Source organism: Papaver somniferum, chromosome 2 (genome assembly GCF_003573695.1).
Source record: "Papaver somniferum cultivar HN1 chromosome 2, ASM357369v1, whole genome shotgun sequence".
Classification (NCBI taxonomy): Eukaryota; Viridiplantae; Streptophyta; class Magnoliopsida; order Ranunculales; family Papaveraceae; genus Papaver; species Papaver somniferum.
In genome coordinates this window covers 86391850-86463938 of record NC_039359.1, presented here as the reverse complement: position 1 = coordinate 86463938, position 72089 = coordinate 86391850, and the positions used below count along the sequence as shown (strand labels likewise).

General features: G+C 35.5%; 6 protein-coding genes and 1 long non-coding RNA gene across 9 annotated transcripts; 3 read left to right on the top strand and 4 right to left on the bottom strand.

Moving 5' to 3' along the window:
* The first annotated feature begins 10428 nt into the window (after window positions 1-10428).
* Window positions 10429-12065, top strand: LOC113348290 (homocysteine S-methyltransferase 2-like). The gene has a single exon (XM_026592004.1). The coding sequence runs from the start codon at window positions 10549-10551 to the stop codon at window positions 11602-11604; it is 1056 nt and encodes a 351-aa protein (XP_026447789.1). The 5' UTR covers window positions 10429-10548; the 3' UTR covers window positions 11605-12065.
* An 11969-nt stretch (window positions 12066-24034) lies between these two features.
* Window positions 24035-24415, bottom strand: LOC113351553 (cytochrome P450 71A1-like). Its single transcript, XM_026595515.1, has one exon. It carries the CDS (start codon window positions 24413-24415, stop codon window positions 24035-24037), a length of 381 nt encoding a protein of 126 aa, XP_026451300.1.
* A 60-nt stretch (window positions 24416-24475) lies between these two features.
* On the bottom strand, window positions 24476-25103 carry LOC113351552 (cytochrome P450 71A1-like). Its single transcript, XM_026595514.1, has 2 exons — window positions 24660-25103; window positions 24476-24571 (listed from the first exon to the last, which is right to left on the bottom strand). The coding sequence occupies exons 1-2, from the start codon at window positions 25101-25103 to the stop codon at window positions 24476-24478; spliced, it is 540 nt and encodes a 179-aa protein (XP_026451299.1).
* A 4423-nt stretch (window positions 25104-29526) lies between these two features.
* LOC113351551 (zinc finger CCCH domain-containing protein 17-like) lies at window positions 29527-30919 on the bottom strand. The gene has a single exon (XM_026595513.1). It carries the CDS (start codon window positions 30917-30919, stop codon window positions 29636-29638), a length of 1284 nt encoding a protein of 427 aa, XP_026451298.1. The 3' UTR covers window positions 29527-29635.
* Window positions 30920-31702: 783 nt separating this feature from the next.
* Window positions 31703-34300, top strand: LOC113348289. The gene is made up of 3 exons (XR_003359561.1): window positions 31703-31946; window positions 32077-32148; window positions 33526-34300. It is a non-coding gene; the product is annotated as an uncharacterized LOC113348289 (long non-coding RNA).
* A 392-nt stretch (window positions 34301-34692) lies between these two features.
* Window positions 34693-38394, top strand: LOC113348287 (pentatricopeptide repeat-containing protein At5g25630-like). 3 transcript variants are annotated; one of them, XM_026592002.1, is made up of 4 exons: window positions 34703-34836; window positions 35607-35743; window positions 35953-36864; window positions 37229-38131. In XM_026592002.1, exons 2-4 carry the CDS (start codon window positions 35672-35674, stop codon window positions 38129-38131), a joined length of 1887 nt encoding a protein of 628 aa, XP_026447787.1. In that variant the 5' UTR covers window positions 34703-34836; window positions 35607-35671. The 3 variants fall into 3 exon arrangements, with proteins under 3 accessions (XP_026447786.1, XP_026447787.1, XP_026447788.1); XM_026592003.1 differs by lacking the exon at window positions 34703-34836 and adding an exon at window positions 34852-34936; XM_026592001.1 differs by lacking the exon at window positions 35607-35743 and having other exon boundaries at window positions 34693-34836; window positions 37229-38394.
* A 270-nt stretch (window positions 38395-38664) lies between these two features.
* On the bottom strand, window positions 38665-43363 carry LOC113348286 (protein disulfide isomerase-like 1-6). Its single transcript, XM_026592000.1, has 12 exons — window positions 42625-43363; window positions 42379-42508; window positions 41346-41511; window positions 41029-41147; window positions 40547-40627; window positions 40336-40425; window positions 40144-40215; window positions 39995-40063; window positions 39661-39741; window positions 39424-39558; window positions 39158-39211; window positions 38665-39078 (listed from the first exon to the last, which is right to left on the bottom strand). The coding sequence occupies exons 1-12, from the start codon at window positions 43161-43163 to the stop codon at window positions 38971-38973; spliced, it is 1644 nt and encodes a 547-aa protein (XP_026447785.1). The 5' UTR covers window positions 43164-43363; the 3' UTR covers window positions 38665-38970.
* Window positions 43364-72089: the final 28726 nt, after the last annotated feature.

Below are 72089 nucleotides of genomic sequence, written 5' to 3'. Positions count from 1 at the left end.
TACGTACGCCCCCACCTGTGAATGGTGAAACCCCTGTGACACTGAAACATGTGTCTTGTCCATTTTACCAATTGTGGATGAGAATGACTGCTGGTCTTAAGGCGGTGTCGTTGTCTGACACGAAACCCAAGTGAGCTTCTTTTCGTGCTGCAACTCTGGCCTTAAAACATATGTCCGAAAGTACGTCACGAACCCAAGTATATTTTTGCATAAAATTAATGTTATATACTAAAAAAAGCAGCGAAGGGTATATTTCTTATGTTATTTTAATATAATTTTAATTAAGTTTTAGAAAAATAAGAAATAAAAATAAATAAATGTGGATTTACATTTTTATAAGTATAAATTAGTTGTATAACATGCTCCTGGTGTAATATAGATGTATACTTTTTCGAAAATATCTTTTACTTTTATATTTGGTGAAAACTGTATTTTTGTTATAGTTTTATGGTTAACAGTTTTCGTTACCTCTCTATCATGTCTATATAAAGGACATGTATCTCTCTATGTTATTCTAATGAGAATATTTTCTTTCTGTTTATCATCATCAACATGGTATCAAATAGGGAAACTTAGTTTCTCTTGTGAGTTCTTGATATACTTTTTCTCCCCAGAGCGCATCCTCTCTGCTCTGCAACTCTCTGATTCAACATCATCTTTAGGTATTTTTTGCTGTATTGATTCTTCATCCTTATCTTTGTAGTTTTCAGATCTGAAATTTTCTTCTCGTTTCTTCATCATCATTTACTTCTTACTTTTGTTCTGAAATCCTATAATTCACGAATTTCCTTCATCTACAATGGAAAATCCAACCCACTTCTCGATTTCTAAGGTTTCTTTAAATCAATTAACCAGTATTGTTCACCTCAAACTCAGAGACGATAATTACCTAACATGAAATTTCCGATGCTTTTGGTAATTATAAAATTAATGATTATGAAGTTTCTTGATGACTCTCATCATTGTCCTCCTCAATTTACTACTACTGGGAATAAAATAATGGTGTTGAGAATCGATCTTTATTCTGATTGGATGGATGAATATGCAACAATTATTCTCTGGATCAACTCAATAATTTCTGACACTATAATTCTGTATTTCACCGGATCTACTTCTTCATATGAGTTGTGGAAGTATCGAAGCTCGAGGCTCTTTTAATTATTCCATACAACTAAGAAATAAGCTTTTGTGGATTAATCAAGGTGTTATAGCATTGTTCGGTCGAACTCACAAGTGTTGCTATCTCAAGCTTGTTGCCAAATTTAGTTGATCAAAACTATATCTTGATTTTTAGTCTACATTTATTCAAGTCTCAGATTATGATAGAAGTGTGTAGTTGAGTATCGGATATCACTGCGTTCTACCGTTTGAAGGGAAGGTCAACCGAAGATTTTGGAGAACTTCATCAACAAAAAGTAAGTGAAGACTGAACCACCTATTTCTAAAGTTTTTAGCTTTATATCTATGAGACATTGTAGCATGACTAAATTAGACAGGACATGCATATTAGAAATTTCGAGTCAAGTTTAACTTGAATATCGTTCTCGAAATATGAATAACTAAGCTTACGAATATTTGTTCATACTTGATGAATTTGGTTAATAACAATTTATTATTTATGACCTAAATTATGATTCAAGATTTAATCATTTGAAAATAGTATGGAACAATGATATGTGTCATTGATGTTGTTCGGGAATATTTCGAATTGATTATTAGAGAGATATAGAACTACTGTTAATCTGGATACATGACAGTCTGCATACCAACAGTTCATATACTGGGATAACTGTTATAAGTACGGAGCCGCATTACATGTACCCAGTACACATACCGGCGTAGCTATAGTTCGGTAACGACTTTTTGTTACGCATACCCGGTATCCATACCATAAAAAGTCTGTTGACTCGTGAACCAAGAAGGTACGATACCTAGTATGCAAACCGGAAAAGATTTGTTGGTTTCTAAACCGTAAAGGTACACATATACAGTATGCAAACCAGAAAATATATGTGGATTCCTGAATACGTTTTTATCTTAAGCGTACACATATCAGTTGCACATATTATGACAAAAAAAATCACGAATATGTAGAGTACACATACCAGGTACACGTGCTTACCCTGTCTAATATTTTCAGATGCATCCTAATTATGTCTATGATATGATCAATATTTGGACAACTCTCTAAAAACACTACCTATACATGATTGATCACATTTGTGACTCAAGATTAAATGTCTTAAAGAGTTATATGAAAATGGTTAAGTTTATAGTTCGATTGGATAATTTCGGCTAACCTTTTATGAACAAGTCATTGTACACGGTTCAGTTATGGTTCATCCTAACCAAAGTATATATTCTGCTATATTAATCTCAAAGTCAAGTTTTTCATCTAATGGTGATTATTAATTGCTTGATTCCAAAGCTACCTTAGCTGAAATCCAAAGCAACCCTGACCTTGAAAGTCTATATAAGGAGACCCTCTAACAACTAGGATTTTTGAATCCCTAACATTATTCTTGTGTGTCCTAGTTATAAACTAGATTCGTCCTCTCCTTGCAACCCTTTTAGGGTTTAACGACTAAAAAGACTTCACCTAGGGATTCGTGAAGCCAGGCCCAACTATCTTTATCTTGATAGTTTGTGTATCCTGATCTTGCTTTGATTGTTGAGCTTGCTCCAAAAACAAGATAGATACAACTCACAACGTTTCCTCATCTCAGACTTTGTGATTCCACAAGTTTATACTTGTGATGTGAAAAATAATCTAGGCTTCTCTTCGAGAGTCATAAAACCGGAATTTAAGGTTTGCTAGACTTTGTCTATTGCAATCGATTTCCTACCTCACCTTGATCTTTTATCAGAAAGGAAATCATGTATAGGCTTATCTGTGGGAGGAAAATTGATTTAAAGTCTTCAATTAAGTTGAAGCAACTTTTAGGATGTAAAGGACGTCACCTAAGAGAGTCAATTGCGCGGAGTCCTGCTGGGATTCAAGAGGCGTAAGGAGCGCAGCTGTAACTGAATTGTTGTAACGGTTTAATTTGGTCTCAACCACATTGCAGTCTGAAGTTTGGTGTTAAAATCTGGACAAGGTCCCAGGGTTTTTCTGCATTTGCGGTTTCCTTGTTAACAAAATCTTTGGTGTTTGTGTTATTTCTTTTTCCGCATTATATTGTTTATCTTTATAATTGAAATATCATAGGTTGTATGTAAAATAGATATATAAATCCATCCTTGTTTATTGGATACGACTTGATTGATCTTGGATATTGATCTTTGGAATCATCCAAGTACTCTCACGGAATAATCAGGTTCACGGACTAGTTTTTGTTTACATTCTGATTGTGAGAGAAAGAGATATAAACTCTAAATATTATTTCCGATTGAGATTCATTAAGTTGTAACTCTCGGAATTGTATTTAGGTTTAGTCCAAATACACAGGTTTCCTAAGAAAAATTGGTGGTGTATTTTGGTATCCCCGCGTTTTCACAAGGTGATAAGACTATATTCCTTTTATTTTAAATGAGATCAAGCTTTTATCTGATCAACTTGTTGCTGCTAGTTCTAGAGTTACTGATGACGAATTGGTTGTGGTAACTTTATCTGCTTTAAATCAAGATTATGCTTCATTTATAACTTCTAGTACGTATAAGATATCACCATTTGTTTCTAGTATTGAGTTACACTATTTACTAATCAGTGAGGAGTCTATTGCCATTGAAATATCCAAGTATTTACATGTTTAATCTGTTAATAGGACATTTGTTGCCCTTATGAGTAATTTTAGTGGTTCTTATAAAGTGTTTGGTCATGGTTATCCAAATTATTAACATATAGGTGGTGGTCATCATGATTTACACAGCTCTGGCGTGGTTTACTTTTCTCTCATACAAGGTAAGTTTCTTTTTGACCTCCTCTTTATGATCTTCCTTTAGGAGACAACCCTACATGTCAGATTTTTCATAAATATGGACATGATGCTCGTGAATGATAGAATTGCATCATCTTTGCTTATCAAGGTTGAGAACCTACTTAAATCTTCATCATTGATCATCCATTCATTCGGTTCCTTCTCAAAACTTCTTTTTAAAACATATGTTGCATGTTCCTAAGGCTTTACATAAACTTATCTATGTCCATAAGTTTGCTAAAGACAATTCTTGCTCTCTAACTTTTACCTCCACTGACTTTTGCATCAAGGACTTGAGAATCAGAGAGGATACTCTTTCAAGGGTCCGATGAGCATGGTCTTGAGTCTTTATACAAATATGAAAAGGAGAAAGTACCAAGTACACCACTAATTTTTTTGTTCGACAACATGTATGGACAAAACCAAATACAATTGCAAGTAAATCTAAGCAAAGATCCTTGAACAATATGTATGCAGAGTTTTTCTCTTATCCCTTCCACATTCAATAAGTTAGACTAAAATTCCGTGAACATGATTACGTAGAAGAGTTCTTAGACGATCTCATAAATCAATATCCAAGATCAATCTAGTCGTATATATCCAAATCAAGGGGATCGAAATTATGACAAGTATGAAACTTGTAGTTTATATTTTAAGATACAAATTCAACAAGAACAAGTCTCTCTATTGATCACAATTAATAAGGACTTAAACTATCTTGATAAATCAATATAGTGCGGAAAAGCAAAATCACAAGATACTAGAAATTTTGTTAACGATTAAAACTTCACCTACAGAAAAACCCAGGAACCTAGTCCAGCTTTGAATACCGAACTGTATTAAGCCGCTACGGACACTATTCTATTACCAGACTTCGGATTGCAATGTAGTTGAGACCGTGTTAACCCTCCAAGCAATTCAGCTGCAGTCGTGATCATTAGGTCTCTTAAACCTCGTAAGGTTCTACGCAATTGATTCCTTATCTGATGTCCTTTACAACCTAAGAGTTATTTCAACCTAAGTAAATACTTTTGGTACTAATATGCCTCTAACAGATAAGCCTATTTGATTTCCATTTTGATTTTTAAATCTATGTTTGGAAATCTATTTGTAATAGACAAATTCCAGGAAACCTCACGAATCCAGAACACCTACACTCAGTTGTCTAAGAATCCTGGATTTCTAACCACCTCTCAAGAACAATCCAAACAAATTAAATAAGTGTTTAGATATCTACCTTAAGGAATCAAAAAGTCCAAAACAAAAAGAACTTTGTGATTTCTATCTATCTCATTCCTGATTTGAGACTACGAAAACCTCAAAAACCCATAAGAACAAGATTTGGATATAAGAACTATCAGGTAAAAGATAGTCTAATCAGGATTCACGAATCCCTAAGAGAAGTATTTAAGTTGTAACGTAGAATATATTTCACAAAGAACGTAGGGTATAGAGGACGACCTTATCTTAGCAACTAGGACACATAAGTGCCATGGGTTAAAAAATCATGTTGCAAGAGTCTCTTATTTATAGATTTTCAAGGCTCTAGATAGCTTTGAATTCAAGCTAAGATAACTTGATATCCAAGAAAATACTTTCTCACTTTATATGAATTTCTTATTAGAAATTCATATAAGCATATAAGCCTTGAAATTGCATAAGAATATACACTATGGTCTAGGGTTCTAGAACCGTGATAGTTCGTATTAACGAGTATGCCTTTTGAATTTTAAAGCATAAGTTGTGTTCAATAACGATCAATACTTAAGCCATGTTTCACAAACACAAAGTGATGTAGTGAACAAGGTTGTCTTAAAAGCGTTTATGAGAGTTTTAGCTATGCCAAACATTTTTTTGAAAATAGTTTATAATTAAGCATCTGCAAAGTTCAGAATTGGGTAGGTTTGTATAGGGGTATGCATACCTTGGGAAGTTCGGTAACTCATGATGTTGGGGTACACGTACCCATCTACGAGCTCAGATCCCAGAGGTACTCGTTCTGGGTATGCATACCTCCCTCACATTCACGAACTCAGAACCATGGGATAAGCTTATTGAGAATTCGTACCTCTCCTATTTCGGAACTCATATCACTAAGGTACGCGCACCTACCATGTGTATAGAATTCAATAAGTTCTGAAAACTTTCTTTAAGTTATTCGATACATTCTCAATCACCTTAGATAGTAAATATTACTTCTTGGAAAATCTCCAAATGATCAACTTAAACAAAGATAGTTCATGAACAATAAATTGTTCTTAACCAAGATTGTTAAGGATCTAAGAACATACATTGATTAAATCATATTTTGAGATATTTTCCAAGACAAGCTTGTCTCGAAATTTATTTTTTTACAATATTAAATCTAATAAACCATACGACTTAGTCTCATAAGATAGAATGGTGAATGTCGTGAATATGATGGTTTAGTATTCACACACCTCTTTGTCGATGAAGCTCTTCAAATGTCTTTGTTTGGTCTCCGGTGTTCAATCTTCGAGGGTTATTCAGTGATGTCTGATACTCAACTACCATGCTCTAATCCTAGTAAGAGACTTGACTTTAGTAGACTAGAAATCAAGATATAGTTTTGTACAACTAACACTGAAGATAGTAAAACTTGCGGCTTCGACCGAGCAGTGCTCTAACAATATCCATACACTTTTCCATAGCATTGTCTTGTAATCTTCTTCTAAAGTGTCGCTCAAGCGCTTAGCTCATCCATCTTTTGATTCCTTTAGTAAAGTCTGTAGGAATTTAAAGCTCCGCTATGTTATGTCAAAGCCTCTTCCATGTAACGATTCCAATTAGGTAGATCACAGAAGCAACCCTTTCAAATATCAAGTTTTCTTTCATTGCTTCCTATACAATTATTGCATCTTGATGTTTGGGGTCCTTCCCCTGTAACCTCTGTAAATGGTTATAGATTCCATGCCAATATTGCTGATGACTTTACCAAATTTTGTTAGGTATTCCTCTCACTGTTAAATTTGATTTCAAAAAATATTTTTCTCAAATTTAAAGTTCAAATAAAAAATCAACTTTCTTATATTATTAGGATCATTAGGACTAATATTGGTGGAGAGTTTGTGAATCATGAGGTTGATTAATTTCTTTCAGCATATGGTATTGTACATGAACTCGCTTGTCCTCCAGCACTTGAGCAGAATGATATTACTGAATCCAACCATAAACATTCGTTTGACACAACAAGGAATTTTCTAATTCAAGTATCTCCCCCTCTTTCATTTTGGTTTGATTCCTTATCAACTGCTAACTTCACAATAGACAGACTTCCTATTAGAGCGTCCACAGTGGTGCGAGTATAACCAAAGACCAAAGACTAAAAAAAAAGACCAAATTTGGGTTTAGTCCGTCACGTGGCGTAGTGGGAAAAGAGTATATTTGGTCGCGCGTTGATAAACATTACGCCTGGGATCAGGCGTTGGTAAAGATAACGCCCGAATGGGGCGTTGGTAAAGATAACGCGCGAGTGGGGCGTTAGTATAGTATACGCTTCAGAAACAAACAAAAAAAAAAAAAAAAAAATGGGGCGGAGGTATAAAGCCCGCCCCATGTAAGTTTTGGAAATTTGTGAAAGTGGGGCGTTAACGCCCAGTTTCATGCGTACATTATATTAACGCCCCATCGGGCGTACATTATATCAACACCCCGTTTCAGGCGTACATTATATCAACGCCCCGTTTCATGCGTACATTATATCAACGCCCGATGAATGGCGGAGATTATATCAACGCCCGATGTGTAGCGGAGATTATATCAACGCCCGACTATATTTGGATTTGGTCCTGATCGCAGATCAAATTTGGTCTGGATTTTACTCTTTGATCAAATTTTGATCGATGGTCCGTCCCACTACGCCAGCCCACTCGACTGAAAATTTGGGTTTACTCGTCCATTGCAATTGCTCTTAGAGATCTACATTTTGTATCCCCTTATCAAAAACTTTCACAAAAAACTATATGTGTCTAACAGGCTACATCCTAGACGTGAAAAATCAATTTTCTCGGGTATAGTTCTAAAAGCAAAGGGATATAGATGTTTAGATCCCATTTCCTATAAAACTTATATTTCAGGCATGTAGTCTTTCATGAATCTGTCTTTCCATGTTCATTACCCACATCCACTACAAATTTGAGTGATGTCATCTTTACTTTTTCGTTACCTATCACTCTATTAGATTTTTCAGTTTTTTTTTCTTCTTGAAATTACTTCCACTTATCCTCCTCATCCTTCAGATTGTAGAATTCCTCCACCTGCTATTTCCATCACTAACATTTTAGATGAGTCCTTTTCTGGTACTCATTATATGACTACCAGATCCAAGAACAATATTTATTAACCAAAAGTGGCTTTTTCTACTAGACATACCTAACATGCTGCATACATGTCTACACATACTCCACCAACTCCTATATGATATGCTCAAGCTAAGAAAATACATGTTTGGGTTGAAGCTATGTAACAAGATAATATAACAGTCGAGAATGTTGGTACATGGTCCCCGGAACCTCTTCATCATGGTCAGAATTTAGTTGGTTATAAGTGGGCCTTTAAGGTGAAGCACAATGCAGATGAATCAATTGAAAGGTACAAAGTTAGGCTTGTGGCTAAAGGATTTCATCAACTTGAAGTTTTGAATTATACAAACACCTTTAGTCCTATTGTGAATCCATTTATTATTAGAATTGTTATTTCTATAGTTGTTATTATCAATGAAAATAAAGGAACTAGATGCGAGCGATCCATTTCTGCATGCTGATCTTAAAGAGACAGTTTACATGACTCAAACACTTGGTTTTGATGATGAAATACACCTTGGTTGTGTATATAAGCTACATAAATCACTCTGTGGTTTTCAGCAGTCACCTAGGGCGTACTATGAAAAACTTTTTGTCTCTTTGGACTCCAAGCCATGTTTAGAAAACTCTTCTTTTTTTGTTCAAAAGTTCCAAGCTTACTGTTATGCTTGTGTTCTTTGATGACATTATCATCAGAGATAATGATATGTCTCACTGCAATCACATTGTTTCTCACTTGAGCTCTATATTTCTAGGTAAGGATCTTGGCAATTTTCATTTTCTGGTATAAAAGTAAAGAGGGATTCTAATGGGATGTTCTTATGTCAAGCTAAATATGCTCTTGATTTTCTTCAGAAGAACAATTTGGTTGGCATCAAACCTTGCACTTCCCTTTGTCCCGCATATTTCAAGTTATCTGCTTCAGATGGTGAGTTGTTAGTTAATCCAACTGATTACAAGTCTCTAGTTGGATCTCTACAGTATCTGACATGGACAAGAAGCTTTGCAGTGAATTAAATCTTCAAGTTCATATATGCACCTACTTATGCTCACTTGGAAGCTGCGAAGAGGATCTTAAGATATGTCAAAGGTACTCATGCACATGGTATTTACTATTCTAAAAGTTTTACTTATACAGATGCCAATTAGGATAGAAATCCATATGATAAGAGATCCATTAGTAGCTATGTGTATTCTTTGGGAATAAACTAACGTCCTAGTCATCCAAGAAGCAAACAACAATTTCAAGAAGTAGCATTGAAGCTGAGTATATGGTATTGGCATCCAATGTACAAAGGTTCTTTGGCTTTGTCAGATTTTCAAGGACCTAAATATTTTCCTTCATACACCTCCTATTATTGCATGTGACCAATGCAAGAGAATCTTGCTGGAGGCTAATCTTGTTATTAGAGAACTTGTAACAAGATTGAAGTGGTATACATTTCTACTCTCCAACAGGCAACATATATTTTCATTAAGGGTCTTTCCTATCCGCGGTTTGAGTCCAAGCTTCATATTCCACGGTACCATCAGCTTGCTGGAGGCTAATTGTACAACATGCTACTGGTGTAATAAAGGTGTAGACATTTCTTTAAATATCTTTTACTTTTACATCTGGTGAAAACTGTATCTCTGTTACAATTTTTGTTATCATTGTATGGTTAATAGTTTCCATCACCTTGTATCTCTCTGTTATTCTAATGAGAATCTTTTCTTCCTGTTTATCATCATCGACTGTAAATCACATTGTACATACGTATTTATGTACAACGTTTATGATGAATATATATTTCTTGATAATATTTGATGTTTTGGATGCGAACTTGGATGAATAAGCTAAAATAGCCCACTCAAGCTTAAGTGTCGACACTGGTAACCTATATGTCAAAAGATACAACACTAATCAGGTTGCCTTCCTTGGGATCGATTAAATGAAATATGTCGTAATTTAGCAAAAGAAACTAAAAACATGTCTGTGATTTTTCATTGATTGAATAAGTAAGGAAGTCTAAAATTCTAATATGAATCCTCCAATCAGGTTCATTTGATCCAAAAGTTGTGTCTAGTAAAAATAGTTATAAATAGTAGGCTAACTTTCGAGTGTGGAAGAGTGAACATTTGGAGAATTATTTTTGCGAGAAAATAAGTTAAGACTGCTAAAGGTTATCAAAACTACCGGCATCAAAACAGGCAGTTGCTTGACGTGTAATACGTTTGCAACTTAAATTGAAAATCGACTGTTGTTGGCTCCATCACGTGTAAACTTCTTTGCAGTACTTTGTCCAACCATCGCCACAAAATTATCAAGCATGGGATTTGCAAGTAATAAGCTCGCATCAGCAATGTCTGATTTCTTAAGAAACAATGGTGGTTATGCTGTGATCGATGGTGGTTTTGCTACTGAACTTGAAAGACATGGTGCTGATCTCAATGACCCACTTTGGAGTGCTAAGTGTCTCATCGATTCTCCTCATTTGGTTAGAAGAGTGCATCTTGACTACCTTGAAGCTGGTGCAGATATTATCATTACCGCATCTTATCAAGCTACCATCCAAGGTTTTATGGCAAAAGGCTTCAACAAAGAAGAAAGTGAAGCTCTGTTGCAAAAGAGTGTCCAGATTGCGCGTGAAGCGCGTGCCGATTATTATGAAAATAATGGAAATGAAAGAAATCTTCGGAATTTTCCTGTTCTGGTTGCTGCTTCAGTAGGTAGCTATGGAGCTTATTTAGCTGACGGGTCTGAATACAGTGGAAATTATGGTGGAAATGTCACACTTGAATATTTGAAGGAATTTCACAGGAGAAGATTACAGGTTTTAGCAGGATCTGGTGCTGATCTGATTGCGTTCGAGACAATTCCAAATAAGCTTGAAGCTCAGGCTTATGCAGAACTGCTCGAGGAAGATGATATAAAGATCCCAGCATGGTTCTCCTTTACTTCCAAGGATGGTGTGAATGTGGTTGGCGGAGATTCTATCCTTGAATGTGCTTCGGTTGCTGATTCATGTGACAAGGTTCTTGCTGTAGGGATCAACTGCACCCCTCCTCGAATTATCCATGGACTGATCCTGTCAATTCAGAAGGTGACCACCAATAAACCAATACTTATATATCCCAATAGTGGCGAGACATATGACGGTCAGACAAAGACATGGATAAAATCTACTGTTGTATCAGACTTGGATTTCATTTCTTATGTGAACAAATGGCACGCAGCCGGTGCTTCTCTGATAGGAGGCTGCTGCAGGACTACTCCGAACACTATTAGAGCAATATCGAATAACCTCTCCAAAGGGCATGATGCTCCTAGGCCATCCGGGTCTGTAACATCTTCCCATCCAGTCATATATCAACTTGTAAACTGAGAGACCAGAATCCATCTGCGATCTGTTGCATGTACTATGTTGTTTCTATGTTTTTCCACATTTCCTTGCTTTAGTATTTCTTTTCCCTTGTATGAAATGAATTTTCTTTTTAATAACAAAGCATTAGATTAAACGCTAATAAAAGTCATACAACAAAATGTTTGAGCCATATCCAAGCCTTCCTTAACTTGACATTTCAAAAAATTATGAATTTATGATGTGGGTTATGTTCCAAAAAACAGGCCCTTTTCCTTCCGCACCATTTTGCTAGTCAGATTCTTCATTTAACTTTCTATTCAGGTGCTCAATGTTCCAGCTTGTAAACCCTTCCGAAAAGTTATGTACATCTGAGAGAATCGTTTTAGCTCTCCATTCACAGGTTCGTGGGCTTCTTGTTAAAAACAAGAACTACTTCTTAAGTTCTTAACTATCATTTTGAATCTTTACTGTTGAGAATTGTAGCTCTGAAGCCCATTGAACTAACTTTTGAATAACTAATGCTTCTGCGCAAACTGCGCTTTTTGTGGTACCTGCATAAACTTTTATGTCAGTAAAAGAATTATCAGATTCTTCAAAGGAGGCACCCACTTGAAAGCCATTCATGCTCGGTCTGGAAACCACATGAGAGTCTTGACTTTGAAAAAAAAAATCCCCAGATTTTTGAACCGTATGACTATTACCAGGAGTAACATTCCAAACGCTAAGAGTTCTCTTTATCTGATTTATTTACGCAATGATTGACTTTTTCAAAAATGACAGTTTCAATAATTCCAAATATGCAACAGATTATACTAAAAACTTCTGCCCATCCCTTATAAGGCTCTGTAAACCAAGAAGTATACCAGTCCTTAAATTTTCCATTGCTACAAGGGATTGTAACTTCAAGAACAAACCATACTTCCCTAGTTAAAACACAAGAAGTAAAATATGAACAACAGATTCATGACTGGCATTCCTACACAGTACACAGTAAGGATCAGAATTTCTAACTATCGCATGTAATTTTACTTTCCGAGGCAACACATCCACGCCATTTTCCAAACAAACAAATTGACTCTAGGAATGAGTTTCAAACTCTAGATAGTGGACCTAGTTTTATCAATAGCCATATTATTTTTGATAAAATTTTGTAAGCAGACCATCTGATCCCATCAGGATTATTTATTACATTTATGTAAGTAGTCTTTATTTTCCTAGCAATTTCAGTTTGAAAAACATTGTCAATCACATTACAAACCCAATTTCCAGACTCATCCATTAGGTCAGAAACAAACTCTATGTCCTCATGGTCCCATTCATTTAGAATTCCACTTCAGGTATCCAATTTTCTAAACCTATGCTTATAGATCTGTCATTACCCACTTCCCAGATACTATATTCTTTTACAATTTCTTATGCTGGTCCAAATCTAAGAAATATTCGAAGATCTAATTTTATGAAAAGAGTGAGTCCTAGGAAAGTATTTTTCTTTTAGAATTTGAGCCCAAAGATCATTAGGATTATTCAACATCCTCCAAGCTAATTTTGACAGAAGAGACATGTTAACCAAATGAGGATTTCTAATTCCAAACTAACCTCTATCTTTAGAACAGGAAACTCTACTCCAAGCTTTAGTATAAAGTATAAACAGCTTCCTAGGTTTCTGTTTATTCCACCAGAAGTCTCTTTGAATCCTATCTAATTCATGGAGGTTTTTTTGGGCAATTTTAAACACTGCAATTGATAGCTAGGATAAGCAGGCAGAGCAGATTTGATTAGCACAGTCCTACCTGCTAGAGATTATAATTTGGCTTTCCAACCATGCAAAGATTTATAACTTAACTATAAGCTCTTTCTAAGTAAAGGTTCAAAATTTAAAGCCCTATCTCTGCTGAAAAACAAAGGCATTCCTAGATATTTTTCATCTTTTGAAATCATTTTGACTTTAAGCATTCTAGCCACAATCTTACAATGCTTGTAACAAATTTACTGAAATAAACACCCGATTTACGATAGTTTATGCTGATAGTTTATGCTGGTCTGTCCAGAAGAGATGCTAAAAAAATCCAGCAATTTCATTAAGTGCTTATCACCCTCACATCAGCTTTACAAAATATAAAAGCAATCATCCGCATACAATAAGAGAGAAATCACAGGACAATGCTTTACTTATTCTAACACCAGTAAAATCATTATTTGTTTCAGCATGTGCAAACTGTCTAGATAAACCCTCTAAAGTAGTTACAAATAAATATGGAGATAAGGGGTGTCCCTGCCTGAGACACCTAGAGAATTTGAAACCAATTCCAGGACTACCATTAAGTAATACAGTGGATTTAACAGTCGATACATTCAAAAATCAGTGACACCAGTTCTGACTAAAGCAAAAAAAGATTCAGCATATGAATGATAAAATTCCATTCCATTTTGTCAAAAGCTTTAGAAAGATTAATTTTAAGCAAGAAAACCCTTTCAGGATTTACTAGTCTATATATGTAACAGTTCATGAGCAGCCTATAACTATATCATCAACAATTAGTCTCTTGGGGATAAAAGCAGATTGATTTCGCAAGATAAACTTATCCAGAACTTGCTTGAGCCTATTAGCTAAAATCTTTGAGATGAGTTTGTAAAGAGCATTTCTTAGAATAATTGGTCTAAAGTCGTGAGAGGATTTTCATTTTTAGGAATCAAAGAGATAGAGTTTCATTCATAGCACCTCTTAATTTACCGCTCCAAAAAACCCACCACTAAATTTCACAACAGTAGATTCAACATGACTCCAGTGAGTTTTCAAAATCCCTGGTGATACCTATCTGGGCCAGGAGATCGCCAAAAGATTCATATCAAACAAAACAGATTTCATTTCCTAAAAAGAGGGAATATTAATCAAATCTATATTTTCTTCATAAGAAATAACAAAAGGAATGATACTATCAAAAATTCATATCCCCTACTACCATCCAAGGGCAATTAACCTGATCACTAAAACTTTATAGATATTCTCACTGGTCATATTTCTCTGTAGCATCCAAAGCACCATAAATACAATAGATCACACAACTAACTCCCCTAATTTTCAAAAGAACACAAACAATATCCAAGCCAATTTCAATTAAAATTCACATTCACATTACTATTCGAAGCCACTAATTGACCTCCAGACTTGCCAATGGGAGGAATAATGACCCAATCTCTAAATTGTAGTTCCTTTGCAGTATACTCCATCTTTAAAAACCCCGTTTTGGTTTCAAAAAGGAGTACAAAATCAGGCTTGTGTTTTTCTAACAGATGGAGAATACAGAATTTTCATTTTGATTAAGTTGAGAATTAAGTCCAACGCCTAAGAACAAGCAAAGAATATACAGGAGAAACTGCACAAAAATATGCAAGTATAAAGAAACAACAAATAGAAAAATAAAAAAGGAAAACACTCAAAATAGACAACTGAAAACAAACAAAACAGAACAAAAACTAACAAGAGAAAATAATGAGAAGAATTTTAAAAACTCAGAAAACTCACAGAATCCTTAAGTACTCGAGCTTGACTCGCCAACTTTTAGATCTTTCACTTTCACAGAAACCACGGCATCTTCTTTGGGTACTTCTTCAGCTATAACAATAGGCAGATCATTCTTATGGCTCAATCCCCCTTCATCTTCATCAAGAGCATGCAAAATAATCTCATATGGAGTTTTCCCCAGAATTACATATCCGGCAAGTAACCAAGCACAGCCCTGCAAGTAGTGCCTGCCATTGAGTAGATCATTCATGTATTTTTTTTTTCCTTTTCTTTTCGTTTCTCATAACCATCTGAATCCTCATCTGAATTTGCTTAAGTTTTTTCCTCTCCCGAGTCTTTGTCTTTTCCCATATCCTCATTCAAATTGCTATTAGTAGCCTCTTTTATCACAACTCCCTTTAGTTTTATATAGATGAAATCCCAAATAGTGAGACTGCAAAAGGGTGGAAAATCTTTGGAACATACAAAATTCATAGCAAAGATTAACCTTCTTTGTGGAAGTGTATTAAACATTTTATCTCTGAATGAAAAATGCATTCTTTGGTTACAGGTTTTTTAGACATTAAGAATCCTATGTGCCGCGGTCAAGCAGAAACAACTGCTCATGTTCTGCAACAAATGCTTAATCGTATCGACACTGAATACGCAAACTAAGAGATTTCATTTCGAACCCAAGAAAATTCAAGAAAAAACCCAAAGACATTAGAAGAATCTACAGCTTTATTCATTTGGTTGGTACCAAAATCCAGTCCAAAACCCTAATAAACATCTTCATAGTGAATTTCCATATACACAATTAAACGCCAACGCAGTTCATTAAGTGTAGGAAGAACAGGTTTTGCCAAAATATCTCCAACCAAAACATCATATCTATGACATAATCCTCCAATTGCAAAACGAACCAAATCATCTTCAGAAACTGAATGCCCAATGAAACTTAAAACATTACTTATCTTTTCAATTAGTTTACAGTAATCAAGAACTCAAAGATTACCTTTCTGCAATGTTAACAATTTGTGTCGAAGTTGAGCAACTTTAACATACTGTTCATCAAAATACGATTTCTGCAAATAATTCCAAACTTCTCTAGAGGTTTTACATCCACTGATTTCACTCCAAATAGGTGCGGGAGTTTCTCTACACATTTGGTCAAGTATGAATTTATCATGTTTAACCCATTTTAGGTATTCAGGATTTGGGATTAATTTGTTTGTAGTTGAATCTAGGGTTTGTGTTGGAGGTATTGATGCTTTTGGATCGTAATGGAACATTTCTATCCAGTTTGCTATGAAAAGATCTTTGGGGGAAAGAAATTGATGAAGTGATTTAGACGAAGAATGAGAAGCCATGGAAATTGAAACTGAAACCAACCAGATACCCAAGCAAAAGTTTTATGTAGCGGAAGCACGGGATAGCCAGGGCTATATCAAAAATACGAAATGTCACTTAGGCCAAGTCCTATGGGCTCGATATCTAGCTGCTAGATTGGCCATCCACGTCAGATAGGGCAATCTTTTAAGTCCTATGGGCTAGATATCTAGCAGCTAGATTGGTCATCCACGTCATCTGGGACCACTACAGAACGCTGTTTGGTTCAGCGTTTTAAATCTCAGCCGTTAGATCATAAAATTTATCTCCCAACGCTGAACCGTTCAGCGTTAAAAACACTTTTTGAGCGTTGAACCATTCAGCGTTTCAATCTCGTTGCTAATTGAACTTTGAGCACTTGCCAGGAGAGAGAACTATCCAAAGCTAGTGTTAACTTTTTTCCCACACTTTTTTCATGATTTGCAATACTTTTTGGCCAATCTAGCCCATAGGGGTTAGCCTTAGCCTCGGGCCCTTCGACCGAGATATACGTATATTTTTATTTATTTTAAAAAAAAAAACTTCCCTCGTAAAATGAGTAATACATTAAAGTAGGGGTGAGCAAAAACATTCACACTCACCGATTTTATCCAAATTAATCCACATTTTAGCAGTTGAACACTTGATCTGTTTCTCTGCGGATTGAATGCTGGTGAATTTCTGAAACCAAACATTTTTACGGGTTGGACGCGGGTGATATATCACTCATCCGCTAAACACCCAATCCGGAAAGGAGTTTTGGTGTTATACAAAAATATGAAGGATAATCTAGAACGTGAACAAGGTACTTAGAGCAATTTTTGTGGACTCAACAAACTTGGAGTTTGTTGATTTTGCTCCCACTATGGACTCAACAAACATAAAAAATGAATGTACAAACCAACAAATTTGTTGGTTTGTTAAGTGAGTTGGAACATGTAGCGCGCGCGTGATGGAAGAGCAGGCGAGCTTGGCATGAACGTTGGCGCTTTAGCAAACAACGCTGACGCTTGTCTTTCCGCCACCCGTTGATAGTTCAAACGCTAGCGTTTTTCGTGAAGGCGTCGCGTTTTTCTTAAAAGCGCCAATGACTCATTCCATCCAACGGCTGTTGCTCCTTTTTGTTTCCCTATAAATTCAGTTCATCTCCAGATTTAAAACTCACACCTTCTTCATTACTACCTCAAAATTACACAATTTCATACCATCTGTAATTTTTCTTTTCTTTTTTCAAACAAAACTTTTCATATCAACTCAATCTACCAGAAAAAATCTCATCTCTACAAATTACATTTATAACAAATATGGCATCCTCACAACAATAATCACAACAACGATAACCACAACAAACACAACAACAATCAAAACAAGAAACACAACAAAAATATACAACAACCACAACCAAGAAACACAAGAATTTTTGGTGTCAAGTATACGATGGATGAAGACGAGTCACTTTGCAGAAATTATGTATTATATACATTGGATGAAATCAATGGTATTTATCAAGAAAAAAAAACTTTTTATGATAAGATTTTACAAAAAATTTGTGAAGAAACTGGTAACCCCAATAGACGTGATGGTGATGGGTTGTCTCATCGTTTTTACACAATTTCAGCAGCCGTTAGTGAATATGTAGCTTTGATCACTCAAATGTGGCACAATAGAAAAAGTGGTGAAGGCGAACTTGATGTGGAACGTAGATGTCGGAAAGAGTGGCAAAGATCCCACAACTTGGGCGTCCAACATGAAACTTGTTTCACCATTTTGAGGGTGCTTAACAAGTTTAATCCATACTTGGTGGAAGGTCATCAAGTGCCTTCAAGATCACCACATGGTCCAATCTCGCAGAATTTTCAGAATGGAGGGCATGCTTCCTCACCTGATGGAACTCCAAGTAGTCAGGAAAAACACAACACTTATCTAGACATTAACACCAACATCAAAAGAAGAAGAGGAGGTGGTCAGAAAGCTGCAAAAGCTGAGAGAGACGCAATCCAACGAGCATTAGAAGGAAGTTCAAGAGAGTTCAACTATGCCGATCACAAGGGATTCGAGTTGCAGATGGAAGCAGATAGAGTCAGGGATCGTGGAATTGCTTTAAATAATCAATAAAAAAAGGCGTCTTTCGCGAGAACAATACTACATGGATTGTAAGCTAAACAAGTTACTCTCCTTGAACATTTCAATAATGAATGAACGACAATATGTTTCATGGACTAAGCAAATGGATGCGTCCGAACAACAACAAGTCACGGCCGAACAACAACGAGTTTATACCGAACAACAACAAGTCCCTGAACAAGTCCCCCCTCAACAAACTGGACAATATGTGAATGTGGAAGAAGACGAAGATGATGCCGTGGAAGAAAAAGAAGTTGAATATAGTCTTGTTAACTGATTAATTCTTGTTTACTTAAGTTTAATTTAGATTTTAATTCTTGTTTAGTTAAGTTTAAGTTAATTGTACGCATTTATTCAAAATTGCTTTTAATATAATTGCCTCAATTTTAATTTTAAGTGCAGTCGTTTAAACAAACAACTTTAAATTAAAAAACATATTAATTAAAATAAACAACAACACTAAATTGAAAATAACATCTATTTGCCTCTGCCTCTCCGTCTCCATTGAAAATAACACTAAATTGAAAATAATATCTATCCGCCTCTCCCTATGCCTCTGCCTCGCCCCCGCGCATCGTCTCTTGCTCCTTTTAAAGCCAAATGTGTTTAGCTAGATCTTGTATTAGTTGTCCATAGATTCCCCGGTTTTGGAGTCTATCAGTGGCAATTTTATATTCTCTTGCTGGACGCCCATGCCGACCACAAGATTCGGCACCAAATCTTCATCTGGAAAACTCGTCCAGGTTGGGTCACGCCTGGTTTCTTCAATGACCATGTTATGCAGAATGATACAAGTCAGCATAATTTTGTTCATTTCCTGAAGATCAAAAAAACGTAACGGCCCAGCTATGATGGCAAACTTCTTTTTTTGTATGCCAAAAGCGCATTCAACATCCTTTATGCATTTCATTTGTTGGGTGTTAAAGTACTTCATATCCTTCGAAGACGTCGGTCCAAAACCTACTTGTTTATAATCTTGAACCATAGTTGACCATTCTGGATAGATTTCGTCTGCTAGATAATAACCCTGAGTGTAGTGACGACCGTTGATGGTGAAATTACAGTGCGGCGCGACCCCATTCTTAAGATCTTCAAACAATTGTGAATTATATAAAACGTTGAGATCGTTATTTGAACCCGGGAGTCCAAGAAAAAGGCATTCCAAAACTAACAATCATAAGTAGACGAAGCTTCCAAAATTATAGTTGGTTTTGTATAATGACCTTTATATTGGCCTTCCCATTCAACCGGACACGCATGCCACGTCTAGTGCATGCAGTCAAGACTACTTAGCATTCCTGGAAAACCCCTCTCGATTTTTTCTGCAGTTATTCTTTGAACATCTTCCTGAATAGGCTTTCTTAAAAAGGTTGGACCAAAATGCTCGACTATTGTTTCGCAAAACAATTTGAGATACCTAAAGGCGGTTGTTTTCCCAATACGGATGTAATCATCCGTGGAATCCGCCGGTACCTCGTAACATAGTATACAGAGGACCGTAGTGACTTCTTGTTCAGGACTAAAGCCTCATACATGTCGTGCATCATACTAATAATTAAATAAAGGTTGTACCTGACAAAGCTCGGCAATTATCCTTTGCGTCAAGTTGCGGCCCATGCGGAATTGTCGCTGAAAATCCTCATCGGAATAGACACAATCATGATTAAAATAATCATGCATCATCTTTTCGTGGTAAAAATGTCGATCTCTCCACGTCCATCTTCTAGTCGCAACTTCATATGGATCTAAAGGCTTTGGTATGATCTCGGATTATATTTGCAACATAACATTTCGCCTTCTTCTATCTGCATCTTCATCCATTTGACAAAAAAACTCCATACACATTTCTTCCTCTTCTTCATACAATATTTCATCCATCTCCATATCTTCCTCAAAAGAATCAAAATCAGAATTCATGGTTGAAAACTAAAAGCAATTTAAATTAAAGAAAAGATTTATCAGATGAAATATCGTTGTGAGTTTGTGAGATCAAACTCGAGCCGTATATTTTTATAGAGGTAGAAACTAGCTGTTTTGGTGATCGTTTAAGTAGTTTTTGGTGTTCTTGGTTCAAACTCCAGTGGTTTTACTAAGACTGATCGTGTTTGTCCTTCTAACGCCAGCGTCAGCAAAACGTTCTCGCGCTTGATGGTCAGCCACCCAGTTCTTTCCCATAGTGCAAAATCCCATTTGACCATCCACCTGGCTCAATAGAAAGTTGAGTTTGAACATTTCCATAGCAATTTCCCTTATATTTAGAAGTCAGAGAAATGGCCGGGATCAGAATGAGAGAGAGGGACAGAGTTTAGGGTATTATTGATTATGTAACTTGCCTGTTAACTTTTGGAGTTAGGTTAATTGTTGTTTTACCTTGGCTTGTCGCAAGGACTGTTGGCTTTTTCTTTGTTCTTGGAGGCTTCATTCCTCTCTGTGTTTCGCCTAGACACTTTTATTTGTTTCTCTTTTTTTTTCTTTGAATAAATTTTTTACTTTTCTACTTCGAAGAAAAGAAAAAAAATCTAGATTAAGGATAAAAGTGGTGTCAAAAAGCTACTTAAAATCTTAAATGGATACCGAATAATGCTCAGTTTTAATGTGCCTAGAATGACGCACATCTGTACTAAAATGTAGTGAAATTGGGCACCATGGAGGTTAAATTTTTCTACAATTTGAAGACGAATTGACTCTCGACTCAAAAGACTGAATATAACCACTTCAGATAATAGATAGTGACTTATAATCGCAATTTAGAATTAAAGGTTTAGAGAGAGCTCAGAGATGATTCTTTTTGTTAGTATTTCTTATCAAAAATGATTTGTGGCACCCATTTTGGTGCATCCAAATGCACCTGATGTTAGGTGGCAGCCACGTTACCACGAGTGTTAGTTAAAAGGAAACGAAATTGGTTTGAGTTTTTGAATTGTTCCCAACAAAAATTAAAACTAAACTAGAAAATCAATTGTTAGTTCTGGATTTAACTAACACATGAATACAATCCTAAGAAAAACTAGAAAAATAAATCGAAAGTCCAAAGGCAGTTTCATTCTTCTATATTTTCCTCTTTAAAATTCCATCTCGAGTCAGTCATAGTTCAAATTGATCAGATGATCAATTTGAAATAGAAGGGTTATTTCTTGATCAACCTTAATTGATAAATTTTCTTTTAGTATCAAAAAAAAAATAAATTGATCATCTAATCGTGGTCTAATACTTACATTTCCGGTATCTGGTAGCTGTCAAAATATCTTACCTACCACTTTATATCATCTCGCTCATATCTTTCGGTTATAGAATACTTGGATTACGAATTCGAATCCTCCTTTACTCAAATAAATGTAGAACGCGAGCGAGAGAAAATTATTTTTGTATATATACTTTGGAAAAAATCAAGGATAACACGTCTGTTCAACGTCACTCCATAAATCTTTGTTATTTTAAGCTTCATCTTAGTTTTCAAAAGATTGTTCTCAAAAAGGTTCCGTTCATGAATGTTAATGAAATCTAAACAAGTCTCTTTCAGGTATTCATTGCAACATCTTTAGATATTCTTTCGATAGGTTTAGGTTGTATTCAAAATTGATATCGGGAATGAGTTTAACAAAGGTTTTTCTGATTTGATATTGCTTTGTGATCAAAGACTGGATAAAAAACACTAATTTCCAATATCATGAAGTTTCCTTTCGATTTTAATAACACTTATTGCCGTGTGGATGCCACCTAACTTTGGGCGCATCAAAATGGGTGTCATATATCATTTTCGATTTCCTATCTTGGATGTTATATCTTGATATCCTCTCATAATGAGTTTGTTAAACATTTTTATCTAACCTATCGGAATTAAAGGTTTCATTCACATAAACAACACAAAATTGCTCAATTAACCCAATAACGACAATTTCTGGGTGAAAAAGACATGTAGAATTTGATATTGTTTAAATGGACGAGAATGTAAAAATAGCCAGGATGTAAACAGTTCCATCCTACCCATTTTTCAAATACTTTTTATTATTTTTAATTTACATCAGGATGCATCCAGTTTCACCCTCGCTATTTCTTAAGATTAAGCTAGGATGAATCCAGATTCATTCTTGCTATTTTTTTGGTGTCCATTTCACCTATACTAATTTTTGCTCGTCTATTAGAATCATGTTTTAAAAATATTTGGACAAATGACCCAATTTCTCCATAAAAAACTAGCGAGCCTTATATCATAAGATTAAACCACACCAATTTGTGAGATGTGATAGTGAGGTGAGAGGAAAATATAAAGGTAAACGTCCTATTATAAATTTTGATAATTGCTGAAATTCATTCATCAAAGACAAAGATGCAACAAATATGCATAATAAGTAAATGGTAATTACTTAGTAGTTGATGAATCATGGTGTATCATATACCCTCATATATCCCTTAGTAGTTTAATAGATTTTATTTTATTTTTTTAGGTCAATCAACAAATTTCAGTGTATTCAAATCAAAACGTGATTACATGATTGCTTACAAGAATAACAAAAACATCAAGGTACAAGATAATAAAACCCCTAGTACAACTGAAGATATCAATTACAAATACATAGCGAAGAGAAAGAGCCATTTACCGTAAAGATACCCAATTTTTGTAAAGGTAGTAGGGAAGAATGATGGTATAATCCGGAATCAATTCCGACCATTTAATGATTTTCTTCTTCTTCTTCAATAAGAGATACTCCTGTAAGAAAGGAGTTATTTGCCCAAAATCTTGTAGATCCAAACGAACCAGGATGCGCTGAATCCCTTGGATTGAATATAGATTCTAAGCAATACCGTGTTGGATTGTTGATGCTCTTGAATCGAGAATAGCAAGTCACGAACCAGGGATCAAGGTTTGAATAAATCGCCCTTAAAGTGAAGAGAAACTCGTCCCAAATGGCGAAGAAAAATCGCTCCAAATAGCGAAGAAATATGTCAAAAAAAAATTACTTTATTTGATTAAAACTTTAAAAAAAAAATCTTGCTCAGATCTGGTCCAAAAAAGACCAAATCTGAGCAAGAGATTAATGAAAACTAAAAAATTTTCTTTTAATAAATTTCATGCTTTAGAAAAAATATATAACAAATAAATATAAGTTGAGATCATCTTAGGCTCTTAGTAAATAGATTTATATTTATGATAATTACTGATATTTTGGAGTACTTTCAGGCCATGTTGTGTTAGGCGCTAGGCGAGGTGAGTCTCCAAGCCGTTCGCCTACCGCGCCTAGGCGCCCTTGGAAATATTTTAAAAAACATAAAAAAAAAATGGGCACATCTTGGCGCCTAAGGCGCTTTATTGCCTAGGCGCCCATTGGGAAAACTCGTGCGCCTAGGGCACCTTTCACAAGATATCTTTCAGGTTTTAAGATGTGGAATGGAACGGTATTGGAGAAACAAGAAGAGGTATCTTCCTACTAACAGTAATGCCAAAACACTCGGACATGTCTAGTTCTCCAACATGTTAGCATCACCAGGCAATCCCCAGTCGAACCCATGCAAGAGGTTGGCGAGAACAAATTCCACCACTGCAAGGCCAAATGACACCCCATGACACCCTCTTCTTCCAGACCCAAATGGGATAAACTGGAAATCTTGCCATTTAAAATCAATAGGATTATTTTCAAATCTCTCATGATAAAACTCCTCTGGTTTGTCCCACACTTTAGGATCTCTTTGAATCGTGTAAACATTCACAAATACTCCTGTATTTGTTGGGGCGTCGTAACCTTTTATTTTGACATTAGCTGAAGAATTTCTTGTTAGCAAAGTTGGTAGAGGCGGATGCAATCGTAAGCTCTCTTTGATGACACATTTCAAGTAGTCCATTTGATTAATGTCATGCTCTTCCACTTTGACGTCGCTGCCTACCACTCTTCTTACCTCTTTCTATGCTTTCTTCATCACATTCGGATTCTTTATAAGCTCTGCCATTGTCCACTCAATGAGAGTTGATGAGGTATCGCTTCCAGCAACAAACATGTCCTGATATTCATAACACTTATAGTTTCAGTTATATATGAACTTCAAATGCATCATGAGAGAGACGGTGACAGAGAGAGAGAGCGGATACCATTATTATTCCTTTGATATCATCTCGAGTGAGATTGAGGTTTGGTTCTTTTTCAGCATGAAGAATAAGTAGATCTATGAAGTTTCTCTTATCTTCGACTTTGTCGGGATCATCGTGTTTTGCATTTGAATTATGAGATAAGAGATGACCATCAATGACCTGATTGAAGAAAGTATCTATCTCTTCAAAGATTCTTCTAAGCTTCCCTTCTAATCCAGTGACAGTATCCATCCACTTCAGCCATGGAAAGTAATCTCCAAAGCTGAAAGTTGACTCCATCAACTTAATCGTATTCTTTACTAACCCAATAAATTTGTGTGCGTAATCTTTGTTAAAATTATCGCCAAGTGAACATCTAAATATAATGTAGTTTGACATATTGGATATTATCTCTATCAAATTAATCATGTCACTCTCTCTAGATGTATGAGCTATCTTTTCCATCACTTTATCAACTTCCTCTTATCTTATGTACTTGAATGATTGTACCCTCTTCATAGTCAACAACTCAAGGACGCAAAACTTTCTGAGTTGTCTCCAGCGCTCACCATATGGAGCAAGAGCTACATCATTTCCACCAAAGAAGAATCTTCTTATGGCTTTTGGAACAAGCCTATTCGCGAAAATAATATCATGGGTCTTCATGATTTGAGATGCCATCTCTGCAGATGAAACTACAAGTATAGGTTTTGTAAAACAATGTAAGAGTATGATTGGGCCATACTTCCCAGACATACGATGAAAATCTTGGTGAAGCATGGGAGTTAATTGATGGAAGTTTTCGAGGATTGGAATCTTGGGAGGAGAAGGTGGTAGGTTGAGCTTTGTGGCATCACTATACCTCTTAAGTTGCTTTTTGAACATGTGGAAAACTATGTAGAAAAACAGAATAGTTAAGATAGAAAGTGTGATTGGATGAAGCACGATAAATTCTTGTTTTGAATTTCTTGCAACAATGATGATATGACTCTAGACTAAAGTAGAACTCTTATATATAATGAAGTTCATTGATATACTAGGAAAGATTGTAAATCTTTTAGTATTGTTAGTTGCATCTGTACGATGTACTATACTTAAGATAGAGGCAACTGATTATGAAAATTTGACATTTTTCCAACCATACCTTTGAAATTGGGGCGTTTTGACCATTTTTCATGTATACTGCAATCTCTTTCTTAGCTATCAATTCCCGTTATAAATCGAATTTAACATCTCCTTCACCATTTTACGAAAGAAAGATAAAGAGGTTTGAACAATATGAAGGCTTAATTTTAAGGAAATATTATAATTTCAGTACATCCAAATCTTATCATGATGATGCAAATCCCAGGGCATTTAGTCGCGAGTTCATTTTTGCCGTCACATTGTAACTACTGGAAATCCAGTAGTACACCCAAGTAGTAAAATAAACAAGATCTAAGGAATCTTAAGAACGAAGCAAAATCAAAATCCTTTTACTGATCATTAACTTATGAAAATAATACAAATATGAGGACTTAGATAAACCCTAATATATCTTCCATAGACTATACTTCTCTCCCATCCAAAACTTCATCCCCTTTACGATGACCAAACACCTCTATTTATACGCAAACTAGTTAGTGAAAGAAAGCTCATTTTAATTCGCCGGATATCACACATTTCATGTGAACTTTCCTTTTTACTTCGTCGACGCCATTTTTCATAAAGTTTTCTCCTCCTTTCGCCGATAATCTCGGCACCTCGTCGGGACAGCTGTATCATTTCTTGCTCAACAATCCATGTACCTCGTCAGATGTCTTCTCGTTCAAGTAACCTTATTTCGCCTATCCTGCTTCGTAGATGATACCTTGTTCAACACTCCAATGGGTCTTTCGTGTCTCCAATCTATTTCGCTTATTCATTAACTTCGTATCGTTCCTTTGTACTCAGTTCTATTTACTTCGGCCAATCCTACGAACTTCACAGATCTGATAATAGTAGGAGTAACTCTGACAGCTGATTTGACAAGTTACTGATCACTATTTTTGGGAATGACACAAGATCTTTTGGTAAGATCTGTAAACCTAATTCGTGCCTTCTCGTGCGAACACGTGGCGAGTACATTTTCTGTACCTACACACATGGATATGCGCGTGACATCATGCCTTTATACAAATGTTCATTAAAAAACAAGAATTATTGAATTCAATTTTCAAATGAAAACTAGTTGTAAATTTAGGTTTATAATGGGATAGGATCTTCAGACAATCTTATATGGATACTATGGTACAAGATTTGCACCAATTTTTCTTTCGTGTCCAAACTACAATAAAGTTGAAGCTAATATTTTGTTGGTATGTTTCTTTTATAAACTCTAGTTTTAGACAAAAAAAAAAACTCGATTGGGGATCGAACCCAGAGTCTTCTTTCTTGTCCAAACTACAGTAAAATTGAAGCTAATATTTTGTTGGTTTCGTAGACCAGCGCCTTATCCATTAGGCCACAGAGTCCGACTTGTTATTAAGCATCATTGAGTTGCTATAAATTCACTGTCACTCTGTCTATTGTTTTACAGAGCACCTCACTGCAGAATTTTGACTGTGTGGATTTATCTGATTTTTGGATATGTGGAATGCATATGCATTGTTGTGATGTCAGTAAACCAAATGGATCATGGTAAGTACACCAAGTAGGGGACTTTCTCCAATTACGCCTGTGTAGTTCAGTTTGGTTTGAGCATATGAAACCAGTCAAGGTGTGGTTAAAATTTCGTTATGCTCTGATTGAGATGACATTTGTGAAGCATAATAATTGATTTGCTCTAAATTCTTAACGTTCAGATTATCATAAGAAGGAACTCATCATGTTGGGCATATCCTAGCTCATGAATGTGTCGTCTGATTTCTTTATAGAAAACGGATTAATGTGAACGTTTTAACGATATAGATTCTTCCGGTGCTTTGCTCTTTCTCGTTCTGCCTGTTTGCTGTAGGTACCTATCAAGTGTTTGGTAAAGTGTCAGTGTGACCATTAGACTATCAGACTAGTGAAATGTCAATGTCTGCCCATTTTAAGGTCTGAAATAGCTTTGAAATGTCAATGATGATTTCATTTGTTGTTTTAGTTCTTAGTGATTATGAGTTCTTGCTTAGGCATATGGAATTGGATTACTGGTTTCGAATTTGTATGTTCCATATTATGGGATGTTCCACCACTTACCAAGCTCAAAAGTTCTCGGTGTATGAGCACAGCTAGTAGTGCTTATCGCACCTATATGTATTTCAACTGCATCTTGGGGCATGAGAAGTTGGTGGGTTCTCGAAATGGTACATCCTCCCATCTCAGGGAAGGAACTGTCGAACCCACCTTCAGACGGCATCACAAACCTTAGCTTCTCAAATCAGAGTAATTTCATTTTAAGGGTACTGTGTTTTACATTGATGAATAATTTTACTTTTCTTTTGATGAATCAGGGTGTTAGGTTAGCGGTTCAACCATGGTAGTGCAGTCTTAGATAGTTGTTTTCCTGACGATTCTTCTTGGTTCACACCGGATTTTGATCATACAGTGAGGAGGTAACGGTTATACACCGGATTCCAAACCAGTAATTTTTTCTCTCAAGAAAGTAACCTTTCTGAAATACTACTAGGATATACCTGCACCCAATCTATTTGTCCAAGATATGATTTTTCCTTCGGTTCTGTCATGGAATCGGCTTAGGTTGTTTTAGTTTAACAAATGTTTGTTAGTTTACCTTTTACTTTATGGTTTACAACTTAAAGTTATCGGTTTCTTTTAGTTGTATGTTGTGCCTTCTGAAGACAAGGATACCTTAACTTTTGGTGCTCATAGACTCCTGCACCAACCAATGGGTCAAACCACTGAAGCTTTGATATTGAGAAGGTACATTCAACTAATAACAAGCATACCTGTGGTTGCTTATAGTTGAATTTCAGACCCTGAACTTTCTAAAACCTGCTTCTGTCTCAGATATTGACGAAACTAAACCCCATAGTGGACCAATTTGCTGGCTCTGCATTCTTCTAATGTTCCTGATTTTGAAGTTGCTAGGGGCAAGTTCAATCTGGAGCAATGACGTGTTCTTCATTCTGACTAACATTTTTTTTCATGTTTTCCAGTCACTTAAGTAGCTATAACAACTTGGATTAAACCCGTTATCCCATCTGGGAAGCTATTCTCTGTGGAGTTTAATACTCGAAAAGGATCATTTGTTTTCTTCATTGGTTTTGAAGTTTGATATTGTGTGTTTTCCTTGTAATGTGTATGTTTATCTCAGCTGAATTTGTTGGGTCTGCTTGGCAGGAAGGAACTGTCGGACTCATTGGAAAGAATACGTAGATGTAAAATTGTGTCCTCAACTTAATATGAACGATATTATCGAGGTAATGATGACATGAGTTAGTACAATTTAAAGATTCGTCTTACCTCAAGGTATTATTTGTATTACGCTGTTACTTCTTTTACAGTGACACATTTTGCTGAACCTTGCTTATCAGTTTAGAAGTACTGGTTATAGCCCCACAGTGCACGATTATGTGTATGCACTAATAGTGGTTCTTAACTGTGTTGCTCACGATTTCACTATTTACAGTTCTCAAGTCTCAACTAGTTGTTTTACTTTTTTTCTAGAATGCGTTTTACTGTCACCTTTAGTATTCGTGCTCCAAATCAAAACCATGTTGTACTGTGAAAAATAGTTAGGTTTTTCTCTGAGCACTAGAACACAAATCAAAATTTATGCATAAGTATAATTTTTGGAGTTGTCTCTTGAAACATTTTCTTTTTAGAATGAAGAAAGAATTGCTTTCACTCATCATCATGCTTCTGCTTTTTGTCTTTATTACAATGTACATATTAATGAAACTCAAAAGATTACAAACTCTCATACAACTAAAACAAGGGAAGCTTTGACATGGTGTTTACTGCTCAGAAAAGAACTTCTTACTGCCTGAGAGTCTTTATATTGTCCAGATCTCCACACTGTCAGTATTACATCACTGTTGCATTGTTGCTGCAGCTGCGGGTGATTGTTCAGTCCACTTCCATACTTTCAGATCACCATTTCCATCCCCAGTAAAAAACAAACCACCAGGAGCAGTTTGAATAGCTCTAGTCTCCTCTTTGGCATAAATTTTTCCTCGTTCCTTAAATGATGGCAGGTCATAGAGACGAACAGTGTTGTCATTACATGAGCATATCAACACAGGTTTTCCTTGTGCATCAGGCATCCCAGAGAGCGCTAACAAACCATGTTCTTCTTCATGGGTGTAAGTGACTTCTAACTTTCCAGTCTTAGTAACAGCCCATACCTTTATTGTTTTGTCCAGAGAACATGACAATAAAAACTGATCCCAGCAAAGAACAGACATTACGACTGATGTGTGATCTCTCAGAGTATAAATGCACTGTAACGTCTCAAGTCCCCATACCCTTATTGTGTTATCCATGGAACCAGAGTAGAGTATATTAGCGCCTACGACTAACGTAACAACAGAAGCACTATGACCCTGAAGAGCAGCAGCAGGCTCAAAACCATTGGTCGCAGCAGCAAATTTCCAGACCAATATTGTACCATCCTGTGTTGCAGCAAATAACTTCTCATTGCCCACTGCCAAGGCATAAACTTGTCCAGATGGACCACAAAGACTGAGCTCACTATTGGTTTGAGTATTCCAAGCCTTGACACAATTATTGATTCCAACAAAGACCCAGGGATCTTCACTGATGACACAACCAACTTCAGATCCAAGGTTAATTACAGTAGCACACTTGCCAGTTTGACAGTCCCAGACACGAACGGTTCCATCTTTGCCACCAGAATATAATTTGTCAGACCCCTTTGGTAAAGCAATCCCGCTAATGACCTTCTCGTGTCCAGCAAGTTGCGCCAACATTGTGAAATCATCACTGGCAAACCACCGATGCAAGAATTTACATCTTTCACCATAAGAACATTTGCCAGACATCCAATATTTACAAATCTGATCCTGAGCCTTAAATCCTGTACCTTTAGGTCTTCCATTAACTGCCCCACCTTGACTGCCCCATTTTGAAGGCACTCGATTGTACGTATTCGGTTTTCTTTGAGGAAACGAGCCGGAAAGAGAGAAATTCCTCTGGTCTGAAGGTTGCTGTCTCCCGTTGTTGCTGCATGGCTGTGGCAGTTCACTGTGGCGATACTGACATGGATTACGTGTACATCTACCCGCCCTCCAATGACGACAGACTTCATCTATTGTTGGCACTCCTCCTCCTGATCTCCTATTATCGATGCCCATAACTTCACTGATTTGAATTAGAATCCGATCAGCCGTATATGAATCAACCTGACGGAATGGAAAGGAAATAAATAAAGAAGCCCCGAAATCTCTCTGGTTTATCTCTACCTCTGTAATCCTGAACGAAAAACTGGAAGTATAAACTAGTTTCGCAAGTCAGGTGCCTTCCTATTTATAGGGGAAGAAGTGTTTGTAAATTACAAGTAAGCCCTTAAGCAACTTTCCATATCTTGGCGTCTGTTAATTACAAGTAAGCCATTTCTCAGCTTTAAGAATGACGCGCTAAGTAACTCGAGGAGGAAAATAGGAAATAAATAATCAAAACAATTAGTCAAGGACACGGCCATTGGTAGAGTGGGCCCCAGAAGATGAACAGTAGGACTGCTTTGCATATTGCAGCTGGTGCACGACACTCGAACTTCGTGCTAAAACTGGTCGAACTCATGCCCATAGAAGCACCTGAATTGAAAGATGGTTACGGTGGTAATACAGCCCTCCATCTTGCTGTTATTGCTGGCGTAGACGATGCTGTCACAGTAACGGTGCAAAAACATAGTAGAAACTTAACACGTATCTTACTAATATAAAGAAAAGAGGTAATTGTTTGGTGAAGCTTTTTCCCTTCACAAAAATGCCCCACCGGATTTTCATTTTTCTTGTTTAATGTCACGTAAAAAAGTATAAAACTGAAAGGTTAGTTATGTAAAAAGTCGAGTTAGCCAATCCACGTTCGAATCCTGCTATCCACATTTTCCCTTAAATTTTTTTCTTTCCTTTCTCTTCATCGTTTTTTTCTTTCGTATCTGTATTGAGAAAAGAAAAGAAGACCTTCTTCATCTCAATTCAGAATTTGGGGACTTCCTTGAAAGCATCTCCTTCGTTCTCCTCGATTAACTTATCATATCACCGAAAGAAAAATACAGCAAAACGAAGATTTGGGTTTCTTTTTTCCCCTTGCGAATATCCATGACAAAGGTGGTAGCAGATGAATTAGAAAAAACGACGAAACTTCAAAGAGACTTCCCAAGTAAGTGTCAGACATAATCTAGGGCCAATTTGTGGCTGATTTTTCTTTTGATTGTTTGATTTCAAATTCTAGGGTTAGTTTAGGGCCAATTTGTCTCTGAAAATTTCTTTTGATTGTGTAAAAATCGCAGGATTGAACTAAAGCTTCAGGCCACAGATCAGATTTCCAGATGATGCTGTGATAATTTCATTCCCTATTCCAGGTTAGTTTGAAATAATTTCAGTCCAACTATTTGTGTACTAATATTTTCGGTTATTTTGTCATCTCTCTGCTGCTACATCTGGAATAGAAAAATGACATGAAAAGTAAAATGGATTCATGAAAATGGTTTCTTACAGATTTTTTGTACTAAAAATTTCCTTATGAATTGTGATGATCTCTTTGTGCAAATTAGTATGTAAGAAAATTTGTATTACAGCGAATCAAGGCCTTAGTCATGCAAGAAACTATTCCAGCTTTGTTGTGATTTACATTCTGAACCGTTATAGAAAAGAATGTTGTGATGTGCATTTTAGAACCTAATTAAAAGAAATAAGTGTGATGAATTCTTGCAAACAGTCAACTATCTTCCATATTTTCGTTGTAATTGCTAATTACCAGCCAAGCCAACAATGATCTCCCTAACAAGTTGCAGCATTTCTTTACAGACCCTAACATATTTATGTACTTAAATAAGCCAAGCACAAGCTTGCTTGGAACTGCAAAGTTTGAGGTAAGCATCATGTTGGTCATTTTTATTACCTTTCTTCATTCCCCTGTCAAACAAGGAGGTATACCACGTAGGATACAAATCAATTTCTCATTATTTCTATGAAGTGTTAGTGCAATGTATTTTGAAACCCTGTAGAAACTGAAGAATCTGCGTAGAATTATAAGAAGCTTATAGGTTAATAAATCAAGAAACAAAAATAGACATTAATTACTATTGCGGGATGATCCAAGAGAGCTGATTTCATTCATTATTGTTGGTTAAAAATCTTTGGTCTGAATTTCTCTTGGAAACTTGCAGCTTACTTTTGATGCGAGTATACCTTTTAGAAGGGATTCTCGGATTTGATACCTTTGGTAGGTAAAATTTCTTTTTTTGAGTGTTTAATTTTCGGTATAATAGTAATTGAACCTAGCGTGTTTGGTAAATATCCCAGACGTCGTCACCACAAGACCGATATTTTGTATCATTGGTTTTGTCGCATAACTTCAGATATAGCTGCAGCCACATCATACTAGCTAGGTAACATCAATGTGTGACAACAACACTTAACAAAAGATTTTTCTCCGTGTACCATATACATGTCGTGCCAGGTACCTGATGTTGACTGCTACAGTGCACATATATGTATGAATTAAAGTCCGAGTTCTTTCGAGGGAATTAGATACTGTTATCAAACTTCAAATTTGAATTTCACTTTTGCAGAAAAACGTGGATGAAATGTTCACTGGCCGAGTTTATATTATAATATTAATGTGGAGAGTGGTTGTTTTTCCCGGTCAGCGGTTCAAATTTTTTTTGACCAGTGTCTTTGTATATGGGTATTGATTGAATGCTGATTTTCTTCTTCTTCATTATGCATCAAAACAGGGCACACTGATTTAATCCCCTCGGCATCACCGTGGAAAAGATTGTGGCGGCGTTTGAGGCAAAGGGAGGTTGGGATGGTACAATGGGAGACCATAAGACTGACATTTCTGCCGTGAGTGTGGAGGTTCCCTCTGATCGCAGGTTGGTTGCAAAGAATGGGGTTGGCCTACTTAGGGAAGCGACATCATCATATTGTGGATCGAAGTTATTGTACCGAGATGATGTTGACAGTGGTGGTGTTATTCCAGTAACCCTAGACAGCATTGGGATATAGTACTATTTAGTTTGGGTGGAGGATTACCAACATTTTCCAAAAATGGATTCAGGCTTGCGTTTCTTGGCAAGGGCTTGAAGATGTTTGGGTACTGCAAATAGAAGATAAGGTATATAAGAGGGAGTATGGTGTATGTATCAATGATTTACATCATTGTTTGCTGATATACAAGTTTCTTTTTAGCTATCTAGCTAGAGACCTGGTCTTCTCGCCAGTGAAGGGCCAAAAAACTTCCATTTAATGTATTCAAAGGAAGACGACTACTCCAACAGCTCGCGTATGGGTTTAATAATGCCTTACCATCCAGTAGTCCTATTGAGTCCATTTATCAAGTAAATCAATCACTTTAATATATGTTAATTTTGGTAGAATTACCATCAACTGCATTTTATCGGAAGTTAGATATGTATATTTTAATAACAGAATGAATGGCAGGCGCATCGCGCGTGCGTGTTATACTAGTATATGCAATAAAAATGGGTTGAATCACCAGTTACTCAATGCTGATATTCATATTACTCAAGAGCATACAGAAATGCTTAGATTCCTATGTGAGGTTATGAAAGATGAAGAATCAAGTTCCTTTCAAGGTCATTGGGGAGCTCATCTTATATGCAGCATAACTCGTGCTGATTTATTCAAAACGTGATATAGCGTGAATTTAAGAGTACGAGGGGATCTCACTCTTTTTTTCTAATAAGATCAAAAAATATATTTTTTAATTTTCTTTTTAATTAGTTCACAAAAAAATGCTCCTAAATAGTGAATTCACCGAAGAGGGAGTGAGTACTGGGAAAATGGTACACACCCGCACTCGCCATACCTTTTTGTATTTTGTTTTTGTATCATTTTCAGCCTCACCTTTTATTCTCTTTTAAAACTTTCGTAATTTTCTTCTTCTTGATGATATGTGGATAAGATTTTCAATGAGATTTCCATATTAAATCCAAAATGTAGCAATGGGTATTGCATGGATGGATGCATTCCCATCTCTACTTTGTCTCCACTCTTTACTGAACACACACTCAGAGCAACAGGTACAGCAAACTCACCACCCTCTCTCTTCTCTCTCAGAAACTACCCAGAATGAGATTTTGTTTCATTTTTTCTTGGAGCTAAAAAAAAAAAACCGCAAATGTAATCAATTTCTATCCAACTGTTGGTCTTTCTGCTGGAAATTAATCTGCTCAAGTTAGACTAATTTTGTAGTTTCAAGTTCAGTTTTTTCTGTTTGTTTCATGGAAAATTTTCACTGTTCTTGTGGAAAACCTAAAACTTTGATTGAATTCTTGTATTAATTGGCAATATAATCAAAGTAGATTCAGGGTTTTTTGGTAGGTTGTACTTTGAAGTGCTGAATTGATGAGCTTGATACATAATTTATTTGAATCTGATTTTGCATATTCTACAAAAATATCATAGTTCATTTACTTTTTTGGAACTTGTTTTGTGCCCATGTAACTCCATCTAGTTGAGCACTATCTGCTTCATTGTTTGAGGTTATAGAAATATAGTATTGATGCAGGGCTAAGGCCTTAGGCAGATGGTTTAGAGCTTATATCCCCTTGCACACACCCTTACAGATTATCATACATAATCGGCAATCGTCACCTTTTTATGTTCTTTGTCGTGGCTATCCATGTCTTCTCAGTGGTAGATCCATTTATCTATCCATTTTCAATTCCAAGCAAGAATTTGTCTTTGGTGTTACCCATCTAAAATTGTACAACTTGCATCAGTGAACTTCTTTATTTGCGTATATTAGAGAACAACAATATGATGTGTACCTTTCGGTTTGGTTTGTCAGATTTCTGCCATCGACCAACTGAGCAGTAATATTCGCAAGTTAACACAATAGGCTTGTATAAGGGAATGGAAGAATCCCGGAGGGAGAAGACTAATTCCAGTTCCAATGTAGAGAGGGTCCAAGCTGCACATAGTAATGTATGAAGTCCCTCCCACTTGTTAGCCGTTGTTGAAGCATGTAAAATCTTATGAATATGTTTTGCTCAGACCTGACATGTAATGTGTATTGGTTAGAACTTCTTCTCTTTTGGTAGGTAATGTACTTTAGGAGCTAGTTTCTATCTTACAGAATCTATAGATCGCATTTTTTTCCAATTGTTTAATTTGAGGGACTTACTATTTCGCAGGAACAACATCGAGAGCTGAAGAACCAACGAAATCCAATTTCACGCTCTTCAAGTTCTCAAATTCAATTGAAATGCATGATTTGTTCGACCAAAGGTAGTTGCCAAACAGTTCGCTCAAGAACCAAGCTGATGAACATTTTGATAGATAAAGGGACGCCCAAAGAAGCACAGACTATTTTCAACACTTTAATTGAAGAGGGACACAAGCCAACCTTGATAACTTACACAACCCTCTTAGCGTCACTAACAGCTCAGAAGCATTTTAAGTTGATTCCTTCAGTACTAGCTCAAGTGGAAGAACATGGAATGAAACCAGACTCGATATTCTTCAATGCCATTATCAATGCTTTCTCCGAGTCTGGGAACGTAGAGGAAGCCATGAACACCTTCTGGAAGATGAAGGAAAGCGGATGCAAACCTACAGCCAGCACCTTCAATACCTTAATTAAAGGGTATGGAATTGTGGGTAAGCCTGAAGAATCCCTGAAATTACTTGAGCTGATGTTACAGGAGGAGAATGCAAAACCAAATCTGAGAACATATAACATACTTATCAGAGCTTGGTGCAATAAGAACAATATCACTGAAGCATGGAATGTGGTATATAAAATGGCGGGATCTGGTATGCAGCCTGATGCTGTCACTTTCAACACCATAGCAAGAGCTTATGCCCTCGATGGGAAGACGAGCATGGCTGAAGGGGTGATACTGGAAATGCGAAGCAGTAATGTGAAGCCGAATGAACGAACTTGTGGCATAATAATTAGTGGGTATTGCAAAGAAGGGAACATGAGGGATGCTTTAAGGTTTGTGTATAGGATGAAGGATCTCAGGGTGTACCCTAATCTTGTTGTTTTCAACTCTCTGATTAAAGGCTTTCTGGACATTACAGACATGGATGGGGTTGATGAGGTGAGTTTTCGACCTGGTTACTATGCAGTATGATTCACCATCCAATGTCTACAATCTAATATTGCGTAAAATACTAAAATGACAATATGTGGTAAACATAATTCTCTCATGCTGTTTAGTGAATTTTGTGTTTTATCCCTTCTTATCAAGTTAGACTTTAATTTTGGCGGTTCCCTTTTCTCACTAGGAATTCATGATATGCTCATAAGTGACTCACTTGTGATGGTTCACTGAGAGCCATTGAGTCTTATTCAAAAATTGAATTTTCTGTTCTACCTCCTCCCATTATTTTACATAGCCCTTATCTTTACTCGAGGTGATGCCTCACTAGGAAATAAGTACTGATATAGTCTCTGTCTTACAGGTTCTAGCGCTGATGGAAGAATTCAGAGTGAAACCTGATGTAATTACTTTCAGCACCATCATGAATTCGTGGAGTGCACAGGGACTCATGGAAAAATGCAGGAAGACCTTTGAAGATATGGTGGAAGCTGGTATAAAACCTGACACTCAGGCGTACAGCATTCTTGCAAAAGGGTATGTCAGAGCACGAGAGCCTGAAAAGGCTGAAGCCCTCCTGTCAATAATGGCTGAATCGGGTGTTCATCCAAATGTTGTAATCTTTACCACAATCATCAGTGGGTGGTGCAGTGCAACCAGTATGGATAATGCAATCAGGGTATTTGAGAAGATGTGTGATTTAGGTGTTTCTCCCAATCTGAAGACGTTTGAAACCCTGATATGGGGATACAGTGAAGCAAGGCAGCCAATTAAAGCAGAAGAGTTGCTCCAAACCATGGAAAAAATGGGCGTTCCTCCCACGGAAAGTACCATTGAGCTTGTTTCAGACGCTTGGCTATATATTGGTTTAGCAAACAAGGCAAGCAGAATCCTTGGGACTGGAAATGAAATGGAAGTGACAAACGCGTTGGAAATGGAGAAACGCAATGAGATACCAAAGGAAAGTTTGGAAAGAATCTATCAGAAACAAAACCCAACTGCTTCATATTCGGACATGTTTTCTGTTCCTGGATTAGCTGTAAGTGATCAGCAAAACTCATCTGTTGCTTCCAAAAGAAGCAGGATGCTACTGGGAGACACTGAGATGTCATCAGAAAGCCTTTGGACAGCAACAAAATGCAGGTTTCTTAGTCGCACATGTAGGTATGCGGCGAAATCCCCAATCATATGCCAGAAGCAGTCTCATTTGCAGCTTGGAATGTACGAGCATCTTGTAAATTCTTCTAGTTTGGTCTTCCTTAATTGAAGCTGTCAGTATTTTCAAGTGACCCAACTCTGGAATCCTTTGGTGGTTACATTGCAATTCTGCTCGACTTCTCGTGGAAGCACAAATTGTTCTGATTCAATACACTTCCTTAAATACTGTAGATACCAAAACAGGCCATCCATTTAAAAGACTGGACCCCTTTGTTTGTGCAGTCTAATCTGTATTTGTCAATATCTGTTACACTGCATGTATACATTGTTGATATTCTGATGTAATGAAACACTGTTAATTTCTTTCATTTACTCTAAAGAAATGCTGCATTTCTTTTAGAATGGCAGTTCTCACTGATGCTATTTACTGTTTCAGTGTTGTCTTAGGAAGTTTGCAGTGGAGGTTTATCAGCCCCTAGTATGAATCCCTATTTTTGGTTCCCAGCCTCCTGTCTGAAACTTCATATTACAGCAATGGATTTGACATCAAACCTTAACATACCAACAATTTGTATCCACCATTTATTGCAGGTGATCACAGAACAGCTCTGAAGAGTAAAATGGAAAGAAATAGAACATAAATTCACAGAGAAGCCAACAAATAACTCTTAATTAAGTATGGTAATCCACAAAGATTAGTAATTATCAAAATTTAAACCTGGTACAAAGTTACAATTGGAAGAACAAGACAGCTATAATAAGTGTCTGTAGACTATTCATACATACTGTTGGATAAAAAAAAAATTTATATTGTTCTTTTCTCTATCTTTGCAGAGGACATGAAAACCTTCCATGCTCTACTAACTCACTCAATGGTCATCAGAAATTTGACATATCCTCATAACTAGAGACGAATATATATTTACTGTGGTTTTTGTTCTCTCATTTTCATAGTTCGTCTTTCGCTGTAGCTTCCTGATTATGCTTTACTACTTTAGCGTTTTTGTTGATGAATATTGCCAAATCCTTCAAGCTTGACTTGGCAGATACTTTGATCTGTAATATGAATGGATTTTCAGAACTGGGAGTAACATTACAAGAAGATTTGAAGTGAACAATTTGAAACTAAACTTACCGGATTTGATTTGTCAGCAGATGGGTAAAACAAAAGCATTGGGTATTCGGTTATCTGCAAAACAACGAAAGAATAATAAGATCTTAGAAAGTACTTTTCTCGACTAATCACAGACATTCGTTCAGATTAATTACGAAAATTTTAGATGGTAATGCTAGCACAAGATCAAACTGAAGTATCAAAATCATGAATTTTTTTAACAAAAGTAAACTGAAAGGCTTATGAAACTTTTGTGATTAGATTTAGATAATAGTCAATGATAGTACCTGCAATTCTGGATGTTCATTTGTAGAGGCATCTATTCTTGCGATGATTAGATTATCAAATCCTTTAAAATGCTTGGCTAACTTCACTATTTTCTTGCTCATGTCTTCACAATCGATGCACCATGGTGCATATACCTTCAATAAGATGAAAAGCATTGATTCAGTTTTATTATAAACACTGGCGGACTAGCAAGAAATGCAGGACTGTGATGCTAATTGAAGAGCAAACGCACAAACCTCTAATAGAACATTCTGGGGACTGGTCAAAACCAAATTTTCAAAAGTCCTCCCTACTACAGTTATTACTGTTGCATTTTCCTGCAATTTATGTGCAGAGAACTATCTCAGTATAACCAGTTGGAAATAAACCGAAATCTGATAATGAGGTGGAAATCCGATCCTGGATAATAGAAAACATTGAAGTGGAAAGGCAGGATCTACAAAGTTTGACATTTAAAGAAACCAGAAAAAAATAGTGTTTTATGCAAGAAATGAGGGAAGTTTCAAGTGGTTGTGGAGAAAATTTGCTCACACTTAACTGTGTAGTTGCCGATTAATTTGGGATACTTACATTATTCGGTATTGGTTGTGACTTGAAGTATGTTGACAGGGTACCATGAAGAAGCCCATAGCAGAACTCCTACAAAATTTTATAAAAAGCCAGATCAGTTCTCCACATGACATTTCTTGGAGAGAGAAGCAAATCAGTATAGATGTTACCTCCAAACTGTGTGCTGTTGGATCTGATTCTAACAAGTATTTTGAATTTACTTTGTTATCAAAAGCAGTTACCTGTCAGGCACACACAGAAATATAACCAGCATCATTTAGTCGATCAAGCTGCAGCAGGTAATGGTAAATGAATTGGACCGGGTTGGACAGAAGGTATGAAAAACAGTCAAGAATACTCACAACGGCTTTTTTTGAATCTTCGTATCCAAACAAAGTCAAAAACGGTTTTGCTAGGTTATCATCTGTGATATCAACATACACGAACAATATCTGGAACCAAACAAGTAACATTAGAACTGTCGAAGCTTGTATCAGATAATACTAACCAATCCAATAACTTCAAAATGATTTAAACTACTAATGGATTATAAAAATGGCCCAACTATGTTACCTTAGATTTGAACTTTCTCGCAACATCTTGAAGAGGAGCCAAAAGGCTTTTGAAGTCATCAACATTCCCGAAGACAAAAACCTGGAAAAGTGTTTAAAGCCGAAGAGTCAAACATATGGCTAATCAACATAGCTCAATTTTAAGGTTATTGGGTTGAAAAAATCACACAAGGTGATAATTTGACTGATGAGTCCTGAATCCTGCAACACTGGTTTAACTAAGTGCATACTTTCCATGGTCAAAGGTAATTTGACCAGCGGCATACACTAGAATATATATTGCACCAGTCATGCAGATGATTCAGCTAAGTAGCACAATCTACCAGTACGTATTTTACCGTTCTTGGGTAGCATGAAACAGTTCATTGGGAGGGATAACCAACCCATACTAGATAGTTTTGCTTACTTAAAAGTTGAAAATGATGAAAGAGGAAAAAGAAATGAGTGTTCAAATAAACCAGACTTTGCAAGCGAGACACCAACCTGGAGTTTTACAGGGTTGGCGTAAACTCTGATGGAATTTTGTTCAGTGAGTGTAGTAACTAAAGGGAACTTGTTATACTCTAGAAACTGTAATATCTTTCCCATTGTTAAAGTGTCCTCTGCAAAGCAAGAAAATGGACCATCAATTTACAAAGATATGCATCTAATAATGCAAATTAGCCATTCAAGGTCATAACAAAAGTATATGCATCATATACAGATATAGATAAACAGAAAACCACATGTTTAATCATCTGAGCAGATTTAGTGTTTCACTAGCTGTTGTAAATAAGCTGTAAATGTAAATCAGGAATTACCAAATGCCACATGGGTTTCTGGCTCATTTTTGACGAGGCCAAGGAAATGACCCTTAGTTTTAGCACCCGGAAAGAGAGCTTCAGCAACTTCTGAGCTGCTAGTTTCAGCAAATTGGATCTCATTGTCAGCAACTGCTGCTTTTGCAAATTCTTCGTAGTCCTTTCCCTGCAAATACTTTTTAAAGTTAGTAGGAATTCAGTAGTATAGGATGAAACTACGGCATAAATTAGAATTTTCAGTCAGATGGTTTCTATTTTTACAAACAACCCACTCTGCAAGACTGAAATTAAACAAAGTCAATTGTCCTATCAAATCCGAAAAGCCCCGTAATGCTACGATAGAAAATCTAAAACTTCGCATGTTCTGACTTACAAGGATGCGAAGTCTTTATCAAAAAATTTCAGCTACCTATGTCTGATATCAACAACTTCAATCAGACACATCTTTTTATGCAGTGAAAACTAAATTAGATGCTGTGCTGAAGTTCCAAATAAATCATAGCAACTGAAAAAAGAGAATTAATATTAAAGGGGACAAGCAATATCCTTGATTGGACCTATCGTGAGTTTGCACCAAGTAAAAACATATTAGTACTAGAATTCCCCCAGAATGGTAGAAATCAATAGACGGGATTCAGAAGAATCAGAATCGTTCTCCATTTGAAACCGACAAAAGGATCATTCAGGAACAGAATTTACTTACAAACACAGATTGGCTACACATACTGAGGGGGGGAACAAACATAAAAGTTTCATCATAAAAACCAACCCAACGATAAAATTAACATCGACTTACAAAATCCATCATAAATTTTAGGTAATGGTCTAGTTTAAATTCTACAAAGAACAAAATCTTATTGTTGTCTGTGAGAGCTAAGTTTAACTAGTATGCCATACCCACTAAATTATCCCCAAGTAGTTAACAGTGGAAGCACAGTGAACTGATAACTTCACTTTCGCAACAACAAAGAATAAAGAAGGCTAAACAATCAAATGGTTATATTGAGTTTCAGTAAAATCCCAAATTCCATACCTCAAATTTCTCAAACAGACCAATAATAAACATCGGGTTTTTCGAAAGAAAATCTTCCGCCTCAGGTACCGAATTGAGTCTAATGATAGGCATACCAGTCTTTTTTCTTGCCCAGATCACTATCTCCTCTCTGTATGTGTAACAATCAATCCCATTAGCACAAATCAAATTTGCCAATACAGCTGCTCAAAAAGTAATCAATCACAACAACTAAATTACAATTTACAAAATGAACATATATCTTACGTCGAAAATCCACCAGTATAAGCCTGAGAGCTTCCATTGACAAACAAAAGCAAAGTTGGAAACCCACTAATTCCAAGAACAGAAGCAGCTTTTGGATGCCTCTCAGCATCAATCTTTGCCAACACAATTGGATTCCCCATTTTATTAAGAATATTTGCAGCTTCTGCAAATCTAGGCATTAATTCTGCACTTCTGAAACACCATGGAGCATAACCCAGAACCAAAACAAATTCATTTCCATCAAAGACGACTCTTTTATAGTTCTCCATATTCAATTCTGGAACAATTCTTTGTGCTTTAGTTAAAACCTCAGCTTCAGCTGATTTCACTTGAGAATCTTCTGCTGCTTCTTCTTCTTCTTCCAATGCTAATAATTCTTGGAAATCCTTAACATCATCTTCCTCATTGTTATTATTATCATCTGCAACTGATGATTCTGAAGCAATGATTGAAGTAATTAAACCCAGTAAGATCAAAAGGGTTAGAGAGAAAGTGATGATCTTGAAAGTGTGTTTTGATTTAGTCATTTTAGTGAACATTTAGTGGGTTGTTGTTGGATCTGATAAATCTTCAATACAGAAATCGCAAGAGATCTGAGCTCATGGAGGAAACCCCAGGAGAGTCTTAATGGAGGTTGGCTTTAGTGAGGGTTCAGCTTTAATCAAGGGGCTTAGTAATAAGTCAAAAAGGATATGAATTGATGCAAAATGTAAAACCAGACATTTGTTTTCCTTTTGGTGGTAAAAGCTAGACAGGCGAGTGTAAAATGAAAGTCAAGTCGGAAATGGACGAAAGGTGATCCCGTTCCCATCTGTTTAGCTACAGCAAAAGGACTCGTAGTTGTTGTGAGACAAGGTGCCAGTGGCTAAGCTTGTTCGATGGGTATCAGTTTACCGAGGAGAATACTAAAATTCATATAAGACAAGACAAATTAGAAAATCTTTCATCTTATATGGGTTTAGGTACCTCCCAATAATCTGGGACCCCTCATTGGCGATGTTGGTTTGGAAAAAAATATCCTCGCCTTCTGTTTTATGGGTCAAGATGTTCAGATTTGAATACTTTAGATTTACTAATACTTCAATTAGTTTTTGGAGTTTTAAAATTTCTGCATTTGGACTAGCATAAAAAACAAAGAAAGGAAATCCTACTTAGTAATGAGCATGACCCGAGTTGGTTCGTTTTTAACTCCATTGACTTGCAATCCAATGCACTATGAACTTTGAGTATGGAAGCCGCATCCAATCGAACATGCATCAAATTTGTATATGATAATTGCGCGGGTGCAGGGTTGGATGCGGATGAATCCAATGGATTTCTTTTATAATTAATGGATGGATGAAGACAAAACTAAGAAAAGTGGCTTGGATTCTAGGTATCGGAATACTATAATAAAGTGATGTTTTAAAACCACTGCTAAAAATAAAGTACAAAACTGCACTGATGCATTAACCTATACGAACCGAACAACGATGTTGTCTATGATTCAAAACACAAAACTAACTACATAATTTGCACAAACATGACCAAGATCAATGCACGACAAATAAAAATGACTACAATAACCACTACTAAATAAATAAGGTTTGTTGTAGCCACACAGATACATGAGAAGATGTCGAAAAAACTATAAATGCCAACAAATAAAATTAATTCAACGAGAAACAAAGACCAAATAAATTGAAAATATCTACAAAACCCCCGATTTATAAAAATGATGAAACCTTCCGATTTATGAACACTAAATACAAAAATACAACAACTTATAGCACTGACTTAATAACACAATATCATTCGTTGTTACGAAATGCATTTAATATCAAGTGTGATCTCTGCCTCTCGAGTTAATATCAAGTGTGATCTCTGCCTCTCAAGTTTTAACCCCGTCTAGAAACATACGAACACCCCCATGCCAGTATTCCAAATTTGGATTAGATAAAAGTAAATCTAAAAGGCACAGATGAATATATCTTCGAAAAATTCCAAACATACCCATGAACAACAGATTTTTAAGCTTGTACCCCCATGCAGCAAAACGTCGGATGGGTTAAGTCGAACCATTGGATTCGGTGACAAATATGTTCACCCATAATGTTAAGGAGTAATTGTATGTGGGATCGAGAAATACTCTCTTAGATATATTTTGGGGGTGTTTGTTTGATTCCTCTTGATGATATCGTGTATATATTTTGTGCCGCTAGTTTTAGAACATTACTCAAATGCTCAACTTAATTATTCATCTGATAAAAAATCACCATCTGCAATGTCTAATAAATTCTATATGTGTAACAAAAGTACGAGAAGAATTGTGAAGTAAATGACACACCAATTTGTTATCTAGGATCAACAAAGTTCATACGTAGTTTATACGACCAATATGAACCTTTACAAATGACTACCCTCGTTTCACCATCCTCAACAATCTTCTTAGATGAGCAACGTAAAATGCCTTGTTCATGTCACTTACAACGACCGTGAACTCAACCTTTCATTTTTATCGAGAATATTTCATCCATCATTTTTTAAGGGGTCTTTAAAGTTTTTTCCTTTGTTTTTCATATTCCCCAAGGAGGATTTATCAATTGTTTCCATGCTAGTTTGCTCCCAGAAAATGCATCTTAAATCCATTCAAGAGTCTTCATGTTTGTCAATCACCTAAAGAGATTTCGTATTTTCATTCGATCATTAATTGGGTTATTGTTATCCGTTAGCATTAACTAGGGTTTGCATAATAGGTTCAACGTATCAACCTTAAACCTATTCTACCTAGTGAATCAAAACCACATGAAAACTAGGGTTTCCCCAAAAGGTTGGTAGAACCCTAAGATTGGACACATCTGAAAATGAGAGGATATTAAGTACACCAAAAACTTTTCATTTGGAAACCTGTATGGAAAAACTTTTCATAATCGGTAGCACAGATCAACAGTAAAGATCCGGTACCTGATATGTAGACGAGTTCTACTTGAACGATTTCAAAAATAAATATAAGAACTGAATTGTTGTAAGAACTGAATTCCAATAAAAACAAGTCTTGTAATCTATATTTTACGATGCAAATTCTCAAGAATAAGTGTAGGTTCTACAAGGGGCTTAGTAATAAGTCAAAAAGGATATGAATTGAGACAAAATGTAAAACCAGACATTTGTTTTCTTTTTGGTGGTAAAAGCCAGACATGTGAGCGTAAAATGAAAGTCAAGTCGGAAATGGACGAAAGGTGACCATGTTCCCATCTGTTTAGCTACAGCAAAAGGACTCGTAATTGTTGTTAGACAAGGTGCCAGTGTCTAAGCTTGTTTGATCATGGCAGGTGATGGGTATCATTTTACCGAGGAGAATACTAAAATTCATATAAGACAAGACAAACTATAAAGTCTTTCATCTTATATGGGTTTAGGTACCTCCCAATAATCTGGCACCCCTCGTTAGCGATGTTGGTTTGGAAAAAAATCTCTTTGCCTTCTGTTTTATGAGTCAAGATGTTCATATTTGAATATTTTAGATTTACTAATACTTCAATTAGTTTTTGGAGTTTTAAAATTTCTGCATTTGGGCTAGCATAAAAAAAAAAGAATGGAAATCCTACTTAGTAATGAGCATGACCCGAGTTGGTTCGTTTTTAGCTTCATTAAATTGCAATCCAATGCACTATGGACTTTGAGTATGGAATCCGCATCCAATCGAACATGCATCAAGTTTGTATATGATAATTGCGCGGGTGCAGGTTTGGATGCGGATGAATCCAATGGATTTCTTTTATAATTAATGGATGGATGAAGACAAAACTAAGAAAAGTGGCTTGGATTCAAGGTATCGGAAGACTATAATAAAGTGATGTTTTAAAACCACTGCTAAAAATAAAGTACAAAACTGCACTGATGCATTAACCTATACGAACCGAACAACGATGTTGTCTATGATTCAAAACACAAAACTAACTACATAATTTGCACAAACATGACCAAGATCAATGCACAACAAATAAAAATGACTACAGTAACCACTACTAAATAAATAAAGTTTGTTGTAGCCACACAAATACATGAGAAGATGTCGAAAAAACTATAAATGCCAACAAATAAAATTAATTCAACGAGAAACAAAGACCAAATAAATTGAAAATATCTACAAAACCCCCGATTTATAAAAATGATGAAACCTTCCGATTTATGAACACTAAATACAAAAATACAACAACTTATAACGCTGAGTTAATAACACAATATCATTCATTATTACGAAATGCATTTAATATCAAGTGTGATCTCTGCCTCTCAAGTTTATACCAAGTGTGATCTCTGCCTCTCAAGTTTTAACCCCGTCTAGAAACATAGGAACACCCCCATGCCAGTATTCCAAATTTGGATTAGATAAAAGTAAATCTAAAAGGCACAGATGAATATATCTTCGAAAATTCCAAACATACCCATGAACAACAGATTTTTAAGCTTGTACCCCCATGCAGCAAAACGTCTGATGGGTTAAGTCGAACCATTGGATTCGGTGACAAATATGTTCACCCATAAGGTTAAGGAGTAACTGTATTTGGGATCGAGAAATACTCTCTTAGATATATTTTGGGGGTGTTTGTTTGATTCCTCTTGATGATATCGTGTATATATTTTGTGCCGCTAGTTTTAGAACATTACTCAAATGCTCAACTTAATTATTCATCTGATAAAAAATCACCATTTGCAATGTCTAATCAATTCTGCATGTGTAACAGAAGTACGAGAAGAATTGTGAAGTAAATGACACACCAATTTGTTATCTAGGATCAACAAAGTTCATAGGTGGTTTATACGACCCATATGAACCTTTACAAACGACTACCCTCGTTTCACCATCCTCAACAATCTTCTTAGATGAGCAACGTAAAATGCCTTGTTCATGTCACTTACAACCACCGTGAACTCAACCTTTCATTTTATTGAGAAGATTTCATCCATCATTTTTTTAAGGGGTCTTTAATGTTTTTTCTTTTCTTTTTCATATTCCCCAAGGAGGATTTATCAATTGTTTCCATGCTAGTTTGCTCCCAGAAATGCATCTTAAATTCATTCAAGAGTCTTCATGTATGTCAATCACCTAAAGAGATTTCGTCTTTTCATTCGATCATTAATTCGGTTAGCATTAACTAGGGTTTGCATAATAGGTTCAACGTATCAACCTTAAACCTATTCTACCTAGTGAATCAAAACCACATGGAAACTAGGGTTTCCCCAAAAGGTTGGTAGAACCCTAAGATTGGACACATCTGAAAATGAGAGGATATTAAGTACATCAAAAACTTTTCATTTGGAGACCAATATGGAAAAAAATTTCATAATCGGTAGCACAGATCAACAGTAAAGATCCGGTACCTGATATGTAGACGAGTTCTACTTGAGCGATCTCAAAAATAAATATAAGAACTGAATTGTTATAAGAACCGAATTCCAATAAAAACAAGTCTTGTAATCTATATTTTACGATGCAAATTCTCAAGAATAAGTGTAGGTTCAACAAGGCGCTTAGTAATAAGTCAAAAAGGATATGAATTGAGACAAAATGTAAAACCAGACATTTGTTTTCTTTTTGGTGGTAAAATCCAGACATGCGAGCGTAAAATGAAAGTCAAGTCGGAAATGGACGAAAGGTGATCCCGTTCCCATCTGTTTAGCTACAGCAAAAGGACTCGTAATTGTTGTTAGACAAGGTGCCAGTGGCTAAGATTGTTCGAGCATGGCAGGTGATGGGTATCAGTTTACCGAGGAGAATACTAAAATTCATATAAGACAAGACAAACTAGAAAGTCTTTCATCTTATATGGGTTTAGGTACCTCCCAATAATCTGGCACCCCTCGTTAGCGATGTTGGTTTGGAAAAAAATCACTTCTCCTTCTATTTTATGGGTCAAGATGTTCATATTTGAATACTTTAGATTTACTAATACTTCAATTAGTTTTTGGAGTTTTAAAATTTCTGCATTTGGGCTAGCATAAAAAACAAAGAATGGAAATCCTACTTAGTAATGAGCATGACCCGAGTTGGTTCGTTTTTAGCTCTATTAACTTGCAATCCAATGCACTATGGACTTTGAGTATGGAATCCGCATCCAATCGAACATGCATCAAATTTGTATCTGATAGTTACGCGGGTGCAGGGTTGGATGCAGATGAATCCAATGGATTTATTTTATAATTAATGGATGGATGAAGACAAAACTAAGAAAAGTGGCTTGGATTCTAGGTCTCGGAAGACTATAATAAAGTGATGTTTTAAAACCACTGCTAAAAATAAAGTACAAAACTGCACTGATGCATTAACCTATACGAACCGAACAACGATGTTGTCTATGATTCAAAACACAAAACTAACTACATAATTTGCACAAACATGACCAAGATCAAAGCACAAGAAATAAAAATGACTACAATAACCACTACTAAATAAATAAAGTTTGTTGTAGCCACACAGATACATGAGAAGATGTCTAAAAAACTATAAATGCCAACAAATAAAATTAACTCAACGAGAAACAAAGACCAAATAAATTGAAAATATCTACAAAACCCCCGATTTATAAAAATGATGAAACTTTCCGATTTATGAACACTAAATACAAAAACACAACAACTTATAACACTGAGTTAATAACACAATATCATTCGTTGTTTCGAAATGCATTTAATATCAAGTGTGATCTTTGCCTCTCAAGTTAATATCAAGTGTGATCTCTGCCTCTCAAGTTTTAACCCCGTCTAGAAACATACGAACACCTCCATGCCAGTATTCCAAATTTAGATTAGATAAAAGTAAATCTAAAAGGCACCGATGAATATATCTTCGAAAAATTCCAAACATACCCGTGAACAACATATTTTTAAGCTTGTACCCCCATGCAGCAAAAAGTCGGATGGGTTAAGTCGAGCCATTGGATTCGGTGACAAATATGTTCACCCATAATGTTAAGGGGTAACTGTATTTGGGATCGAGAAATACTCTCTTAGATATATTTTGGGGGTGTTTTTTTAATTCCTCTTGATGATATCGTGTATATATTTTGTGCCGCTAGTTTTAGAACATTACTCAAATGTTCAACTTAATTATTCATCTGATCAAAAATCACCATATGCAATGTCTAATCAATTCTACATGTGTAACAGAAGTACGAGAAGAATTGTGAAGTAAATGACACACCAACTTGTTATCTAGGATAAACAAAGTTCATTCGTAGTTTATACGACCAATATGAACCTTTACTAACGACTACCCCTGTTTCACCATCCTCAACAATCTTCTTAGATGAGCAATGTAAAATGCCTTGTTCATGTCACTTACAACGACCGTGAACTCAACCTTTCATTTTTATTGAGAATATTTCATCCATCATTTTTTAAGGGGTCTTTAAAGTTTTTTCTTGTTTTTCATATTCCCCAAGGAGGATTTATCAATTGTTTCCATGCTAGTTTGCTCCCAGAAAATGCATCTTAAATCCATTCAAGAGTCTTCATGTTTGTCAATCACCTAAAGAGATTTCGTCTTTTCATTCGATCATTAATTGGGTTATTGGTATCGGTTAGAATTAACTAGGGTTTGCATAATAGGTTCAACGTATCAACCTTAAACCTATTCTACCTAGTGAATCAAAACCACATGGAAACTAGAGTTTCCCCAAAAGGTTGGTAGAACCCTAAGATTGGACACATCTGAAAATGAGAGGATATTAAGTACACCAAAAACTTTTCATTTGGAAACCTGTATGTAAAAACTTTTCATAATCAGTAGCACAGATCAGCAGTAAATATCCGGTACCTGATATGTAGACGAGTTATACTTGAACGATCTCAAAAATAAATATAAGAACTGAATTGTTGTAAGAACCGAATTCCAACAAAAACAAGTCTTGTAATCTATATTTTACGATGCAAATTCTCAAGAATAAGTGTAGGTTCTACACGGTCTTTTAGGCTTAAAACTTTCTAAGTTTTTTAGCTTAGTACTTTTGGTATTTCTAATATAAAGATAAACAATATAATACGGAAAATAAATAATATAAAGAACTAAAAAAAATCTGGAAAATTTGGGAGTATTATTTTGATTTCCATTTTTATTTTTATAATACTATGTACGCTTTTTACGATGCAAGTCTTAGAACATTACTCAAATTCTCAACTTCATTAATTCAGTTAATTTAGAGAAAAACTTTCAAGAAAACCTGGATGCTAATTTTTACATCAGTAAAAAAAACTTACTTGTAGATTCATTGTGGAAATTAGTTTTTACAAAATGACTCTAAATCAAAGAATTCATTCAAAAAAAAAAACCAAACCTACAACTAAAAAAAAAAAAAATTGTTGGTAACATAATTCAGAAACAAATGTCCAAGATTTGAATTATTAGCTCTAAACTACTTGAAAAGAGCTACTCATGTATAAAACTACTCAATACATATCTGCAGCACATTGTGTATGCAGGCAAAGGTACAAAATGAAAAACATATTATAAACCAAACTCCACCTCTTAGTTTTTTTTTTTTTTTTTTTTTTTTTTGCGACAGTGTATTTTGATTGATGAGACCTTGTTTAACTTGCGATGGATTTAGATTCATTCTTATGTTTTTATTTTGTTGTTAATATTTATCCTTCTATGCAACTCATTCATTACATGGTGCAAACTACAAATTTCACCTTATATTACAAATATTATAACAACTTCAAAAATATGAAGGACCAGCAAAACAAACTTGATTTTGGGAAGAAAATATGTGTTCCCAAAACATGCATCTTCGAAAAAATTAATGCAATTTATACTCAGAATACAACTTGAAACCTGCCATATTTAAAATAATATGTTTGATCAGTAAGTCCAACAATAATATGGATTATCCGGGAACGACGATTGATAAAAAAAAAAAAAAAAAGGCAGCCACTGTTGCTACTACCATCACCACCACCATTATCACCATTAGTACCATGGGGATCAATAACATGTTATATCCATCTTCTTCTCCTTGGACCTTAATTGCCACCGCCATCGATGAATAATGATTCTCCAAGGGTTGCATGACATTCTTGACTATAAAATTGATTGGAATTTAAAACATCACTACTATTGTTGTTACTCAAATGTCATTTGTTAACGACTAATGATTTTGAAGGTGACAATGCAACCACGTTCTCTCCCGATTACGAATTCATCAATTTGCACTTGTTGCGGACAATTCAGAAGACATATCTAGTGAATTAGTTGGTAACTCCAAATTTGCATACGCTGCCGAAAATGCAGAAGATATAGGTAGTTAAACCCGGTGCCACTGCTGAGATATCATTAGTAATATTTGCATATTTTGAAGCTACAAGTTATATTTGTCACCGTGTTAAATTCAAGTTATGAAGTCCTCCGGCATCACCTCTTCTCATTAAGAATACTGCAGCATTGTAAGCTTTAGCATCTTTCTCAGCAGTCTCATATGAACCTAACCAAATCATGTCTATACTCTTTGGGACTCTAATCGCATATATCCATTTTCCCATTTCCTCCTTATGACCATTTCCCCCATTCTTACCACTAGCACCTGTACTACTCTTGTTCACCATGACTAAAAAAGAAATTTTATATTGATTTTCTTCAAAATTTTGTAGTTCTTTTTTTACAATTAATTTTGTAGTTGGTATGCTCCCTCCCACTGCGGAGGTAAGGGTTCGAACCCCGTAATTGCCAAAAATAACTCCTTAAGGAGTTAAGGATGTAGTCCAATACCACTATTTGAAACCATCAAAAGAAAAATTGTAGTTCGATTCATTCTTATCTAAACCTAGTATAAAACTTAAAGTTGCATCTTCACCATCCTAACAAGAAGAAATAGGATGACTAAAATACCTCCACTAGCAAGAAACCAATAAACACATATATAATGCCAGTGTCGAGCTTGTTACAAGACAGATCAAAAATAAAAGAGCCCAATTGTGATGAGTTTTGAGTAAAATGAAAAGCTAACTAGCACTACATAAACTTTTTTTGTTTGAATATTTTGGATGGAGTGTCGACGAAAAAAATCAGGAAGATTATTTTTATAATTTAAAAATACATAGTATTTGAGATGTTTTCTGATAACAACTTCTCGTAACCTGACTCATTATTATTAAGGAGAATATAAATTTAAGAATATATGGGACGGTTTCTATAAAAATCAGTTGTACTAAAAGACATAAATTTATGTGTAATACACACTTAGGATATTAGAAAAATATCTTATATATTTTTGGCACACATTATACCAAGTTCAGGCTATACCCATTCACAAAGACCAATAACCTCAAAGCATATGTTTTCTCCTTCTCGATTACAATCAAGCCACAATATAAGAAGTTTACAAAGTCCAGACTTTTGTTGATAGATTTTCGGCCACATTAAATACTTGAGGCGGCGATGACTTTCAACTATAACTCAGTAATACTACTCTAGTTTTAGAATATAGGATGACTAAGACATTTATAATTTTATAATTACTTCATCTCGAGTCATTTTGATTGGTGTTATGTTTTATCCTTTTAGGTAACTAGTTTTTATTGATCTTTACAAGTATTTTTTTTAGAGATCATCTCTTTTTGGTTTTGTTTTTTCAAAAATACTTGACTAAAAATTTATACAACATTCCTTTTTTTTTTATATAATTACTGCATCTCGAATCGATTTGCTTGGTGTTTACTTACGGATAAGTAGGTTTATCAATCTTTATGAGTTTTTTTTTCTAATAAAAAAGTTCCTCTCTGTTTGGTTTTTATTCAACAATGCTTATATACCAATCATCAATAAATTCGCGAAACTTTAGAAATAAAGGTAAGTCCAAAAACAAAAATCATAGAGGAAAAGTTAATTTGGTTGGGGCCGGGGAAATCAGTTAAAGACATGATATTATATTTCTTGCGCGTGATAATTAAAGTGAGTGTACTCAATATATTAATACATAGTATTTCTTAATAAATAATTTTATTTGATTTCACGAAGGAGCTTTCCCATGTTATATTGTTTCTTTCCCAACCAAACTATAAGTCTTATTAGAAATAATGTTTCCTTATAAATTGTCAAACTATCACTATTATGATTGTTGAATAAATGTACATACTTATTAGCACGACTTAGCTAACAAAGGAAGCAAAGTGATATATCACTAATGGTAAGGTTGTCTAATTTTATCCGATTTGATGTTGTTTCATAAGTGGATAATAACCGCGACAATATTATGCTGAAGTATTAACTTGTTTTATTTGTCTTCCGACCGTATTTGAAGTTGAATCCTGCAAAAAAGATATTATAAGACTTAAGTTTATTTTACGTGTAGACGAAATACTATATAGGTACAATGAATTTTTCAAATATTTTCCTCATATAACACAAAGATAATGTTAATTGACTTATAATTCTTAAAATTTTGTTAATTAGGTGAGTTAACTGTATTTTTGTCTTGATATTGATGGAGAAAACTTATAAGCTAGTATTTAATGTTTGTTTACGTAATAACTAGGCAAGTTGTTTCATAAGATTGATATTGAAGTAATATACGCTTATATTGTGTTTAAAATGTTAATTAGAATAATAAAAAACTAAAGTGAGTCTTTTCTTTCAAACTTGTTCTCTCAAATAAACTATTGGCTTCTTCTAAGTGTTTATTCTTGGAATTGCAAGGTGACCTCTTTTTGCTAGGATCTTTGAATTGGTCATTAATATCCTCATACTCTTATTTACTGTTTAAGGTTATTGGGCTTGTTGGAGCATGATTGAACTAGTTAACAGTTAAATAGGAAAAAAGAAAATAAAAAAAATTCATATACAATGAAAAACAGAGTCTTAGTGACTAAAGAAAAATAATATTAACGTTGATGATTGTTACTTATTACCAGTGTGATAAGAAGTCATATCTTAGGTGATTATACAAAAGGTTCTTCCATAGAAAATCAACAGATGCCTAACATGTGGCAATAATATTTGATGTAGGGTTCTCATCTGAGGTTTTATAAATTTCTTATAGAGATCTTGGATATTTGGAGGGGAATTTATGTCTCCTTAAATTTGTATCTTAAAGGTGAAGAACTTTAGATTGGGGATTTGAGTAGCTAAATTGAGATATTATATATCCATAAAAAATTGGTAATTATAGAGTTGCTAAGTAATATTTTGAACCTTTATTAATTAAGTGTTTTCATTTTAAACCATTTAGAGAGAAGAGTGAGGGTGAGGAGTCTTTATGCAGGCCAGACATATATTTTCACTACAATAAATCAGTTTAGAGTACAAATTTTCATCCACAATCAAGGAACAATAAAAATATTTTCTATTCGACTATATATCAATTTTTGGATTTCATAATTGAATATAAGTTGTTTTAGATGGATCTCCAACTTTGGAAAAATTACCCTGGGTAAAAAATGTTTGATGGATGGACTCACATGCATAATTAGTGTAGATGATGAAATTTCGACGAAGGGTAAAATCATCATTTCGAGACTAGTGACAAATTAATAATTTTATAAGTATAGGTAAATCATTATTTCGAGCCAATAGTTGTCTTTGAGGTTCGACAAAAACTGAAATTGAAGATGTCCAAAAACTGAACATAAAAAAGAGAGCTTTAGTGATGAAGTTCAATCCTCATTGCCAAGACAAGATCTGCCCTAGTTTTTTTATCCCTCGTCACAAAAAAAAAAAAAAAAAAAAAAAAACACGCTCAGGCTTAGCGTCAGCCCTACTTGTCGGAAGAATAGTTCAGCTCCTACAGGTAAAAACTCAACTCTCACGAGAGAGACTCGGCCCCTGGTATTCAAGGCACTTATAACCACGATTTCTAGCATACATCCCCGTGAGACACATCTGGTCGTGATGCCATGATTTCTAGATCACGTCACACGAGACACATTGGTCGTGTAGGCTATACAGACTTATAAAATGACCATAGCTGACTTATGAGCAAAGATATTCCGTGTCTTATAAGTAAGATTTTTCCTTATTTGAGCTTATAGACCGATTCCGGGTACATCCCCACTAGGTAAAAATTGTTCATGTCTACTCTAGGCCCCGTCCCGACTTACTAAAGCCTTTAGGATAATTCCTAGAACACCCCCCATCCCCCGAGATACGTTGGTTTTTCTACCTCCGGGACCCATGACATACTCCTAAAACATCCTTTCGAGATACATTGGTCATGTCGAACCCACTATGCAGACACAATCGTAACTAAATCTTAGCTGTTAGAGCATTGCTCGGCCGAACTCACAAATGTTTCTATATCAAGCTTGTTGTTAAATTTAGTTGTTAAAAATATATATTGATTTATAGTCTAGAAGTAGTTAAGTATCAGTCTAGGATAGAGGTAGTTGAGCAACAAGTCAGTCATCATTTGCATTTTACCGTTTGAAGGCGAAGATCGGCCGAAGCTTTTGGAAAACTTCATCAACAAAAGGTAAGTGAATATTGAACTACCTATTTCTCAAGTTGTTAGAGCACTTCTCGGTCGAACTCGCAAGCGTTGCTATCTCAAGCTTGTTTTTCAAGTTTAGTTGATCAAAACTGTATACTTGATTTCTAGTATACTTATAGATATATCTCGGATTAGGATAGAAGTGTGTAGTTGAGCTTTAGACTTCACGGCGTTCACCAATTGAAGAATAAGATCTACTGAAGAGCTTGGAGGAACTTCAACAACAAAAGGTATGTGGAGACTAAAACTTTTCTAATCAATCAGAAGTTTTTTCTATTTTATCTTCTAAAGAGACTAAGTCGTATAGCTATATAGACTTTTACATTATACATAACTGAAATTTCGAGCCGAGTTTATCTCGTTTATATATTTCTCGAAATATGTGCTGGAAGCTTTTTGCCTTTAGCTTAAAATTCATCATCTACTTGATGAGTTTACTTGTAGATAATTTATTTGGTGGAAGCTAAATATTAAGTCAAGATGATCTTGTGAAAATTACCTTGAACATCTTACATGATTTGTGTGAGACAATCATTTGCTGTTAACTTGGGAAGTTTCGTATTGATCGATTAATCACTTGAAAATTACTTGAAGCTAGTGGTATGTGTAAGATTACCACTGTTGTCTTCTAAGGATGTTTCAATGATTAAATGAGAGTTATAGAACTAATTTTAATGCCTGGATATAACACAGGTAGTATACTTTGTGTGTGAACTGTGAAGTTCTAGTTCAGGTCTGAAACTCTTGTTTGCAAAAGAGTTTACCTGTGAAAGGTCCGGAAATGTGGTTTGCGAACAACTAAGACTAGGTAGGTCCGGAAATGTGGTTTGTGAACAGTTTTTGCGAACAGGAAGACTAGGCCAAGTCCAGAACTATGGTTTGCGTACCCTGTTTGCAAACATAGTGGTCAAGTTCTAAAATGGGTAAGTATGAAATTCATACTCATGAACTCAGGTTCGTTTGCGAACTCAGTTTGCGAACTAAAGTCCCTGGAACTTTAATTAAATAAGGTGTGCGAACTTGTTTTGCAAACCATGGAATTATGTTCATGAATTGGTTCTGGTATAGTACTTTGTACAACTACAAACCAAATTGAATCTATTTAAAATATTTCATGGATATTTCTATGAGATAGTGAACATTTAAAAAAACTCTCTTAAAGCATATTTAGATTCATTTGATCATCTATCATGATTGATTGATCATCATATTTGATCTAGAAGTGTTAGATGAATATGGATAAACTATAAGTGTTCATATGGCTACTTCGGTTAATTGTTATTGAGCCAATAGGTTATACACATTTAGGCACGGTTCATCTAAACATAGGTATATTTCATTTGTGTGCATTAAGCTAATACCATATAATAGTGGAGATTGATTGCTTATTTTCTAAGCAGACTTAGATTGATTCTTAAATCATCTAACGGTGAATACCAATTGCTTTGTTACTAAGATATCTTAGCTTTATGTTAGAGCACTGCTCGGTCAAACTCTCAAGCATTGTTATCTCAAGCTTGTTTGTCAAGTTTAGGTGAACAAAACTATAAGTCTTGATTTCGAGTCTACTTATAGCTATGTCTCGGATTGGGATAAAATTTGTAGTTAAGCTTTAGACTTCACGGTGTTCATCGATTGAAGACGAAGATCTACTGAGGAGAGCTTGGAGGAACTTCATCAACAAAAGGTATGTGGAGACTAAAACTTATTTATCATTAGAACTCTATTTTATTCTATCTCCTATTGAGACTAAGTCGTATAGCTATATAAACTTTTACATTATACACATTTGATATTTCGAGCGGAGTTTAACTCGCTTATATCTTTCTCGAAATATGTGTTGGAAAGCTTTTTGATTTAAATACGTTCATCATTATTCTTAACGAGTTTAGTTGGAAACAATTTATTTGTTGGAAACTAAAAAATGAGTCAAAAGATGATCATGTCAAAATTGCCTTGATACATCTTAGATTATTTGTGTGAGATAGTCATTTGATGTTGACTCTGAATGTTTCGTGTTTATCATTCGATTACTTGAAAGTACTTATAAGCTGATAGTTTGTGTGGGACAGCTATTGTCGTCTTCTAAGGATGTTTCAATGATTGAAATGGGAGTTTAGAACAACTAACCATTGTGTGGATACATCACAGTATGCATACCAGTATGCGAACTGTTGTAGAATGATTCAGGTCTGGGAACCAAGTTTGCATACCAGTAGGCGAATTGTTTTAACTGAGTTGAGGTCCGGGACGACAGTATGCGTACCCGTTCGCAAAAACCAAAGCAATATCTCTCCATCGTTAGATAAGGGAGAACTCTAGAAACTGGAAAGACTATATAAGGGAGAACTCTAGCAACTGGAAAAACCTAATCCCCACACCTCCTGTGTAATACTAGTTGCGACTAGAGTCGATTCTCCTTTAACCTAGGTTTTTCCTAAAACCATTATAGGTTAATGACTTAAAGACTTCATTGGGATTCTGAATCCATACCTAACTATTTTCTCTGTAGTTGCGTGTTTTGATTTTACTTGTTCTATCGTATGGAGTACTATATTCTCTAAGATTGGATCGAGATTTATCTCCGATAGGTAAGATATAAAAAGTAATCACAAAGATCTTCGTATCATTCTTTGTGATTCCACAATAACTTTTACTACCATAGAGTTAAGTTATTGTGAGGTGATTGATATTTTTAGGATGTTATTCGGGAATATAAGACTGGATTATCAATTGGTTGTTGTTCACCTTGATTTATCAAAAGACGGAACAAAAACTTCATATGTATTTATGTGGGAGACATATTTATCTATCAGAATAGAATTTTATGTGGGTGATAGATTTTATTATAAAGTATTCGACTTTGGGTCGTAGCAACTCTTAGTTGTGGGTGGGATCAACTAAGGGAATTAAGTGTGTAGAGTCCTGCTGGAATTCAGAGACGTAAGGAACGCGATTGTACCTTAATCGGTGTGAGACTTGGTCAGGGCTCAACTACATTCCAGTCTGAAGTTAACTTGTAGTAGGCTAGTGTCTGTAGTGGCTTAATACAGTGTGGTGTTCAAATCTGGACTACGTCCCGAGGTTTTTCTGCATTTGCGGTTTCCTCATTAACAAAACTTCTGGCGTCTGTGTTATTTCTTTTCCGTATTATATATGTTTATATAATTGAAATATCACAGGTTGTGTGTAGTTCAATCAATTTGTAAATACAACCTTTGGTTGTTGATTGAAGTTGATTGACAAGTCTTTGATACCGTTCAAGTTGTTACTCATAATAATCAAGATCACGGATTTCTATCTGTTTTATTTGCTGATTACATTGAGAAACAAAGATATAACTCTTGGATATATTTTCCTTGATTGAGTCTGATTGTCTAGTTGATTTTCTTGGAATTATATTGGAGTTAGTCTATACAGATTGCCGAATGAAATATTGGGTGTGGTTGTTAGACCTCCGCCTTTTCAATTGGTATCGGAGCAGGCAAACACGATAAACCTGATAAGTTTGTGTTTATTTGATCCTAGAGACTGTCCCTATGGGAAATCACTTTGGGATACTTTTTCTGTGCATCTGTAACACACACCAGAAATTCTGAAAGATTGTTCAGAGTTTATTTTCCTCAAGACCCCTGGTCTCTCAAGATAATTTCACATCATCTAAGACATTAGAAATCTTAGATAATGGAAAACAATCTAAAGGAAAAAATAAAGATTCCTTTAAAAAAGTTCGTTGCAGGAAACATGTGAATAAAAGCTCAAGGATATGGAACCTCTCTAGACTGCTTGTCAATAGTTTTGAGTAATACTATCGTGATGGATCAATTGAAAAAGATCTATTTATGGCTTTTAATGATGTTTCTAAATCACTAGAACAACTAATTTCGATTAAGGAAAATGTTTATACTGGAAACAATCCCGATTCTGCCTTTCGTGATGAACAGTCAGGTCGTGTTAACTATTCAGGCAAAACCGATAAAAAAGGTTCTACTGGTTGTGTTACAAGTCTCAGATGTCGGAAAAATCATTTCCTTAATCATAAGAAAAAGGAGTCAAAAAATTCAATTAACCCTCAATATCATAATTACCTTGATTATACTTCTGGTACATTTCACAAATATCGATCTGAGAAGGTGCATGAGGATCCCTCAGCCCATCTAGCCTCTTGGTAACAAGATTGGCTCCACCACATTTGTATATAACTTGAAATGGGGCAAGTAAAAGTTTGATTAGTTTTGTGTCTTTGTATTATGGGTTAGTTTTTGTCTTTGAAATTTATTTTTTCCTTGAAGAAAAACTTGTTTGACAGAATTATTCCGCCCACCTAAGGATAAATTATGTTTTGTAGTTTTGTACTACGTTTTTCATCACATTGTTTTAAATCTCAACTGCACCTTGAATCAGTGTGAGATTGACTAGGGTTCAACTACATTCCAGTCCGAAGTTCATTGGTAGTAGGCTAGTGTCTGTAGCGTCTTAATACAGTATGGTGTTCAAAGCTGGACTAGGTCCCGAGGTTTTTCTGCATTTGCGGTTTTCCTCGTTAACAAAATTTCTGATGTCTGTGTTATTTCTTTTCTGCATTATATTTGTATACATAATTGAAATATCACAGGTTTTACGCAGTTCAATCATAGTTGATAAATCCAACCTTGTTTGTTGGATATGACTTGATTGACACTTGGACATTCTTCTTTGGTACCATCCGAGTTATTGTCATAAAAATCAGTCTCACAGATTTCTATCTAGTTCATTGTATTGAGAAGAGATAAACCTCTTTGATATCTTTATTGATTGAGTCTCACTTTTAAGTTGGTGCTCTCGGAATTATTTTGGAGTTTAGTCCATACAGATTGCCGAACAAAATATTGGGTGTGGTTGTTATATCCCCGAGTTTTCACAAGTTATATTCACCTTTCTTTATTTGAGACGATTGTCGCATAAATAATTAGACTAGATTGCATAGAAAAGAATTTCAAGTCGAGAACTAATTATTTAGTTTACGAATTTCTAGAAATATAATGACTAAGCTTAATGAACATTTGTTCATACTTGATCAAATTTCGGTGGAGAACGATTTACTGTTCGGAACCAAATCATGATTCAAGTTATCATTTGAAAATATCCTGGGGCAGTGATATGTGTCATTGATATTATTCAAGAATGTTTTGAATTGATTTAGAATAATATAGAACTATTATATTCGGAATACAAGACAGTGTTATATCAGTCTTATAAATCGGGAAAATTGTTATATGTCTGAAGTCGTATTGCATGTATTCGTACACGTAGCGGAGTAGCTATATGTCGACTTTCATATTTGTGTGATTTACATATTCGTATGTACATCATGGGAAAATATATTTGTTTGTAATCCGGATAGGTATGCATATTCGTATGCAAACTATTTTGGAAACATGGTAAGGGAACCGATTAAAATAATCAAACCGGTATGTGGGCCAAAACAGTTCTATGTTCTAGAACCAGTTTAGTACCCAAACCGGTACGTGAACTGAAAACTTATGTGAACTCCGGAACCGGTTGAAAAGTCTTAAGTTTGCAAACCAGTACGTGAACTTGGAAAGTGAAAAATGCGGGGGTACAACAACCTCACCCAATATTTCGATTAGAAATTTGTACTAACTCCAATATACTTTCTAGAGAATCAACTAGACATTCAGACTCAATCTGGAGAAAAGTATATCGAGGAGTTAATATCTCAATCTCTTGATTTGAACTTTACTCAAGCAAATAGAAATATGCGAGTCTTTATCAAATACAAGGATAATAAACTTTGATGGTGCCAAAGACCAATATCCAAGGATAATTCAATTTCCAATCAACAACCAAAGGTTGGATTTCACAATTGATCGATACAACGCACAACCTGTGATATTTCAATTATATAACAAAATATAATGCGGAATAGAAATAACACAGACACCAGAAGTTTTGTTAACGAGGAAACCGCAAATGCAGAAAAACCCCGGGACCTAGTCCAGATTGAACACCACACTGTATTAAGCCGCTACAGACACTAGCCTAATACAAACTAACTTCGTTCTGGACTGTAGTAGAACCCTAATCAATCTCACACTGATTCAAGGTACAGTTGCGCTCCTTACGTCTCTGATCCCAGCAGGATACTACGCACTTGATTCCCTTAGCTGATCTCACCTAAAAATAACAGTTGCTACGACCCAAATTTGAAGACTTGATAAACAAATCTGTCTCACACAGAAAAGTATATAGAATTGAATAAATATGTCTCCCACAGAAATACCCAAGAGTTTTTGTTTTATATTTTGATAAATCAAGGTGAACAGGAAATAATTGATAAACCGGACTTATATTCCCGAAGAACAACCTAGTATTATCAATCACCTCACAATAATCTAAATCGTATGGTAGCGAAACTAGATACTGTGGAATCACAAACGATGAGACGAAGATGTTTGTGATTTCTTTTTATCTTGCCCTATGAGAGATATAATATCAAGACAATTATTCAATTGAACTCGTACGATATAAAATGGCAAGATCAGATCGCTCAAGTACAAGAAAAGTAGTTTCGTCTGGCTTCGCAATCCCAATGAAGTCTTTCAGTCGTTAACCTACAGGGTCTCGAGAAGAAACCTAAGGTTAAAGGAGAATCGACTCTAGAAAACCAACTAGTATCACACAGAAGGTGAGGGGATTAGTTTTTCCAGATGCTAGATGTCTCCTTTATATAGTTTCCAAATCAGGGTTTGCAATCTAAGTTACCTTGGTAACAAAGCATTCAATATTCACCGTTAGATGAAAAACCTGATTCAACCAAGATAATAACTTTCAACCGTTAGATTGAAACTTAGATTGTCACACACACAAATGAAATGCATTCATTTAGGTTTGAGTAACCGTACCTAAACGTGTACACTTGGTTGGTTCACAAATAGTTAACCAATGGTTAGCCATATGAGCACTTTCATATTAACCGTACTCATCTTTCTCATAACTAGTTCAAATGACTCATAAGAACTAGTTGAAGAGTTGTTCAATTTCTTAGGTCTTTATTCATAGACACAATTGAAAAAAAATCGGTTTGATCCAATTGAATCAATTCATGAACAATATAACCACGGTTTTCAATGATTGCGTTCCTTATAATTTATTGTTTTAAGTTCATGAACTACCGATTTAAGATATCATCAGCTTGAGTACGTGTACGGGTATGCGTACCTTAGCTACCGGATTTGAGTTTACAAACTCAGTAGAAATTTTCGGTTCGAAAACTTCTGCGAGTATGCGTACCAAAGGTGACCGGTTTACTAGTTTGCAAACTTACAAACTCTAGCAGAAATTTTCGGTATGAAAACTTTTGTGGGTACGCGTACGGGTACGCGTACTCAACTTGTCTCCTTCACCAATATCGCATGCACACATATGCACGCACTTGGCTTCCGGCATATGGATTTATAGACTAATGTGCGAACACACTATATATGCTTATATCCATAGATGGTAATCTCAACTCTACATTTCAATCATTGAAACATTCTTCTATAATGTTATAACAATCGTTATTCACGACTATCGTCATCAAAGATATTTTCAAGATTGAAATGTCATCATGACTTTCGTCACGGGTAAAGATTAAAATGGTTAAAACGAAAGATTACCAACACATATTTCGAGAAAATGATAGGCGAGTAAACTCGGCTCGAAACAACAAATGTGTATGTATGAAAACTATCATACTTATACGTCTTTGTCTCAAGAGTAGGAGATAGAATACACTTTTGAGTGACAGATAAGTTCAAGTATCCACATACCTTTTAGTCGGATGAAGTTCCACCGGTTCTTCGAGTAGTTCTTCGTCTTCATAAGATGATCGCCATGGAGTCTGGAGCTTCAACTACACTTGACTATCCTAGACCGAGACTTAGTCATGAGTAAACTAGAAATCAAGGCATATAGTTTTGATCACTAATATTGACTAACATGCTTGAGATAGCAACGCATGCGAGTTCGACCGAGCAATGCTCTAATAATCTCCCCCTTTGTCAATTTTAGTGGCAAAACTATCAATACATATGGATGACAAAAAAGATAAAAACTTTGTAGCTTCTCGTCCACATGCTTGATCTCCTTGGTGCTTCAACATTACTCGAAATCTTCGTCACTTCCAAGTACTCCACTGATTCCAAAGGTTGTAAGTTTAGCATCATCGTTGTTGAAGTTCCGTAGCCATAATAATGAGCAAACAAAAGCTCTCGATCATTATACAATGTCATAGTATTATTACACATCATCAAAGTTCTCATATCACAACTTCGACAACAATACTACGGTGATATGTATCACTCCCACTTAGTCAATACTTCGTCTCAACATGAAAACCACTCCCTCTTACATAATGATCCGAAAACTATATGTATTTGTAGTGTGAACTACATACTAATTCTCCCCATTGTTGTCAATTAAATTGGCAAAGGTAAGAAAACGGGATCCTAACAAAATTCTCATGGAGACACTTCAAGACCAAAGAAAAGTACATATTAACTTTGTTTTGATGCAATCATAAAGCCGAAGCTAAATGCATTCATCACGGAGTTTATAAAGATACAAGATAAATCCTCAAATATTCCACAGTCGCACTCCCCACAAAGATATGGAAATTAAGCGCAAGTTCAAAAGAACTATCCCCCATTATATGTCATTCCCGAAAAAACGACAAGAGCGACCTTACTTTTACAAGAAAAGAAGGATTTCTTTCGACACCAACAACCAAAAATATGATTTTGTTATCCAAAAATTATCGATCAAATTAACCACAAGAGAACCCATGATTAATCTAATCGGAATACACAACCAAAATACTCACAAACGAATCTATGATTAGTTTATTTGGATATGCTCACACAAGAAGACTTATGGAGCCACACAATATATATATAAAATATGGATCAGGGAAGATCAATACTGCGGAATATACAAGGATTCATTATATTTTCCATCACTATTTGCATAATGATATACAATAGACATAATCCTTGTAACAAAAATATTTTAACCTATCTTCCATCAAAGAATTGACATAATAGGCTTAACTTTTGTTTGTCAAAAGTTCATCGATCTTGTATCAATACATGCATATCGACATAGAAACGAGATAACTTCTGACATTGTATGGGACAATAATAGTTCACGGACGCAAACACACATATCTTATACCATATTGCAATATATAAAACCATAAAGATGAATACTGCAATCCTCATCTTCCAAAATAATTCTTTAGAATTTAAACAAATAAACCTAAAAACAAGAAGATGAAATCGTTGGACATAGCTATGTGTACTCATAATAATGACTATTCCAAACTCTAGTTATTCTTCTAAACAAAACAAGAATAAAGTTCTCATAGGAAGATTTACTATACAATAAGACTTTTGAAGAATTCTTTATCGTCCCCGAACTCCTTGTCGTCAACATCCATTAGTACATATGGTTCATGAAGATAGGAGTTAATATCAATAAACCTTCTTGGATGATGATGTCGAACCAGGGCCTTCTGAATTTCCAATGATCTTAAAACACAAGCCTTTATTTCATGAATCTCTTTTCTTGCCAGCTTCAACTCTTCAAGAACATCAGAAAACTTCTGAGAGTTTGAAGGAACAGCTTTTGGCTTCCTCGCATTCCTTATTTTTCTTTTTAAAGTTAGAGATAATAGAGACTTCTCTTTTTCCTTAGTGATTCATGGCTTAACAATTATATTGATATATTTTCCATCATAAGACAAGGTGCTTGGAGTATCCATGAAAGCACGGTTTTGTGAGAGGAGTTCACAATCAAACCTCAACAAGCAGTCTTAAGATATAAAGAATATCAGAGAAGGAAAAATGAATGTAGGCTTTTGAAACCTTTAAACAGGTTCGTACACGTCCAACTCACAACCTTATAAAGAGTAGAATTGTCGACAATAACCCTCTTTTAATGACAGACAGGGAATTCCTAAAAACTAAGAAAAGAAAAAAAAACTTTTCCTAAAGCCTGAGAGGTACAAAATCTTGTCTCTTTTGATCAGGCACATGAGACAAAATTTACAAATCAACACAATCAAGTTGTGTTGCGGTGAACAACAATTTGTCCACCATGTTCCTCGAGGGAGGAATCCACAGACCTTTGTCTATCAAAACGATTTGACCATACTTTCTTCTCTAATGGTCTTGTTGTGTTCTTGGAAACTAATTTCTTCGATGAAGATAAAATCTTACATACCTCAGCTGTTTTCTCCGGGAGTTTAAGCTTGGTGGCAAGACGATCTTCTCTTCGTTGAAGGTTGTTGACATATCTTATCTTGTGTTTATACTTGAAACACTTTGAAAATTCATGACCCTTAAGAGAAAAATAGGAGCATGTCAACGCATAAGATGATTCAGGCACTTGTGAAGTGCAAGTTGCTAGGCACAAAGTAGATCCTAAAGCATTAAACATCAAATTTCCAAAAGAAGGGTCAATTGATTCTGCCATCTTGATTGGGTTCTCTTCTAAAAGATTATCAAGATTGATGTATGTATTGCTACAATTATCAAAATCAATATTTTCACATAGAAGAGAAACACTTGATTTTTTTGTCTTCATCAGAATCATAATTGTCAGACATCTCATCAAGTATCGCAGCAAGACCTTTGTTCCCAGTGTATTTTCTACCATTTGGGCACTAGTTAGCAAAATGACCAAAACCTTTACACTTAAAGCACTGAGGCATATCCTCATCATCAGTTTCATCTGTGTCCCTGTTTTAGGAGGAATATGATTATGAGGTTTGACTGATGCTTTTGCCTTATCCTTGAAGAACCGTTTACTTCTCTTCAACAGAAGATCTCTAAACTATCTTGTGATCATCGAGACCGATTTGTCAAGATCTTCATCTGATGAATCTATCTCAGAATGATCTTCTCCAGAGATATACACATTTTTACTTTTATCAAGTAATTTTGTGTCTTTAAGTGCTTTGAACGCAACATCCTTAGATTTGGATGAATGCTCGTGATCAAAGATCTTAAGCTTCCCAACCAGCGTATTTCTGGAAATATTATCCAGGTTATTTCCCTCAACGATGGCATTCTTCTTAGAGTCGTATCTAGATGGCAGCGGTTTGAGAATTTTCATCACAATGTCCTTTTCAGGAATAGTCTTACCCAATGCAAAAGATGCATTAACAATTTCAGACACTTTGTGATTAAACTCATCAAATGAATCTTCATCTTCCATACGAAGGTTTTCCCAATCGAAATTAAGGTTTTGAAGCCTAGCTTCCTTTTCACTGGTATTACCTTCGAATACGGTTTCTAAGATATCCCACGCATCTTTAGACCTAGTGCAGTTTGACACATGGTGCTGAAGATTTGGGGTAATGGCATGTATGATGGAATTCAAACCGTCAAAGTTTTTCTTTGCAGCAAGTATCTCAGCAACATCGCATTCGCCAATATTTTTTGGAACATTAACGTTACCTACTGCAACAACGGGAGCATCATAACCATTAACAACATATACCCATGACTGAAAATCACGCGCTTGAAGAAAATCTCGCATAAAATTTTTTCACCATAAGTAATTAGAGTCATCGAAGACTGGTGGTACGTTAATAGAGATAGCACCTCTGTCCATAGAGTAAAATCGCTACAAACACAGACTTTTGAGGTCTTGGACATGTTTGCCTGCTCTGATACCAATTGAAAATGCGGGGTACAACAACTTCACCCAATATTTCGATTAGCAATCTGTATGGACTAACACCAATATACTTTCTAGAGAATCAACTAGACAGTCAGACTCAATCTAGAGAAAAGTATATCGAGGAGTTAATATCTCAATCTCTTGATTTGATCTTTACTCAAGCAAATAGAAACCTGCGAGTCTTTATCAAATACAATGATAATAAACTTGCATGGTACCAAAGACCAATATCCAAGGATCAATCGATTTCCAATCAACAACCAAAGGTTGGATTTCACAATTGATCGATACAACGCACAACCTGTGATATTTCAATTATATAACAAAATATAATGCAGAATAAAAATAATACAGACACCAGAAGTTTTGTTAACGAGGAAACCGCAAATGCAGAAAAACCCCGGGACCTAGTCCAGAGTGAACACCACACTGTATTAAGCCGCTACAGATACTAGCCTACTACAAACTAAATTCGCTCTGGACTGTAGTTGAACCCTAATTAATATCACACTGATTCAAGGTACAGTTGCGCTCCTTACGTCTCTGATTCCAGCAGGATACTACGCACTTGATTCCCTTAGCTGATCTCACCCACAACTAAGAGTTGCTACGACCCAAAGTCGAAGACTTGAGAAACAAATCCGTCTCACACAGAAAAGTAAATAGAATTGAATAAATCTGTCTCCCACAGAAATACCCAAGAGTTTTTGTTCCGTCTTTCGATAAATCAAGGTGAACATGAACTAATTGATAGACCGGACTTATATTCCTGAAGACCAGCCTGGTATTATCAATCAACTCACAATAATCTAAATCGTATGTTTGTGATTTCTTTTTATCTTTCCCTATCGAAGATATAATCTCAAGCCAATTATTCAATTGAACTCGTACGATAGAAAATGGCAATATCAGATCGCTCAACTACAAGAAAAGTAGTTTCGTCTGGCCTCACAATCCCAGTGAAGTCTTTCAGTCGTTAACCTACGGGGTCTCGAGAAGAAACCTAAGGTTAAAGGAGAATCGACTCTAGCAAACCAACTAGTATCACATAGGAGGTGTGGGGATTAGTTTGTCTAAATGATAGATGTCTCCTTTATATAGTTTTCAAATCAGGGTTTGCAATCTAGGTGACCTTGGTAACAAAGCAATATTCACCGTTAGATGAAAAATCTGATTCAACCAAGCTAATATCTTTCAACCGTTAGATCGAAACTTAGCATGTCACACACACAAATGAAATGCATTCACTTAGTTTTGAGTAACCGTACCTAAACGTGTACACTTGGTTGGTTCACAAATAGTTAACCAATGGTTAGCCATATGAGCACTTTCATATTAATCGTATTCATCTTTATTGAAAAAGCGGGGGTCTAACAATACCACCCAATATTTCGCTTAGCAATCTGTATGGACTAACTCTGAAATACTTTGTAGAGAATCAACTAAGCAGTCAGAGTCAATCTAGGTAACAATATCTCAAGGAGTTAATATCTCTCTCTTGTTTTGGTTTACTCAAGCTAATAAAAATCAGCGAGTCTTTAATCAAACACAAGGAATAACTTGGATGGTACCAAAGAGCAATATCCAAGGACCAATCAATGACAATCAACAACCAAAGGTCGGATTACTCTAATTGATGATCTAACGCACAACCTGTATTATTTAAATTATAAAGATAAACAATATAATGCGGAAATAGAAATAACACAGACACCAGAAATTTTGTTAACGAGGAAACCGCAAATGCAGAAAAATACCGGGACCTAGTCCAGATTGAACACACTGTATTAAGCCGCTACAGACACTAGCCCACTCCAAGCTAACTTCGGACTGGACTGTAGTTGAACCCCAATCAGTCTCCCATTCATCCAAGGTACATTTGTACACCCTACGCCTCTGATCCCAACATGATACTGCGCACTTGATTCCCTTAGCTGATCTCACCCACAACTAAGAGTTGTTAGACCCAAAATCGCAGGCTTTGACAATAAACAAATCTGTCTTACGCAGAAAAGTCTATCAAAGGATCAATCTGTCTCCCACAGATAAACCCTAAAGGTTTTGTTCCGTCTTTTGATAATAATCAAGTTGAACAGGAACCAATTGATAATTCGGTCTTATATTCTCGAAGAACAGCCTAGAGTTATCAATCACACAACAATCTTAATCGTATGGTAGAGAAACAAGATGTTGCGGAATCACAAACAATGAGACGAAGATGTTTGTGATTACTTTTTATATCTTGCCTATTGGAGATAACAATATCAAGCCAATCAATCTGATTTTACTCGTACGATAGAAGATGCAAGATCAGATTATGAAACTACGATAAAAGTAGTATCGGTCTGGCTTCACAATCCCAATGAAGTCTTTAAGTCGTTAACCTGGTTTTAGAAGAAGAAAACCAAAGGTTAAAGGAGAATCTTTTCTAGCACGCAAACTAGTATCACCATAAGGTGCGGGGATTAGTTTTTCACAATACTAGATGTCTCCTTTATATAGTCTTTCAAATCAGGGTTTGCAATTGATGTTAGCTTAGTAACAATGCATTCAATATTCACCTTTAGATGAAAACCTGGTTTAGATTCAATCTAATATTTCTCAACCGTTAGATCGAAAACTTAGCTTGTTATACACACTTGACAATGCACGCTTCTAGGTTTGTTAACCGTACTCAAACATATACACTTATTGGTTCAACAATAGTTAACCAAATGGTTAGCCATATGAGCATTTCATTTCAACCATGTTCTTCTTCACCATAAATAGTTCAAATGACTTCAAATAAACTAGTTAGAGAGTTGTTCAATTGCAAGGAAATATTATGTACACAAGGCACAATTGAACCAAAGATGATTTGATTCACTTGGATCGGTTCATGAACTTTTATAGCCACGGTTTGCAAACTGCATTCCTTTCGTCTTTTTAATTTCAAATTCAGAAATCATCTTCAGATATATAACCTTCTCAAGTTCACAGACTAGGTTCGCGGACTTAAGTTACCGGGCAGAGTTTACAAACTCCATCAGAAATTCTCGGGTATGAGAACTTCGTCGGTTCGCAGACTGGGTTCGCGGACTTAGCTTCACGCAAGTAGTTTGTCAACTCCAGCAGAAATTCTCAGGTTTGAGAACTTCGACAGTTCGCGGACTGAGTTCGTGTACTTGGCTCACGTCATTCTTCCGGTTCTCTTGATCAACAAAGTTCGCAAACTTTGTTACAAGGAATAAAACTTATACATAAATGTTTTTCCACAATAATGCTTATGTCCACCATTGGTTATGTAATCTAAACTCTCATTTCAATCATTGAAACATTCTTAGAGGACGTTATATAGTTGTTACACCATTTCTCGTCAATGAAATTCCAAGATGATTGAAACATATTATGACTTTCGTCACAAGATAAAGATAAACTTGATCGAAGCGAAAAGATTACCAACACATATTTTGAGATATAGATAAGCGAGGTATACTCGGCTCGAAATACCAAATGTGTATAATCAAAGTCTATATATATAGCACACGACTTCTTGTCTCAAAGAGTAGGAGATAGAGTAGATAGACTTTTGAGTGATAGATAAGTTCAAGTCTTAACATGCCTTTTTGTCGAGAAGTTCCACTGGTTCCTTGAGTAATTCTTCTACTTGTATGATGAATCGCCATGAAGTCCTTGAGCTCAACTACACTTTTTATCCTAGTCCGAGACTTAGCTATAATAGACTAGAAATCAAGACTTATAGTTTTGATCACTAACATTGACAAACATGCTTGAGATAGAAACGCATGCGAGTTCGACCGAGCAATGCTCTAACAATCTCCCTCTTTATCAATTTTAGTGACAAAACTATCAATACATATGGAATACAAAAAAGATAAAGAAACTTTAGTAGCTCCTATTCCACATGTCTAATCTTCAACATTCCTCGAAATCTTCGTCACTTCTAAGTACTCCAATGATCCAAAAGGTTGTAAGTTTAGCATCACCGTTTTTGAAGATCCGTAGCTATAAAAATGAGAAAACATAGTTCTCGATCATTGTTATACAGTGTCATAGTATTATTACACAGCGTCAAAGTTCAAGTATATCACAACTTCAACAATAATACTATGGTGATATGTATCACTCCCCCTTAGTCAATACTCCATCTCACATGGAAACCACTCCCCCTTACACAATGATCCGAAAACCATATGTAGTTGTAGTGTGAACTACATATTAATTCTCTCCCTTTTTGTCAATAAAATTGGCAAAGGTACAACAACGGGATCATAA

What these genes read in the sequence shown, in the direction of transcription:
- LOC113348290 (XM_026592004.1), top strand. Translation starts at nt 10,549, where the DNA reads ATGGGATTTGCAAGTAATAAGCTCGCATCAGCAATGTCTGATTTCTTA.
- LOC113351553 (XM_026595515.1), bottom strand. Translation starts at nt 24,415, where the DNA reads ATGGACTACTTGAAATGTGTCATCAAAGAGAGCTTACGATTGCATCCG.
- LOC113351552 (XM_026595514.1), bottom strand. Translation starts at nt 25,103, where the DNA reads ATGGAAAAGATAGCTCATACATCTAGAGAGAGTGACATGATTAATTTG. An exon ending in ATATCAAAGGAATAATAATG is followed by an intron (nt 24,572 to 24,659) that starts GTATCCGCTCTC and finishes TATGAATATCAG; the next exon opens with GACATGTTTGTTGCTGGAAG.
- LOC113351551 (XM_026595513.1), bottom strand. Translation starts at nt 30,919, where the DNA reads ATGGGCATCGATAATAGGAGATCAGGAGGAGGAGTGCCAACAATAGAT.
- LOC113348287 (XM_026592001.1), top strand. Translation starts at nt 34,759, where the DNA reads ATGGGTATTGCATGGATGGATGCATTCCCATCTCTACTTTGTCTCCAC. An exon ending in ACACACACTCAGAGCAACAG is followed by an intron (nt 34,837 to 35,952) that starts GTACAGCAAACT and finishes ACTATTTCGCAG; the next exon opens with GAACAACATCGAGAGCTGAA. An exon ending in ACATGGATGGGGTTGATGAG is followed by an intron (nt 36,865 to 37,228) that starts GTGAGTTTTCGA and finishes TCTGTCTTACAG; the next exon opens with GTTCTAGCGCTGATGGAAGA.
- LOC113348286 (XM_026592000.1), bottom strand. Translation starts at nt 43,163, where the DNA reads ATGTTCACTAAAATGACTAAATCAAAACACACTTTCAAGATCATCACT. An exon ending in GTCTGTTTGAGAAATTTGAG is followed by an intron (nt 41,512 to 42,378) that starts GTATGGAATTTG and finishes AAGTATTTGCAG; the next exon opens with GGAAAGGACTACGAAGAATT. An exon ending in CCAACCCTGTAAAACTCCAG is followed by an intron (nt 40,628 to 41,028) that starts GTTGGTGTCTCG and finishes ACACTTTTCCAG; the next exon opens with GTTTTTGTCTTCGGGAATGT.